Below are 71,928 nucleotides of genomic sequence, written 5' to 3' on the forward strand. Positions count from 1 at the left end.
GCACAGCGACAGCTGAACCACGACGCAGGTCTCGATCGCACGTAGGAACACCCCTCGAGCGCCCAACTAGGGCGGCTCTTAAACATGAGCACAATACATCAAACAGTAAGCCCAGCACACAGACAAGCCAGAACACCCTTGACACGCTACCCGCTCAGCTAAGGCTCTAGCTCCCTCCCCCAGACACCTACGGTTGTTCCCTGGGGGCCCACAAAACCCAACAGGAATTACTTCCCTCACCCACCGACAACAGCCAGTCGATCCAAGACGGCTGCAAAATTCCTTCCCCCCCACCCCCGCCACAGCCTGGGCGCATCCCTAGATGCCAGCACCACCCGCCTTGCCCTGACTCTACATCCCCGGGCAGGGCGGCTCCAAGACAAACACAGAACAACGCTACACAGAACGCTACAGGCCACGCGCCCCGAAGGATGAGAGGCAGCTCTCGGAGAGAACGACGACACCCAGACGGAAACCCCCCCGTCCGGCAAGACCGCCTGCGGGACCCCGACGGTGACGTCGGCAGGCCCTACGGCAACGCCAGAGCACGCCGACAGCTTCGCGGCCCGTGACAAGAGCTTCCTCTCACAACCGAGATGACGGACGTGCAAGCAGCCCAGCTTCAAGACCTAACCGCCTAAGGATGCAAGGAAGAAACGCCAGTCCCAAAAAACTCACAGCGACAGAGCGGCGCTGCTCACGCAGCCGGGAACGACGCCGCCCAAGACGACCGTCCGAGACGCCAAAACGATCCACGCCCGAAGCTTGCGACGCCAAAAGAGAAGCGCCCGACGGGCGCCGAGCCCACGACTAGGGCCTCGCCGGGCCCTACTAACGCTGCCGAGGCACCTGCCTGGCTCCTAAAGAACAAAGACAGCAACCGAGACCCGAGGAAGGTCGGAGACACCCAACACGAAACACACACACTGCACAATAACGCACACAGCCTGGAACCGCCCTGCCCGGCACACGTTCCCGTCACATTGAAGAGGAACCCGCTCCTTTTCCCTGCTCTCAAAGGGGACCGCTTCCCGGACAGCCCGCTCCGCTGCACCATCCTTAAAACCCCTGCCTCCCCCAACCCCTTCCCCAGCACCGTTGCCTCAACTTAGCTTTCAAGGGGCCGAGAGTCTCAGTCCACCCATCCTTCAGAAGAACAAGCGCACGGTCAGCCCACTGCATCGGTCCTCCACGGGCCAGGTGCCTTTTCATCACCTAAACAAAAACAACAACAATACACACACAGCAGCCCTGTCAGCCGGCATCCCATCACTCCACAAGGACCCACCCCCGCAACGCCCCCCACCTCACGCGCGCCCGGCTGCTCCGCTCACCCGGCTGCTCCGTGCCCGTTCCGGACGAGGACGAACGCCATCCCCTGCGGCCCCTAGAGATACCACAGGGCACACAAAGTTACCGTCGCTCCGCCAAAAAACGAAGAACGAACCACACCAGCCCCGCGCCCCTCCCCTCTGCAACCCAGCTCACCTCAAACGCGCATCCAGGCCCAAAGGCAGCCGGCGCACAACCTGCAAAACCAGAGACAAACGCTTCAACTGAGTGGCCGTACGACACCTTGCTCTCAAACAGCCGCCTGGCCTTCAAGCCCCTCACCTCTCGGACCTCTCGTCGGCACGCGGCGTCTCCCCTCCGAAGCCTGCGTGCGGCACCTGCAAGAACCCAAGCAAAAAAGGACCCGCTCGGGTGCTGCGGGAGTCTCAGGATACCCGCACAAACACCCCCCCCCCACCCCCCATCTCAGGCATCTCAGACACGCACCTTTTCCTCGACAGCTCACCTGCCCGGCCTCCATCAGATCCGGTTGCCGTCTTGAGGCTCGCCCGCCACCTGCAAGAGCCAAACGCACGTTGCTCGCAACCACCTGCAACGCGACCCCTCAGGACGAATCGCTACGCTTCAGCCCACCCGTCACCGCTCACCCTGTGCCTGGGCACCCCTCCGGTGCCCAGATCCCGCTCGGCTCCTCGCATGCGTCCACAAAGAAAAGTTACCACAACGGGCTCATAGAGCCAACAGCCACATCTTCCCTCCAGATACACCGCACACCAACTCACCTGCTTACAGCGCCGTCCTCCATCACCCTGCACGACTCCTCCCTCGGCACCTGCCAAACCGATGCCAAACACGTCACCTGCATGCACAGCGACAGCTGAACCACGACGCAGGTCTCGATCGCACGTAGGAACACCCCTCGAGCGCCCAACTAGGGCGGCTCTTAAACATGAGCACAATACATCAAACAGTAAGCCCAGCACACAGACAAGCCAGAACACCCTTGACACGCTACCCGCTCAGCTAAGGCTCTAGCTCCCTCCCCCAGACACCTACGGTTGTTCCCTGGGGGCCCACAAAACCCAACAGGCATTACTTCCCTCACCCACCGACAACAGCCAGTCGATCCAAGACGGCTGCAAAATTCCTTCCCCCCCACCCCCGCCACAGCCTGGGCGCATCCCTAGATGCCAGCACCACCCGCCTTGCCCTGACTCTACATCCCCGGGCAGGGCGGCTCCAAGACAAACACAGAACAACGCTACACAGAACGCTACAGGCCACGCGCCCCGAAGGATGAGAGGCAGCTCTCTGAGAGAACGACGACACCCAGACGGAAACCCCCCGTCCGGCAAGACCGCCTGCGGGACCCCGACGGTGACGTCGGCAGGCCCTACGGCAACGCCAGAGCACGCCGACAGCTTCGCGGCCCGTGACAAGAGCTTCCTCTCACAACCGAGACGACGGACGTGCAAGCAGCCCAGCTTCAAGACCTAACCGCCTAAGGATGCAAGGAAGAAACGCCAGTCCCAAAAAACTCACAGCGACAGAGCGGCGCTGCTCACGCAGCCGGGAACGACGCCGCCCAAGACGACCGTCCGAGACGCCAAAACGATCCACGCCCGAAGCTTGCGACGCCAAAAGAGAAGCGCCCGACGGGCGCCGAGCCCACGACTAGGGCCTCGCCGGGCCCTACTAACGCTGCCGAGGCACCTGCCTGGCTCCTAAAGAACAAAGACAGCAACCGAGACCCGAGGAAGGTCGGAGACACCCAACACGAAACACACACACTGCACAATAACGCACACAGCCTGGAACCGCCCTGCCCGGCACACGTTCCCGTCACATTGAAGAGGAACCCGCTCCTTTTCCCTGCTCTCAAAGGGGACCGCTTCCCGGACAGCCCGCTCCGCTGCACCATCCTTAAAACCCCTGCCTCCCCCAACCCCTTCCCCAGCACCGTTGCCTCAACTTAGCTTTCAAGGGGCCGAGAGTCTCAGTCCACCCATCCTTCAGAAGAACAAGCGCACGGTCAGCCCACTGCATCGGTCCTCCACGGGCCAGGTGCCTTTTCATCACCTAAACAAAAACAACAACAATACACACACAGCAGCCCTGTCAGCCGGCATCCCATCACTCCACAAGGACCCACCCCCGCAACGCCCCCCACCTCACGCGCGCCCGGCTGCTCCGCTCACCCGGCTGCTCCGTGCCCGTTCCGGACGAGGACGAACGCCATCCCCTGCGGCCCCTAGAGATACCGCAGGGCACACAAAGTTACCGTCGCTCCGCCAAAAAAGGAAGAACGAACCACACCAGCCCCGCGCCCCTCCCCTCTGCGACCCAGCTCACCTCAAACGCGCATCCAGGCCCAAAGGCAGCCGGCGCACAACCTGCAAAACCAGAGACAAACGCTTCAACTGAGTGGCCGTACGACACCTTGCTCTCAAACAGCCGCCTGGCCTTCAAGCCCCTCACCTCTCGGACCTCTCGTCGGCACGCGGCGTCTCCCCTCCGAAGCCTGCGTGCGGCACCTGCAAGAACCCAAGCAAAAAAGGACCCGCTCGGGTGCTGCGGGAGTCTCAGGATACCCGCACAAACACCCACCCCCCACCCCCCATCTCAGGCGTCTCAGACACGCACCTTTTCCTCGACAGCTCACCTGCCCGGCCTCCATCAGATCCGGTTGCCGTCTTGAGGCTCGCCCGCCACCTGCAAGAGCCAAACGCACGTTGCTCGCAACCACCTGCAACGCGACCCCTCAGGACGAATCGCTACGCTTCAGCCCACCCGTCACCGCTCACCCTGTGCCTGGGCACCCCTCCGGTGCCCAGATCCCGCTCGGCTCCTCGCATGCGTCCACAAAGAAAAATTACCACAACGGGCTCATAGAGCCAACAGCCACATCTTCCCTCCAGATACACCGCACACCAACTCACCTGCTTACAGCGCCGTCCTCCATCACCCTGCACGACTCCTCCCTCGGCACCTGCCAAACCGATGCCAAACACGTCACCTGCATGCACAGCGACAGCTGAACCACGACGCAGGTCTCGATCGCACGTAGGAACACCCCTCGAGAGCCCAACTAGGGCGGCTCTTAAACATGAGCACAATACATCAAACAGTAAGCCCAGCACACAGACAAGCCAGAACACCCTTGACACGCTACCCGCTCAGCTAAGGCTCTAGCTCCCTCCCCCAGACACCTACGGTTGTTCCCTGGGGGCCCACAAAACCCAACAGGAATTACTTCCCTCACCCACCGACAACAGCCAGTCCATCCAAGACGGCTGCAAAATTCCTTCCCCCCCACCCCCGCCACAGCCTGGGCGCATCCCTAGATGCCAGCACCACCCGCCTTGCCCTGACTCTACATCCCCGGGCAGGGCGGCTCCAAGACAAACACAGAACAACGCTACACAGAACGCTACAGGCCACGCGCCCCGAAGGATGAGAGGCAGCTCTCGGAGAGAACGACGACACCCAGACGGAAACCCCCCGTCCGGCAAGACCGCCTGCGGGACCCCGACGGTGACGTCGGCAGGCCCTACGGCAACGCCAGAGCACGCCGACAGCTTCGCGGCCCGTGACAAGAGCTTCCTCTCACAACCGAGACGACGGACGTGCAAGCAGCCCAGCTTCAAGACCTAACCGCCTAAGGATGCAAGGAAGAAACGCCAGTCCCAAAAAACTCACAGCGACAGAGCGGCGCTGCTCACGCAGCCGGGAACGACGCCGCCCAAGACGACCGTCCGAGACGCCAAAACGATCCACGCCCGAAGCTTGCGACGCCAAAAGAGAAGCGCCCGACGGGCGCCGAGCCCACGACTAGGGCCTCGCCGGGCCCTACTAACGCTGCCGAGGCACCTGCCTGGCTCCTAAAGAACAAAGACAGCAACCGAGACCCGAGGAAGGTCGGAGACACCCAACACGAAACACACACACTGCACAATAACGCACACAGCCTGGAACCGCCCTGCCCGGCACACGTTCCCGTCACATTGAAGAGGAACCCGCTCCTTTTCCCTGCTCTCAAAGGGGACCGCTTCCCGGACAGCCCGCTCCGCTGCACCATCCTTAAAACCCCTGCCTCCCCCAACCCCTTCCCCAGCACCGTTGCCTCAACTTAGCTTTCAAGGGGCCGAGAGTCTCAGTCCACCCATCCTTCAGAAGAACAAGCGCACGGTCAGCCCACTGCATCGGTCCTCCACGGGCCAGGTGCCTTTTCATCACCTAAACAAAAACAACAACAATACACACACAGCAGCCCTGTCAGCCGGCATCCCATCACTCCACAAGGACCCACCCCCGCAACGCCCCCCACCTCACGCGCGCCCGGCTGCTCCGCTCACCCGGCTGCTCCGTGCCCGTTCCGGACGAGGACGAACGCCATCCCCTGCGGCCCCTAGAGATACCGCAGGGCACACAAAGTTACCGTCGCTCCGCCAAAAAAGGAAGAACGAACCACACCAGCCCCGCGCCCCTCCCCTCTGCGACCCAGCTCACCTCAAACGCGCATCCAGGCCCAAAGGCAGCCGGCGCACAACCTGCAAAACCAGAGACAAACGCTTCAACTGAGTGGCCGTACGACACCTTGCTCTCAAACAGCCGCCTGGCCTTCAAGCCCCTCACCTCTCGGACCTCTCGTCGGCACGCGGCGTCTCCCCTCCGAAGCCTGCGTGCGGCACCTGCAAGAACCCAAGCAAAAAAGGACCCGCTCGGGTGCTGCGGGAGTCTCAGGATACCCGCACAAACACCCACCCCCCACCCCCCATCTCAGGCGTCTCAGACACGCACCTTTTCCTCGACAGCTCACCTGCCCGGCCTCCATCAGATCCGGTTGCCGTCTTGAGGCTCGCCCGCCACCTGCAAGAGCCAAACGCACGTTGCTCGCAACCACCTGCAACGCGACCCCTCAGGACGAATCGCTACGCTTCAGCCCACCCGTCACCGCTCACCCTGTGCCTGGGCACCCCTCCGGTGCCCAGATCCCGCTCGGCTCCTCGCATGCGTCCACAAAGAAAAATTACCACAACGGGCTCATAGAGCCAACAGCCACATCTTCCCTCCAGATACACCGCACACCAACTCACCTGCTTACAGCGCCGTCCTCCATCACCCTGCACGACTCCTCCCTCGGCACCCGCCAAACCGATGCCAAACACGTCACCTGCATGCACAGCGACAGCTGAACCACGACGCAGGTCTCGATCGCACGTAGGAACACCCCTCGAGAGCCCAACTAGGGCGGCTCTTAAACATGAGCACAATACATCAAACAGTAAGCCCAGCACACAGACAAGCCAGAACACCCTTGACACGCTACCCGCTCAGCTAAGGCTCTAGCTCCCTCCCCCAGACACCTACGGTTGTTCCCTGGGGGCCCACAAAACCCAACAGGAATTACTTCCCTCACCCACCGACAACAGCCAGTCGATCCAAGACGGCTGCAAAATTCCTTCCCCCCCACCCCCGCCACAGCCTGGGCGCATCCCTAGATGCCAGCACCACCCGCCTTGCCCTGACTCTACATCCCCGGGCAGGGCGGCTCCAAGACAAACACAGAACAACGCTACACAGAACGCTACAGGCCACGCGCCCCGAAGGATGAGAGGCAGCTCTCGGAGAGAACGACGACACCCAGACGGAAACCCCCCGTCCGGCAAGACCGCCTGCGGGACCCCGACGGTGACGTCGGCAGGCCCTACGGCAACGCCAGAGCACGCCGACAGCTTCGCGGCCCGTGACAAGAGCTTCCTCTCACAACCGAGACGACGGACGTGCAAGCAGCCCAGCTTCAAGACCTAACCGCCTAAGGATGCAAGGAAGAAACGCCAGTCCCAAAAAACTCACAGCGACAGAGCGGCGCTGCTCACGCAGCCGGGAACGACGCCGCCCAAGACGACCGTCCGAGACGCCAAAACGATCCACGCCCGAAGCTTGCGACGCCAAAAGAGAAGCGCCCGACGGGCGCCGAGCCCACGACTAGGGCCTCGCCGGGCCCTACTAACGCTGCCGAGGCACCTGCCTGGCTCCTAAAGAACAAAGACAGCAACCGAGACCCGAGGAAGGTCGGAGACACCCAACACGAAACACACACACTGCACAATAACGCACACAGCCTGGAACCGCCCTGCCCGGCACACGTTCCCGTCACATTGAAGAGGAACCCGCTCCTTTTCCCTGCTCTCAAAGGGGACCGCTTCCCAGACAGCCCGCTCCGCTGCACCATCCTTAAAACCCCTGCCTCCCCCAACCCCTTCCCCAGCACCGTTGCCTCAACTTAGCTTTCAAGGGGCCGAGAGTCTCAGTCCACCCATCCTTCAGAAGAACAAGCGCACGGTCAGCCCACTGCATCGGTCCTCCACGGGCCAGGTGCCTTTTCATCACCTAAACAAAAACAACAACAATACACACACAGCAGCCCTGTCAGCTGGCATCCCATCGCTCCACAAGGACCCACCCCCGCAACGCCCCCCACCTCACGCGCGCCCGGCTGCTCCGCTCACCCGGCTGCTCCGTGCCCGTTCCGGACGAGGACGAACGCCATCCCCTGCGGCCCCTAGAGATACCACAGGGCACACAAAGTTACCGTCGCTCCGCCAAAAAACGAAGAACGAACCACACCAGCCCCGCGCCCCTCCCCTCTGCGACCCAGCTCACCTCAAACGCGCATCCAGGCCCAAAGGCAGCCGGCGCACAACCTGCAAAACCAGAGACAAACGCTTCAACTGAGTGGCCGTACGACACCTTGCTCTCAAACAGCCGCCTGGCCTTCAAGCCCCTCACCTCTCGGACCTCTCGTCGGCACGCGGCGTCTCCCCTCCGAAGCCTGCGTGCAGCACCTGCAAGAACCCAAGCAAAAAAGGACCCGCTCGGGTGCTGCGGGAGTCTCAGGATACCTGCACAAACACCACCACCCCCCCATCTCAGACATCTCAGACACGCACCTTTTCCTCGACAGCTCACCTGCCTAGCCTCCATCAGATCCGGTTGCCGTCTTGAGGCTCGCCCACCACCTGCAAGAGCCAAACGCACGTTGCTCGCAACCACCTGCAACGCGACCCCTCAGGACGAATCGCTACGCTTCAGCCCACCCGTCACCGCTCACCCTGTGCCTGGGCACCCCTCCGGTGCCCAGATCCCGCTCGGCTCCTCGCATGCGTCCACAAAGAAAAATTACCACAACGGGCTCATAGAGCCAACAGCCACATCTTCCCTCCAGATACACCGCACACCAACTCACCTGCTTACCGCGCCGTCCTCCATCACCCTGCACGACTCCTCCCTCGGCACCCGCCAAACCGATGCCAAACACGTCACCTGCATGCACAGCGACAGCTGAACCACGACGCAGGTCTCGATCGCACGTAGGAACACCCCTCGAGCGCCCAACTAGGGCGGCTCTTAAACATGAGCACAATACATCAAACAGTAAGCCCAGCACACAGACAAGCCAGAACACCCTTGACACGCTACCCGCTCAGCTAAGGCTCTAGCTCCCTCCCCCAGACACCTACGGTTGTTCCCTGGGGGCCCACAAAACCCAACAGGAATTACTTCCCTCACCCACCGACAACAGCCAGTCGATCCAAGACGGCTGCAAAATTCCTTCCCCCCCACCCCCGCCACAGCCTGGGCGCATCCCTAGATGCCAGCACCACCCGCCTTGCCCTGACTCTACATCCCCGGGCAGGGCGGCTCCAAGACAAACACAGAACAACGCTACACAGAACGCTACAGGCCACGCGCCCCGAAGGATGAGAGGCAGCTCTCGGAGAGAACGACGACACCCAGACGGAAACCCCCCGTCCGGCAAGACCGCCTGCGGGACCCCGACGGTGACGTCGGCAGGCCCTACGGCAACGCCAGAGCACGCCGACAGCTTCGCGGCCCGTGACAAGAGCTTCCTCTCACAACCGAGACGACGGACGTGCAAGCAGCCCAGCTTCAAGACCTAACCGCCTAAGGATGCAAGGAAGAAACGCCAGTCCCAAAAAACTCACAGCGACAGAGCGGCGCTGCTCATGCAGCCGGGAACGACGCCGCCCAAGACGACCGTCCGAGACGCCAAAACGATCCACGCCCGAAGCTTGCGACGCCAAAAGAGAAGCGCCCGACGGGCGCCGAGCCCACGACTAGGGCCTCGCCGGGCCCTACTAACGCTGCCGAGGCACCTGCCTGGCTCCTAAAGAACAAAGACAGCAACCGAGACCCGAGGAAGGTCGGAGACACCCAACACGAAACACACACACTGCACAATAACGCACACAGCCTGGAACCGCCCTGCCCGGCACACGTTCCCGTCACATTGAAGAGGAACCCGCTCCTTTTCCCTGCTCTCAAAGGGGACCGCTTCCCGGACAGCCCGCTCCGCTGCACCATCCTTAAAACCCCTGCCTCCCCCAACCCCTTCCCCAGCACCGTTGCCTCAACTTAGCTTTCAAGGGGCCGAGAGTCTCAGTCCACCCATCCTTCAGAAGAACAAGCGCACGGTCAGCCCACTGCATCGGTCCTCCACGGGCCAGGTGCCTTTTCATCACCTAAACAAAAACAACAACAATACACACACAGCAGCCCTGTCAGCCGGCATCCCATCACTCCACAAGGACCCACCCCCGCAACGCCCCCCACCTCACGCGCGCCCGGCTGCTCCGCTCACCCGGCTGCTCCGTGCCCGTTCCGGACGAGGACGAACGCCATCCCCTGCGGCCCCTAGAGATACCACAGGGCACACAAAGTTACCGTCGCTCCGCCAAAAAACGAAGAACGAACCACACCAGCCCCGCGCCCCTCCCCTCTGCGACCCAGCTCACCTCAAACGCGCATCCAGGCCCAAAGGCAGCCGGCGCACAACCTGCAAAACCAGAGACAAACGCTTCAACTGAGTGGCCGTACGACACCTTGCTCTCAAACAGCCGCCTGGCCTTCAAGCCCCTCACCTCTCGGACCTCTCGTCGGCACGCGGCGTCTCCCCTCCGAAGCCTGCGTGCAGCACCTGCAAGAACCCAAGCAAAAAAGGACCCGCTCGGGTGCTGCGGGAGTCTCAGGATACCTGCACAAACACCACCACCCCCCCATCTCAGACATCTCAGACACGCACCTTTTCCTCGACAGCTCACCTGCCTAGCCTCCATCAGATCCGGTTGCCGTCTTGAGGCTCGCCCACCACCTGCAAGAGCCAAACGCATGTTGCTCGCAACCACCTGTGACGCGACCCCTCAGGACGAATCGCTACGCTTCAGCCCACCCGTCACCGCTCACCATAGCCTTCTCTGAAGTCTCATCACCACATTGTGTCTCTCCCGCAAAGCCTACATGGAACGTGCAAAAACTTAAGAAACAAGATACATGCTACGATATTACCCAGAACAGCAACCTACCCACGCCGAATCCCATTCTCACACATCTTTTCTTTGACAGCTTGCCTGCCCAGCCTCTGTCAGTTCCAGCTGCCACTTTGAGGCTCACCCATTATCTGTAACACACAAGTAACAGAGGTCACTTTTACCTTCGCTATCAACACAACACCTCAGAAAGAACCGCTACTTCAGCACACCAATCACCTAGCTCAACTCCCCTCCTGTGTCCAGCTCACACTTGGCTCATTCCTTACTGCCTTCTAACTCCCCAAAACACACTGCAGAGTCATTCAGCCATCAGTCACATGTTCCTTCTATATACCACACACCGTCCTACCTTCTTACAGGATTTCCTCGGCTTTCCTATGTCACCCTGAACAACTCCTCCTCTGCCTCTGGAAAAAAAGGACATGGTAGAAGTCACCTGGATGCACAGAAATAGCTTAAATGATCCATAGGTCTTGCTCTCATGTAGGAATACCATGTAGAGCCCAACTACCACCTGCCATTAAAGCACATACGTTAACTCAAGCATTACACCCTATACACGTACAAACCTGAAGACCGTTAGCATGTACTCTCAGCTAACACTCTAGCTGCCAGCTACAGTCATCTTCTTAACATCTACAAAATACTACTAAAGTTACTGACCTTTCCCATTGCTTTTGGCTATTGGCTCTGCACAAGCCTACACAGGGTTTTACAGAAGTCTATTGATATTAACTATACACTTGTATTGCTCTTCTTTTCTTAAAGAAACTGCATATATAAATTCCCATACATAAATGCATACAGAACACTCACCCTAACCCCTACCACATCTTATCAATACCCTTAACAGTTAATGTCAACACCTTCTAGATTACGCAAGAGAGTTTATGAAAATAATTTTGATTCAATAGAGAATTCCAATAATAAAAAGAAACATACTCAAAACTAAAAAGAAAAAAATAACAGAACAACATACTATCAAGCCATCTTACCACACCTGAACCTCCAATGCAGTATTAAATAAGGAAAAACATATAAGTTTAGACACAAATGATCTTTCAAATTTAAATGCCACCAACCCTTATTGAGTTCTAAAAGCCTTACCTCTCACAAGCATCTGCATGTCTTTAAATATCAAAACATACCTATCCAAAAATATTTAAACAGCTCAAAACTTACAATTAAGTACAGGAACACCAAAGCACCCACACTGGAGAAAGCCAGGAGGGAAGGGAGCTCCCTCACCAGAGGCTGTGGCTCATATACCCCGGGCCCTGCCCACCAACCTTCCCACAATCACCTGGGAAAGGGGAGGGGTGAACCACCACAGGGTATAAAGGCAGCTGAAGGAACAGCAGGGAGTTTTCTCAAGTGCTTTATGTTAACAGCATGGAAAAAGACAAAAAGAGTGGTTCTTACTGTAATTGTACTACTATTTGTTTTTCTTCACCTACATGTATTGCATCAGCAATGTGGCCAGGTAAGAAATTAAACTTCATTTTCCTAGGATGTATACAGGGAAAAACGATGTCTTACTAATTTATATAGAAGAGCACCTCCTGGATTATAATAGCACTATTATGACCATTAGTTGTATGTTTTACTTTTCTGTAAAACAGAAGAGTTATACAATTATGGTTCATTTCTAGCAAAACCACACATACTATCTACATACTAGCAGAGCTATAGTCTAGATATGACTGAATGGCAAAGTGAATTAAATCTCTGGTTCAAATGAAATTATTTTCTATAAATCACTGATAATTCAGAGTAATTTTGACACTCTGATTTCCTTAAGAGACTGATAGCAGTCTCAAAGGACAAAAATTTAAAAAGGGAAATACAGGAGCGGTATCAAAAGTTATATGAAGTGTCCTAATGAGCATATAAGCAGCTAAATAAAGAATAAAAGGGGAAGTGTAATAAAAACTCATTGAGACATGTGTTGCTAAAAATAGATCCAGGCTATTGATTCTCCAAGAATCTCAAGAGAAGATCAGAGCCACCCGTAGATATTTTTGGGGTACCAGATAGCAAAGAGAAACATACTATAAGACAGAAAACAGATTAATTACTGCGGAGTACAAAGATGGCTTTAGGAAAGGTTCTGGCAGAACAAGAGGCGTTGTCACAGGGATAGGAATAGTTTGTAATGGACCAGAGAAACTAAAGCAGTGGTGAGAATGCAGGAAGCTCAAAAGGGAATTGACCAAACTAACAGATATTCTCGGGGGAGCTGGAACGGGGGGCGGCAAAGAATTGAGGAAAGAAAAAAGTGATCGGGGTAACAGATACCGACTCAGGAATAGAGCTGGAGGGTAAAGAGGAGTGAAAAGTGCCCTTCTGAGCTAGAACAGGGCCCTGGGCTATCTCTATGAGGGGATGTCTCATGGGAACTCAGCAAATGGAGCAGAGGAGTCCCGAGGGAGCCCAAGACACCAAAGCAGCCTTGGAGCTGGAGCCTGAGGAGAGTCTAGGAAAGGACTGTGACTAGGATAGAAGATGTCCTGAGGAAGGCAGAGAGACAGAAAAGTATTTGGGGATGTGACAATTACATCCAGAGGGCATCTGAGTTCAGTAAACGCAACATGAGAAAGCCAGGGAACAAATAGAGGCACAAACAGAAGGAAGAAAGGACAGAATGACTGCTGTGCGCAGCATATACAGACTCAGAAAATCTTCAGATGGTGAGAGAGGGGTGTGAGTGCCACGGCAAAGCTAAAAGTGCGCAGAATGTGACCTCAAAGGGGCCGGTAGGTGTTGCGGCGCCCTGAGGGGTCCTGGGTGAGGCGCAGAGACAAAAGAATGCTCTGGGAAAGGAGGATACGGTCTGGAGGGGTGTGACCAGATTACAGATCTCCTCAGGAGCTGGGGACCGGCTGGAGGTACCGTAGTCAGCAGACGGTATGCTAAGAGCGCTCCGAGGCACAAGCAAACCCGAAGACTGGGTTCAGAGATAACAAGGGAAGACCAAAGCCTGCTACTGAGCTAAAACAGGGTTGTGGGACGAAAAGGGGCTCTCTGGACACACGGTGACTGGGAGCGGAGGGGTCACAAAAGGCTCGCGGGATAAGAGATTGAAAAGGAGAGTAAATGCTACCAAAATGCTGTGGAGCACAGGGAAGGTCTCGGGAGGCATCCTAGATGGCATAGAAAAGAAAAAGATTGCTCTTTTTTGGGAACAGATGTCTTGGAGAGGTGCGATTGTGACAACAATGTGCTGCTGGGGAACGTCTAAGACTGTGAGGTAAAAGGCCTATGAGGTAAAAGATGACATTTTAAAAGCTGCGACACTAACAAAAGACAAGAAATTATTCAAGTGTTAATACAGCCAATGGATAACATTAGGCAGAGGAGTTAAAAACTGATAGTAAAGAAATAGGGAAAAACATAAAACACCAAAGGCCAAGTGACTTGAAGATGTAGGGGAAAAAAAAAAATCAAGTGCGGGATGTTAGAAAAACAAAGAGAAAAATGAAAAGACGGACAGGAAACTGAAACGGGAGCGGAAAGAAAGTTAAAATGCAGCAGTACTAATGAAAGACAAGAAATAATTCTGAGAAACAGCAAAGGGAATAAAAGTAGACAGAACATTTAGGAAGCAAGAGATTAGGAAAAGGAAGGGCAAAAATAGATAGGGACAGCCATCTAAAAGAGACAGCAAATTTTAAAAGCTGTGACGCTAAGGGAAGAGAAGAAATAATTTTAAAAAGACAGCAAAGGGAGAAAAATTGGCATAGAAAAGGTTTAAAAAGCAAGGGGGATTATGGAACTAAAGATAAAATTTAAAACATAGGGACAGCAAACAGATGGATGAAGAAAACTGGTGAAGTGATGGTGTTAAGGGAAGACATATACTTGAAAGAAAACAGAGCAAAATAAGCACAGGAAACGGGCTAAAGGAAGAAATCTAAAAAGTGTCAGGGATTAGGGAAACCTAGAGCAAACTATTAATAATAGGGATGGAAAATAGAAAAATATTATAACAGCAAAGGTACTGCTACTAAGGACAAGAAATAACTAAAACAAAGACACCAGATAAAATTGTACAAAATTTTAGAGGAAAATACGATTCAAGAAATGAGGGAAAAAATTAAAAATAGCAACGGTCAAGTAAAATGGAAATGTAGAAATTAAGTGGAAAAAGCAAGGTCATTAGTGAAATAGAAGAAATAACTTTTTAAACTTCCAAAGGAATGCGAGTTAACTTATAAATAACATTTAAAAAGGAAGGGCTTGTAGGGAAATAAAAGAAAAAATTAAAACAGAGACTGTAACCTAGAAGGGAGGTAGAAAGGAAATGGAAAAAGCAAGGGCGCTAAAGAGAGATGAGAAATAATTTTGCAAAGACAGCAAAGAGAACTGAGGTTGCTGTAGAAAGAAAGCCTAGCCAGCAGTGCGTATTAGGAAATAAAGACAATCTTATGCAATAAGGACAGTGACCCAAAACAGACGTGAAAAGGAAATGTAAAAAGCGAGAGCGCTATGAAAAATAATTGAGAAGTAACACCGGCGAACGAGACAAAAGTAGGAAAGTTTAAAAGCCGAGGGATTAAGAGACAATAACAACTAAAAAATAGTAATAGAAATAAAACACAGACATAAAATTTTAAAAGCGATGGTGCTAAGGAAAGAGCTGAAAATGAACAAATGACCACAGTAAAGGTGATAATAGTACACAAAAAGAACACGATAAATGCAAGGGTGGTTAGGGTACCACTGGAAAAAAATTAAAAGGGATTGAATAAGGAGTTCATCTATCTCAAAGGGGGAAAAGCATTCTTCCTTGGGAATTTGCAGGGCTCGGGGAGGCGGCTTTAAGGGAGACTTGGAGGGGAAGGGATATAGCCAGGCTCGCTAAAGAAGAGCCTAGGGGCGGCATGCCGAGCTCGAGGGTGAAATCAATATCCCACCTTGAGCAGGTCTACCCCGATGCACGCAGCATAGATGCCGTAAGGCAGGAGATAGAAGCTGTTGTGCAGCGGGATAGCTTTGATTTTCTTGCCATCGCAGACATCGCAGAATCATAGAATGTTCTGGGTCAGAAGGGACCCACGAGGATTAGAGTCCAACTCCTTTCCCTGCACAGGACAGCCCCAAATTCACCCCATGCCTCTGATGGTGTTGCCCTAGTGCTACTTGATTATTGTCAGGCTTGGTGCTGTGCCTGCTTCCCTGGGGAGCCTGTTCCGTGGCCCTCTGAGTGAAAAAACTTTTCCTAATACCCACCCTAAACCTCCCCTGGCCCATCCTCCTGCCGTTCCCTCAGGTCCTATTGTTGGTCACCGGAGAAAAATGATCGGCGCCTGTGCCTCCTCCACCCCTTGTGAGGAAGCTGCAGACTGAGATGAGGTCTCCCTGTCTCTAGGCTTAATAAACCAAGTGACTTTAGCTGCTCCTAGTACGGTTTCTCACCAGATGCGGTGGGATGCCTCGTACAATTCGAGTGCTGCGATGGATGGCTCTAATCTCTTACAAAGGGTTAGGCAAGGAAGGAGATGTGGTGGGGTGGCTCTGTACGTTAGGTAGTGTTTTGGTTGTAGAGAGCTCAATGATTGGGAGGATGAGGTTGACGGCTTATGGGTAAGGATGAGGGGAAAGGCCAATGAGGCAGATATCCAGCTGGGGGTCTGCTGTAGACCACCTGACTGCAATGAAGAAGTAGCTGAAGAATTCTACAGGCAGCTGGCAGAACTCTCCCAGTTGCTACCCCTTATTCTCATGGGGCACTTGAACTTACCAGATGTCTGCTGGAAAGAAAACGCAGCAGAGGAAACTGTCTAGGAGGTTCATGGAGCACGTGGAAGGTAACTTCCTGATGCAGCTGGTAAATGAGCCTACTGGGGAGGTGCCTCGACTGACCTGCTCTTTAGAAACAGAAGGACTGGTGGGAGATGTGGGGGTTGGAAGCCATTTTGCGCCTAGCAACTGCACCCTGATAGAATTCCTGATGCCTGGCAAAATAAGGAAGGGGGGGCTGGCAAAATATATACTGTGGACTTGCGGAGGGCAGGCTTTGGACTCTTTGGGACACTGGTTGAAAGGGTTCCTTGGGATGAAGTCCTGAAGGGCTAAGGGGTCCTGGAAGGCTGGACGTTGAAGAAGGAAATCTGGAAGGTGCAGAACCAGGTTGTCCCTGTGTGCAGTAAGACAAACGGGCAGGAAGATGACAGGCCTGGCTGAACAGAGAGCTTTTGTGGTGGCTCGGGGGGGCAGGGAAAGGAGAGTTTACTGCTTTTGAAGAATGGGTAGGCAAGTCAGGAACAGAACACAGAGCTTGTTATGCAAACCAGGAAGGCAAAAGCCCAGCTAGAACTCAACTGGCCACTGTTATTAGAGATGACAAAACATGCTTTTACATATATGCTAACAGAAAGAGAGCCAAAGAGACTCTCCAGCCTCTACTGGGGGCCGGGGTGGGGAATGCTGCCACTGAGGACTAGACTGAGGTACTTGAGGCCTTCTTGGCCTCAGTCTCTAGTAGACTGGCTGTTTATCACCAGGGTAGTAATGGTTCACCTTCAGTGCGCTCACCAGGCATGTACAGGATGACCAGGGGATCAGGCCCAGACACCGCAGGTTCTGCCTGACCAACCCAGTCTTCTTCTATGACCAGGTGACCCACCTAGTGGATGAGGGAAGGGCCGTGGATGTTATCTACCTGTACTTCAGTAAAGCCTTTGACACTGTCTCCCACAGCATTCTCCTGGAGAAGCTGGTGGTTCCTAGCTTGGACAGGTGTACTCCTTGAGTACAAAACTAGCTGGATGGCTGAGCCCAAAGAGTAGTGGTGACAGAGGTTAAACCAAATTTGTGGCTGGTCATGAGCGCTGTTCCCCAGGGGTCAACTTTAGGACTAGTCTTGTTCCATGTCTATATCAATGCTCTGAATGAGGGGACAGTGTGCCTTCAGTAAGTTTGCAGATGATACCAAGTTGGGCGGGAGTGTTCATCTGCTCGAGGGTAGGAAGGCTCTGCAGAGGGATCTGGACAGGCTGGACCCATGGCCTGACGTCAACTCTATGAGAATTAACAAGGCTGAGTGCCGGGTCCTGTGCTCGGGTCACAACGACCCTATGCAATGCTACAGGCTTGGGGAAGAGCGGCTGGAAAACTGTGCGGCAGAGAAGGACCCGGGGGTGCCGTTTGACAGCCGGCTGAACGTGAGGCGGTGGTCTGCCTGGGTTGGCAAGGAGGCCGATGGGGTCCTGCCTTGTATCAGAAATAGCGTGGCCAGCAGGAGTAGGGAAGTGATCGTACCCCTGACTTGGCACTGGTGAGGCCGCACCTTGAGTATCGTGTTCCCTTTCGGGCCCTTCAGTACAAAAAGGACAGTGAGTAGTTGGAGTATGTCCAGAGAAGGGCAACAAAGCTTGGGGAAGGGTCTGGAAAACAAGTCTTATGAAGAGCGGCTGAGGGAACTGGGGTTGTTTAAGTCTGCAGAAGAGGAGGCTCAGAGGAGGTTGTAGTAAACTGGGTGTAGGTTCCTTTTCCCAAAGAGCTAGCGATTGGACAAGAGGAAATGGTGTCGAGTTCCATCAGGGAATGATCAGATAGGGTATTAGGAAAAATTTCTTTACCCGAAGAGTCGTCAGGTATTGGAACAGGCTGTCCAGAGAGGTGGGGCAGTTGCCCTCCCTGGAGGCATTCAAAAGATGCGTGTATGTGGCACTTTAGGACGTGCTTTAGGAGGCACGGTAGTGTTGGGTTGATGATTGGACTCAATGATATCACAGGCCTTTTCCAACCTTATTAACTCTATAAAAAAAAGTCACCTTGATAAAATATTTTAAAAGCAATGGGGTGCATGAGCAACAAATAACCCTTAAAATTAGGGATTGGCAGCTTCGTAAAACTAAACCTAGAAAGAGAATTTTAAAAGCAATGGAGTAAGGGTCAGACAGGAAAAAGTAAGAAATAGGGACCGCAAACTAAATCAATGAAGACAAACAAAATTGGAAAAGTGATTTAGTTGAGGACAGGCAGGAAGAAACAAACGTGGACGCGGAACTGAACGTAGACAGACAGCACAAATGTAAAAATCAACGGGGTTCTGGCCATGTGGGTAGAAGTTAAATATCAAGAGAGGGAGACAGATAGATGGCCACAGAGAAAGGATGTAGGAAGAGCAAGCCGGGGCAGAGCAGAGTCAGTCACTGAAATGGAGATAGGTCGCTGGGTAGAGGCAGACCTAGAAATGCAATTTTTACAAGTAATAGGGAAGAAAAAAATAGCAGGAGTGGAGCCAGAAAAGGAGAGGTATAGAAAGGACACATAGAAGGCGATGGGGTGCAGGGCAGTGTTGGCAGAAGACCAAAAAGCTTTGGTGAGCTGTGCAGCCTGAGAAGGAGACAGAGGCAGGGACAGGCAAGGAGGCAGACAGACACTGGGAAAAGCATAGCAGGGATAGGCCCAGATGCATGGGAGGAGCTGTGCGACTCACTGCAGCTCCTGTTGTGGGCAGGACACCTTCACAGCCCTGAGGTTTCTCTCTCTCCCTCTGCCCCTTCCCCCTCCACAGTGCTGGCTGCCCAAACCATGCCCCTCCCGGAGCAGGAGGCGGGTGCCCCGAGACTCCTCTCCGACCGTGTTTCCTGGACACACGGGGGCCAACGCACATAGCCAACAGAGCTGCTGATATCCTGTTACCTTGTGCTGGTGGCGTTCTCTGGCCGGGATGGATCCTTCCTTGCTCAACGACACGCTGTTCCTTGCTGGAGGCACCTGCCTGTGGAACACCCTTCCTTTCACTCCTCAGCCAGCTCCTGCAGGCAGGAGTGTCCAGGCAGCCCTCTCCCCAGCTAGAGCCCCTTGGCACAGCAGGGCCAGCCCTGTCCTCGGACTCACCAGCTGCATCCAACAGCACATCATCTTCTCCCTTGGACCCAGCTGCAGCCACTCACCCCGAAGCCCAGGGGCTGCAAACGCATCTGGGAATGCGCAGGAAGCAGCGAAGCCTTGTCCCTTCACACGCGTCAGATATGGTTGCAGTGAGCTGGCTACCAGGGTCAGCACCCAAAAGCAGTGTGACAGAGGAAAAAGAATAAATAGGGAGGAAGGACAGAGGAAAGAGCTGGAACAAGGCACATGGGAACCAGAAACAAAGAGGTGAAGCGTACAGGGCAGAACTGGCAAAAGAGCAACAACTTTTGGGGCACCAGAGAGGTAGGTGGACCAGAATCGGGGATTTGGGGATGCATTAGTGCTGTGGCAGCAGCTCTCGCTCTGCAAGCGCAGCCCTGCAGGAGCAAGTCACCAACTGGGAGGATGGGCCCTGACTTGGAGCGGAAAAGGGATAAGGGGCAGCTTTAGAAAGCGCTTTTATAACTTCAGTACGTATGAAGGGGGGGGTTGAGCTTCTGAAACCGTTCTATAAATAGTGTTTTTCTTAGTGTTGTAAAAACCCTATATAGCAGATATTTTAACACTGAAGTATCTACCTAAATATATGTATATTCAGGGAATACATAGATGTTTGATAACTTAGTGTAAACAGATATTATCTATTGTGACTATATCTATATACATCTATAGAATATTTATGCATCTATTTAGACATACCGATCAACACTTTTATCAGAACTTCTATTTAGCTATCTGTTTAAACTTACATATATCATCACTAATTTTACACTTCTCTATTTAGACTGAGATATCTACTTATCTCTATACCTGTTTACACTTATTTTATTATCTTTATTTAGATTACATAGAATATCTAACAGAAGGGTTGGACTAGATGATCCCTGAGAACCTTCCAACCTGTGACCCTGCGGTAGGCTTATTATAGAACACACACTAAATTCAGATAGCTTTATCCAGGCAGACGACTTCTTATATATTTTGAAAACCAATATTAACTTATAAATAAAGAAAAAACTTTAAATTTTTTATATTCCAAGTTCTTTGTACTATACAGTAGGTAAAAAGTTTATTTTAAAGGAGAAACATGTACAGGCTCTTAAAATATAAAAAACTTGTATAGACATAATTTTTTTGTGCATTTTAAACTCTATATAGAGGAAGGAATTCAAAATAGAAAAAAAACCCTTTTCCTTTATTGCAATGTCACACACCCATACTTATAGTTTATAATATGTAATAATCCCCCCACGACTCTTTGGGGAGGGACCCCCCATTACACCCCCATCTGTAACAGGTTAGCAGGATTCCTATGCACAAAATTCACCCAACATATGATATTTCAAAAGCACAACAGTATTTATTGCTCTGTTAGAGCCTTGCAGAAGCAGTTACTAGCATATTGTTTTCCCCTCATCGGAGTCTGACCAACCTGACTATGCCCGAGACACCGCCGAGCAGGAGGGTGACCGTGAGCAAGGTCATCGTGGAGAAGGGAGGTAGGCGTGGCACCTTCAGGGTGTCCCCTGTGGTTCCCAGAGCGTGCTCTGTCTCCCCCCCGCTCTGCTTTGAGACGCCCCTTTTTATACCCTCAGCAGATTCAAGGCAAAAGTACTGCCTAGACATTGCCGCACGCGTGGCCGGCACATGCAACAAGACCTGCCGGGTACGTGCTCTGCCAGCTAACGGCGGTTCTGGGGTTGCAACAACATATTGTGCAATGACATTCCTCCCACTTCCCCCCTTGGAGGTTGCGTTCTCACAGCTGTGTTCAGCTTGTGATTCTTCCACTGTGGCCCTACACTGACCACCATCTAAAATCCCTCACGCACCATCCCCCCTCACCTGCTGCTCTGCTGCATCATTTCCCCACCCATAGTGACATTAGTGTGCCCCGAGTAACAGGAAGCAAGCATGGGTGGGGACGTATTTACTGAGCATACCGAGATGCTTTCATCAAGATGTTGGAAAAACAAAAATCTAACTATATGTCACCATATTAAAAAAATGGGAGCAGATGAAAATACAAACTGTTGTCAGCCTAAGGCATAGTCTATCAGTTCAGTCAAAGGAGGTTTCTAAGTAAATGAATCAGCTTGAAACACAACATATCCTTTACAGCTTAAGTGAGTAGAACACTTAAAAAACTATTAACAGCTATTTATACTAAAAATCTGACCAAAATGGTACCACACTAAAGATTCTTGCTGGTGTTAGAAAAAGCCTCATCCCTTCCTTACGGCACTGCCGCAGGGAGATAACCCTATGAGACTGCAGGGCAATGCTATAGCGTACCAAGAACCTATGCTTACCGATTCCCCACCACGGCTACAGCTCTTTCACTGCTGCTGCTGCACATCATGCTTACTCAATGAAGCCCAAAGTGTCAAACCTAAATCAGGGGAACACAGCTGCCCTTCTGAAGGCAGGCTGCTTGGGGTGATGGGGGGAGCTGTGCGTCAGGGCACAGGGCAGCCAGGCAGACCAGATGCCAGTGGCTGACCTGCAAAGGAGTTGTGCACTGCTGAGCCTTGGCCTTCATTGGCTTGTCAGCACCTCGCCTCGCCTCTGCACTGCCAGGACCCTGCTCTGCTCATCCTGCATAAGCACAAGGCTTCAGCAAGCACAGAACAGGAGGCCAGGGTAAGTGAGGGCATGTCACCAAGAAAAAACCCACACAGGAGAAAACCTCATGCAGGAGGCCCATTTCAGTGGAAGGGAGGGCACAGACACATGGAGAGGAAGGGTGGGGGAGGAGACAGACACTGCTGGATGGGGGAATGTCTGGGCAGACACTCCATGGGGAACATGCATGGGGATGACTGACACCAGGGGGTCCCCCCAGGATAATCCACAACGGGCAACTCACCTGGGATAACCTGCAGATGATGATCCGCTCCAGATAACTGACCCACTGCGGAGAATCCATTCCAGACAAGCCCCAGAAATGCCCTTCCAAATGCAGGTGTTTCACACCTAGTAATCCCCAAAACAGGATTTTCATAGTTTTTTTTTTTATAGGGTTGGGTTGGTCAATTATTGCTTTGGAGGGTTTTTTTTTTATCCTTGGGTTGTGTTGTTTTCCATTTTGCTGGGTTTCTTGGGGATTTGTGTTTTGAGTCCTTTTTTTTTTAATAATATAAAAATTGGGGTTTTTTTTTCAAAAACATTGTATAAAGTGGGGGGGTTTGTGTTTTTGAACCACAAGAATTGCTGATTTTCAGTTTATGTTTTGTGGATGAGAGTGGCTGGTCCATGGGTTTTCTTCATTTGGAGTTTTTTGTAGGTTTTTTTTTTTGTGGTGTGTGTTTGTTTTGTCACTCCCCAGCCCACCTACCTGATGTGCGGAAAGCGGACTCCACAATCTGTAAGATTGTGAAGTAGGTATGTTTATTCAGTGCTGGGCAGCACGGGGGGTAGTCCCACCAAAGTCATGCGCACCTGTGTGATAGTTTGTCTTCCATTTATATAGTAAAGCATTACAGATACATACAATTTCCCAATACGCCTATAGATATGCATGACCTTTCCCCACGTCGTATTAAAATTAGCCAAAAAAGTAGTTTCCATAAATCTTTCCCAACTGAGCTTGCGCAGTGCCTCCTCGTGGTGGTGATCGGGGGTAGTAAAGATGAAGGCTGCTGGCTCCTCTTCATCACCGCTAGTAACCTTTTGGTTTTGCGCAGACTCAGTTATCTCTTGACACTTGTCTAAACTACTGTTTTACCTGGTTCTTTAGACAATTTTCCATCCTTCTCAGGAATTTGTCCTTCGCAAGTGGATTCCAGGCCTCCTTGCTAATTATTTTACACAGTGGCTAGACAAGCGTTCCGCAACAATTAACTTTCAGCTGGATAAGCATTCAGAGATAGAACAGTTAACTTCTGGGTTTGCATCTTAAGAGCCCCTTCCCCCTTTCATAGCCCCCAGCCATTTTCTTGCTTTCCAGCTGCACAAATCCACCTGGAGTTGACTCTTCCAGTTTGCTTTGGTTCCACCACCCCCCACCACTGCAGACCCAGACTCAAAAGGTTTGGGGTTCTTTTGTACCCTGGCAGCAGCTCCCACTCCGCATATGCAGCCCCATAGGGGAAAATCCCCATTTGGGGGAATCAGGCCCACACTGGGATAGGAAAAGGAGAAGGCGAGAGGGGCAGCATTTGAAAGCACATTTGTATCTTCAGTTGATGGGGGGAGTTGAGGGGCGTTGTCCAATTTATAAATCCTATGTATAAATAGGGTTTCTTTGCATTTTAAAAACCTTATATAGCATAGACATTTACACTTATGTGTGTACTTACACATCCATATGCTTATGGAATACATATATTTTACACATATCTATTTAGACTATTTACACTTACACAGAATAGCTATTTCCACATACCTGTTTAGACTTACATATCAATACATACATAGAACACCTATTTAGACTAGCTATCTGCTTACTTATACTTTTCTGACACTTGAATCTTTTTCAACTTCTCTATTTAGACATCTACTTAGACTATGTAATACACAGTAAGTGTAGATGCTCGCTCTAGTCAGACTTCCTTCTATTTTGAATTCCTTCATAAATCCTTTTTCTTCATTTTAAACGCCTTTATTTTTTATTTTAAATGTATGTAGACAGGCGAGTTACTTTTGTATTTTAAAATCCCGTATCTCAATGTAGAATTCTTTCTATCCTAAAATCCCTTTATACATCTATAAAGTAATAATACTTTTCAATATATATAAAATAAGAGGTTTTCTCTAATTCAGTGCCTCACACCCACGTTTGCTTCTTAAAATATTTTTCTTAATAGCCCCCTGAATTTTCTGGCATTTTTGGGCTACAACCCCCCTTTTTGAGGGGGGGGAACCCCTAGATGACCCACACACACTGACCTGCTCCTCTGATGCATTATCAGCTCCCCCATTGACACTGGGGTGCCCTGCATGACATCATCACCCGCCCAGGACTCCCCCTATTTTATTATAGTAAGGTTGGACTAGGTGATCCCTGAGGTCCCTTCCAACCTAAGAATCTGTGATTCAACCCCAAGAAGGGCACTAAACAAGGGAATCTGCTCCAACCTGCAGCTCATTAATAGTGTCATTTACAAAGGTACACACACCCACCCCACCCACCCCCCCAAAAAAGGGGAGCTCTGCTAATATCTAAAAGGTGGGGCAGCCCCCCCAGCCCCTGTCCGCAGGCTGGCGGCCACCCCACAGCGGAGCGGGAGCGTGCCAGAGGACAGTGTCACATCTCTCTCAGGCTCTGCTCGGCCATGCTCCCCCTCTGTTACCGCTCTGGGACGGGCTCCCTGGGGCAACAAACAGCCCCGGTCCCTGGGGGCCCCGACTCTCCCCTCCAGGCAGCCCTTGCGGCCGCACCTGCGGGGCACCTGCTGGAGACAGAGCCGGGAGCCTCCAGGCAGAGGGATGGCCCCTTACCTTCACCACGCTTAACGACCAGCAGGCAAACCCGGGCCGGGGGGCATCTCTTGAGCATCACGAGACACTTAGAAGACATCTGAAAAACAGAAATCCCAAACTATATTTCAGCACGTTAATAAAATAGCACAGAAGAAAATGGAGGAGCTCAGTCAGCCTAAGGGATAGGAAGGAAATTGAGCCGCAGCAAGATCCTAGGCAAACAGGTCATCTCAAAACACAACACATCCTTTAAAAGCTAGAGTGATTGGAACACTTGAAAACAGTATTAAGACTAACCGATACCATTTTGAACAGATTCTTCGTGTAACACTGAACGCTCTGGCTGCTGCTGGAAAACGTCTCATCCCTTCCTTACGGCACCGCTGCGGGGAGATAACCCCGTGAGGCTGCGGGGCAAAGTTGTACCAGAACCTCCGCTTACAGACCCACCGCAGCAGCTACAGCCCTCGCCCTGCCGCCGCACGTCTTGCTGCCTGGCTCCACGAAGCCTGAAGTGAAGCGTCAAACTTGAAAGAGTAACGTAAAAAATTAAGAATAAGTCTCAGTAATTCACTTTGTGCTGAGAAGGCGGGCGCGTGTTTACGCACATCCAATATGAGCGTCTAGGCTATAAAAGCTTTCCATTTTCCTTCTGCGTTCATTTAACTCGCACAGCCGTTCACGCCCGCCATAAGATTATCTATCTCCAAAATACACAGCAGCAACGTGACTGGGGGGTTTTGGCGTGTTACGGAGTCGGGAGGGACGTCCGCCCAGCTGTCCCGCCCAAGAGGTGCTGCTGAACTGCCAGGGAAACGCGCGTCGAAAGCGAGACTGAAATAAAATACTTAAGAGCGCTCCCTCAAAATACCGGCAGGAAACCCCCCCGCCCCCCAACATTCAGTCGCCCCTCATTAAATATTCACAACAAATACCTACCTGCTTAAGTACACCTAACAAATCGTACCCTACATCTGCTTGGCAGTTACAGCTGAAACAGCGCAAGTCACGTCGTAAATCAGACACTGTTAGCTTTTTTTAAACTTTCATTTATGACAGAAGAATCGGTGCGTGAAGAGATCCCCGATACAGTTTTACTTTTTTGGGGGAAAAAACATACCACAACAAAAAAAACACGCAAATCAAATCCCCAGTGTTGCAATACACGGGGCTACCAAGAAGGACCGGCAGACCTGCTAATGCGTTCGGCTGTACCGAAGCATGCAGGGGAACCGTATTTTTATGGTATCTCGACTGTTACAACTGGGAACCCAAGCACTACCAATGCCATCAACATCTGGAGTATGTGCTGTGCTTGGATCTCCGCAAGGACCATTGATTTTTTTATCTTAAAAAAAAAAAGCAATACTTTGCAAGTCTTGTGCTGATGAGTTCTACTGACAAAGACATTGTCTCTGAGATGCACTCTGATGGCAAGTTCATAGAATGCAACCTCACTGAATAAGAAATATCTCAATTTTATAAAATCTCTTCCTAACAAAAGTCACACTGCGGGGCTTTCAGATGGGCCAGATTATGAATCCTTTCACAACAAGAAACACACCAGCTAACCAGGATATTCTCGCAGTGGCCAGGTGCCTCTTCATCACGTGGAAAAAAAAATAAAAAAAAAACCAAAAAAAAACCGAAAAAACACCAGGGCCAGCAATAAGTATCACACAGGTCAACACAGATCTCTACCAGAGCACCCCCTCATCAAAACGAACATGCCCATCGGCTCACCTGCTCTGCACAGATTCCAGCATCACACCCCGCTTCCGTCATCGCTTGTGGCACCAAATGTATGAACACACAGTAAACTACCGTTACGCTCGTGAGAAATCACCGCCCCGTGACTTCCTCATTACTACCCAGCTCACTTCTAATGCTCATACGCCGTTCCAAAGACGGCCCACGTGTTACCTACAAAACTGAAGAGCTCGACGACGGACCACAGCATTCTCTGGTCTTAGATGCTGGCCACTGCCCCACCTTCTCAGACCTCTCATAGGCATGCGGCAGCACCGCTCCGAGCCTGCCAGCGGCACCTGCAAAAAGCCAAGCGAAAAGGCACCTCCTGAGATGCTGCCCGATGCCATAGCCTGCCCGCACCGATCCCCGTCTCGCACCCCTTTCCCTCGACAGCCTCCCACCCAGCCTACGTCACTTCCAGGTGCCGTGTTCAGCTCGCCCGCCGTCCGTAACACCCGAACAACGCGCGTTGCTTATAACTTCCCCAGCAACACAACACCTCAGAAGAGCTGCTACTTCAGCCCACCAATCGCCACTCGCCTTGCTCGACTTGCCTCCTTTGCTCATTGCTACGCTACTTCAAACCCGAAACAAAAGACAAACGCAAGGAGCAACGGAGTCATAGAGCCATCGGTCACATCTTCCCTCTATATACACCACGCACCAACTCACCCGCTTACATCGGTCCCCTCAGTTCCCCTCCGTCGCCCTGCACGACTCGTCCCTCGGCATCTCCAAAACCAATACCAAACAAGTCGCCTGGTTGCACAGCAGTACCTTAACTGTTCCTGAACACCGACTATAACCTGCCATTAAAAACAAACATATGACATCAAACATGAAGCCCTACGCACGTACAAGCTTGAACACCCTGCAGAGGTAATCTGCTCAGCTGAACTCTAGCTGCCTCTCCCAGATAGCCACGGTCACGGCCTCCGAGCCCACAAAACGTCACGGTGATTACGGTCCTTGCCTGCTGAGGAGGGCCACTCCATCCGAGATGACAGTACCACCTTTCCCCCAACAGCCTTGGCATAGCAACAGATGAACCCTAAGCTCTCATCGCTGTGCCACCTACCCGACTCTACACGGCCAGCAAGGCGGCTCCGAGCCAAACTCACAAAACGCACACACCAACGCTATGAGAAACACTACAAACTGCGCGCCTCCGAGACGAGAGAACGCTCTCGGCAAACACAGAGACAACTGGACGGAAGAGCTCGTCCAGCAACAAGACCTGCAGAACCCTGACAGTGACGCAAGGAGGCCCTAACGCGATCCAAAAAGATTAGAAGAGCGTCAGGGCCCGTGACAAGAAGTTCCTCTCAAAACTGAGAGGGAGGAGGCACAAGAAGCCCAGCTACAAGACCTAAGAATGTAAGGATGCAGGAAAGAAATCACGCTCCCTGAAAACAGACAGCGACAGAGCAGAGCTGTTCATGCATCTGGGAACGACGCCGCAGACGACAACTGCCCAGAAACTCCTCAAACATCAGAGCGATCCACGCTTTAAACTGTAACGCAAAAAGAAGCACCCGATGGGCGCCGGCCCCACAATTAGAACCTTGCCAGCCCCTAGGGATAGCGCTGTGCTCCTGAGAGCAAAGAGAACAAAGTCACCAGCCCCATGCGCCCCCTCACTGCGACCCAGCTCGCCTGAAATGCTCCTCAAATAGCCTTCAGTCGCATCTTCCCTTTAATCCTGCACACGGACCCGCCACCTTAGTGTGCTCTACTCAGCTCTGCTCTGTCACCCTGCACAGCTCCATCTTCATCCTCTGCAAGAACAGCATGATAGAACAAGTCACCTGGACGCACAGCAACAGCTTAACCATTCCACAGGTCTTGCTTCCACGTAGGAATACCATCTAGAGCCCAACTACTGCATGCCATTAAAGGAAATACCTTCAATCAAATGCTAAGCCCCACGCACGTACAAGCTTGAACAGCTGAGAGGTGCCCTCTGCTCAGCTAGCACTCTAGCTGCCTCTCCCAGACAGCTACGGTCATCCCCTCGGCACCCACAAAACACCCCGGAAATTACCATCCTCGCCCGCTGCCAACGGCCACTCGCTCCGACGAGGGTTGTACGGGCGTTGCCAAAACAGTCTACGCATATTAACATTAACCATATACTCTTATTGCTATTCTTTCCCCCGCTCTACCATTGCTACACCCCCAGGCGGAGCAGCTCTGACACAGGCATCGACGTGCACGGACCGACACCGCTCACAAATACTACAAGCGACGCGATCGAGGCACCTAAGAAAACTCTCACCGAGACGACGGACTTCCGGCCCAGAGATGCCACCGGGCGAGAAGATCTATACGGCAGCGAGGAAGAAGCTATAGCATCCGCAGAGAAGTCACCTACCATCATCACCTGCGATGAAACCATATACCCACAACTAGGACGATGCACGAGCGACAAGCCACTCTTAAAGACCTCAGAACGTACAGGTGCAGGGAACAGGTCCCAGAAAAGGGCCCTGCGTATTCAGACTGCTCTTCAGCAGCAGTACTGAGGCCGCCTTAATCACCGCCGCAAAAAGATGACCTTCTATAAAGGTCTAATATTTCAGACACAAGACAAATCTATGCAGTAGACTTAAAATGCGAGAAAGGAAGCTCTCGGTTACCATTATGCCGATGAGCCAGGGCTTGCAAAACCCTCAATATTGCTACCTAGGTGCCTGCTCAGCACGGAGAACAACAGACACATCGAGACCCAAGTACAGTAAGGAACAGACTACAAAATCCACACAACAGCACAAGCACAGGCAGGAACTCCCCTGCCTGGCAGATGCTTCTGTTTTGCAGAAAGGACACCACAACCTCTCTCGGCCCAAACGTGTCCGGTCTCTGAACGGTACCCTCCACTGATTTTACAACCCTTGCCTGCCCCACCTGCGCTTCCCCCAACCGACCGGCCACCTGCACAAAGACAGCATCGGCCCCTCAGCTTCCCTTCCAAATCCGGGGGCTCAAAAGCCATCCTTTAAGAAGGCCACACAGGCTATGTAGGATGGGGCTGTGGTCACACGGATACTCTTCATCTCCAAATGTGCGGTGCCATCACTCAGCGTCACACCACTCAACGCCGGCCACTTCCGCAACAACAGCCTCCTCGGAAGCGCCGTGAACTTCCGCTCCCCCACGCTCTAATGAGGCTGGATGTCGCGGCCGCCGCCACCTACGGTGCCTACAGAACCAGAGAGACAAGGTGACCGCTGCGCCTGGAAGCGGCCGCCCGCTCACAAACAATTCCACACCTCAAAAATAACAGCTGCTACGGTTTCCTGTTCATCGCTCACCTTGCCCGATGAGCTCGGGGCAGACATCCCGCTTTGCATATAGTTTTGTGAGTCCCTTCATTAACTAGTCACATAGGTGCTCGCACTGCACGACCCCTCCGTTGTCACGTGCTGACCTACCTTCTCACGATGCTCTGTTCGCCCCCTCCCTCCCGTGTCCGGCTCCCTGCCATGCATCTCCACCAACAGCCACATTCCAGACTCATCCTTTCCCCTACCGTGCCAACACGGCTCCGCTCACCTCCCAGTCCGTGCCTCCCGGGTCAGTGGCCGCGTCAGGCGCCTGCTCACGTACTCGGTCCGTCCCCGATGGCTGGGGAACCGTCACCTTCAATGCTGGGCCCACTTCTGGGGAAATACGGAGAGGCACACAGATATTAGACACTGCTTTCCAAAAGCAAGAGCTCACCACGCAAAACAAACAAATCCTTTTGACTGACTTGTTCGGCAACACAGAGACCCCAAAGGCAGAAATCCCAGACGAGTGACCTCACAGCCTGCCCCGTCACAGCACACGACGCCATCTGCTCGCCTTTGCTGTCACGCCTCACTCAATTGTCCTGCTTAACCCTAGACCTATTACTTGAACTGCAAGAAAAAGTCAAACCACGCAACACACAAAAATTACAGTTCGTGTCAGATGACTCAAGCACAGGCGGACACCGATAGGGCAAATGCCAAAAGCAATAGGGGAAGCAAACGGGCGTGGCTGGTGTAGTGACACACACTCCCTTTGTAGGTAACTCACTCCTGAGCGACTCCATGAACAGCTGGGTGGAGAACCTCTCGGCAGACAGCACGCTCGAGTGGCCGCGCTGACACATACGGGGAAGGAGACTGGGCTACCGGAGGCTGCTTGCACACAGAACGCGGCCATTAGCTAACACTTAAACACCCCTTTCCCAACCATCCCCCGGTACCAAGACTTCAAAAACCCCTCCTCTCCTCCTGAACTGTTAGGGAAGGAACCTCACTCCTTCCCGACAGCTCCTGCCCTGTATTTGCACCCCTAAAGCCCCTCTGTCAGCCGCTCCTCGGGAGCTGCCCTTCCCACCTCTGCCCCGCGTTCTGCGAGCACCTCCCACCTTCCGGCTTCCCGCAGACTCCGTGCTCTCTACAGGCCCACAAAATAACAGAAGCCCTGATGCTTATAATCTACAAGGGACCTGCCACAAGCTGCAAAGGTTCTCGGGACAACGTGGTACTCTGCGGGCGATCGGGAAAGGCGACGAGCAGTTCCGTAACCCGACACACACTATGCATTACGCCCCTGCTGCTTTCTGAAGGAAGGCTAGAGCTCCATATACAGATGTGTACAACACACTCACCCTAACCCCTACCGCAGCATCTCACCATCAGTCCTATTGAGAGATAACGTCAACAACTTGCACAACACACAGGCAAAACCGGTGGAAAAAATATAAGCTTCTATCTTTGGTCAAGTCATAAAATTCCGGGAAAACAAAACAACCAAACAAAAAAACCTACCACACACACAAAAGAACAACAAACCACAAACAAAAAAACCCAGACAAAACCATAACACCCCCACAAAACCAAATAATCCAAAACAATCTATCAGACCATCTTGCTACCCCTGAACACCCAACACAAACTTACTGACCCAAGGAAAAACAAAAGCTCGTACAAGTGTACTTTCTAATATATATCTGCTGCTCAACTTTGACTGCTCCTTAATCTCTTACCTCAGCCAGAAACCTCCCCATCTCTGAATGTCAAAACACACCTACCCAAAGAGCTTAGACAGCTCAAAACCTGCAACCAACTCAAGGAACAGTACCAGAGAAGCCCAGGAGCAGAATGAGCCTCCCGAAAAAAGGCTGGGGCTCATCTACGCCAGCGGAATGGCAAAGCAGAATGAAATTTTTTAAGAACCCCTTCTCAAAAAATATCTCTGGTTATAAAGTCAATCATTTACTGTAAAACCATCAACCATTCGGAGTCACCTCAACGCTCTCTCTCGCTCAGTCCCTTAACAGAACTGGATCAGTCTCAAAGGACAAAAAACATGAAAAGAAACGTGGAAATACACAAGCGTATCGGGAACTGTATGAAGCAGTTAAATTAACACCTCAATAGCTGGGACAAAACTAAATTGTAAAGGACAACAAAAAAACACCCCAGGAGACGCATCGATAAAAACAGATGAAGGCGCTCTCTTCTCGCAGAAGCTCAAGGAGAGACATGAGCCAACGGTACACAGCTCTGGGGTATCGGATACCGAAAAGAAACATACTCGAGACAGAAAACAGACTGCTGTGGAGCACAAAGGTGGCTTTGGCAAAGGTTCTGCCGGGACAAGAGTCACAGTTACAGGGAACGGACAGCGGCCGGCAGGGGAAACGCCGTCGGCGTGGAGGGGCCAGCGGGGTAAATGCCGCCCTCAGCTAACGCTGCGCTATCAAGCCTTAAGCGAAAACTGCAGAGTAGTTACAGGAGACGGGCATAAGATGGATGCTGAATATCACTTGATGGTCACAAAATCTCATGGGGATGGGCACCACGTAGCCTCACGGACACCCCTTAGACCCAAACGCTTAACGAAAGACGCTTCTTGCCAAAACACAAGCTCGACGAGGAAAAGCCAAAGCTGATGCGGGGGCAACTACTAAAATCTCAGTACGTGAGCAGGCATTACTTAAGATGGTGCGGTGGTTCTGCCGGGTCCGTCCAACCTGAGCAACGGGTTCTAACGCCTGTCCAGCAGCGTCCATGATCTCTCTCACGGCCTCCCACATCAGAAACCTCCCCTGCCCAGGACCGCGTTTTGCATGTCCCACCCCTCCCCATCCCCGCAATGAAAATCAAACACAACAAATACGCACTCTACTTCATCTTCTTGGCCTCCAAAAGAAGCTTCCTTCCACTGCTGAGCGTCGACACCGACATCCTCATGCTGTTCCTCAAAAGCAGGCTGGCCCTCGGGTGCCCGTACTGCCAAAGGAAGAGAAAATGATTATGCTCTTATAATGAGCTCCATCATCCTCTCCTTCTTCAGGAAATCGAATCCCGATCACTACATACCAGAAGTTTGTGCAGGAGATGTCCGAGGCCAGCCCCGTAAATGAAGCACTCTGTGACCCTGCTTTCTCTTTTGGCCACAGCACCCGCCACCGGGGAGCCCCAAACCCCTTTGTGACTCCCTAGGAAAACCAGATACAACTAGTTCAAAACATCTGGCAGGAGAGAGATGACCGACAAACACGTATAGCCCACCTCAAACCAGCTAGAGAGCTGACTTCCTCCCCCACTAAACTCTCGTCTTCGACAAATACACCAAACAGAACAATGTTTACGCTGAACAGAACAAAACCCTTACCCTCTGACACTCTGAAAAGGATTTGTGCACCCACAAAATATATATATTCATGCTATCGACCCACGTGCCACACTTCCTCAGGGTCAGCCCCGCAAAGACAGGAGAACACCCGATGCTCTCTCCACAGATACCCCGATACTCCGCTCCCTTCTTCGCCGCTCCTGTCACGGGAAAATGCTGGGAATAAAAAAAAGGTTCAGAGAAGCAAAACAATAAACAATAGGGAGAGGGACCAGTGCAAAGGAATAGAGAGAGGAAGAGACGAACAGGAAGGACAGACAACCCCATCCTGAGCACAGCCTCTGGGAGAGGGAAAGAGGAAACAGCAACCGTTATCACCGCAGATCGACTCAGACCAAAGCCTCTCCTTCCGCAGGGGCTTCTGGACACACCGCTCCTTCCCTGCGCTACTGCCAAGGGCCCCTGCACTGAGGGGGAATCCACTGCAGGCAGAGAGAGGCGGAGAAAGGAAAAGTAGCCACAGGCTACAGGAAAGAGAGAGGGAGGACTGAAAAGACGGGGAGGCAGGGAGCCACTCAGAGCGAGACGGAGAAAGAAGGTGCGGGGGGGGTGCAAAAAAAAAATAATTTTGCAGCAGGTAAGGAAAGAGAGGGGGCCGGGGGAGAGACAGGGAGGGCCCAGGACATACAAGAGAGGCAACGGGGCCCCACTGGCCCAGGACTCACCGCGACTCTCGCTCTCAGCGCTGCTGGCACAATTTAGCCGTTCACATGCTTCTTTCCCCTCCTCTCCTCCCTGCCTCTTCTGCAGCTCCAGACTCTAGGCCGACCTCCACCTAAAGAGGATACGTGGGTGTCTTACCGCTCTTACGAGATGAGGCTTCCTAGGCACGTAGCCTAGCTCGCTCGTGCACTACACGCCCGTACCGAACTGCGGGTTCCAACTGTGGGAAGAAGGGGGAGTCCTTGGGGGCTACGGCATTTCTCTTCCTAACTAACCGTTACACATGACAGAGCCCTGCTTTCCCAGAAACAGCTCAACACCTGCCCGCCGAAAAGGAGGAGCGAATTAATTCCTTGCTTTGCTTCCACGCACAGCTTTTGCTTTACCTATTAAACCGTCTTGATCTCAACCCATGATTTTTCTCGCTTTTACCCTTCCAGCTCTCTCCCCCAGCCCACTGAGGGTGGAGTGAGCAAGCAGCTCCCTGGTGCAGAGTTGCCAGCTGGGGCTAAGCCACGGCACGCGCTTGTCCCGGTTTGGCAGGGAACGGACCGTCCGTCGCCTGGCTCCTGGAGCGACGGGCTGCTGGGCAGAGGGGGAGGCCACCAAAGGTGAGGAGCAGGGCACAGGACAGTAGGAGGAGAGAAGAGCAGCATCCGGCTGGACGGGGGCGGGGGGGGCGTGTGTGCGTGTAGTGAGAAGGCACGAGGCAGGGAACAGGACGGCCAGAGGAGGACAGGGAGCCTGACGGAGGTGGAGATAAAAGCAGCAGAGAGAGGGGAAGAGCAGGACACAGACCAACAAAGAAGGATGAGGAGCAGGCTGGAGACGCACAAAGAACCTGGGGCAGGCAGCACGACAGCGAGGGAGGAAAGAAAAACAGGGGCAGGAAGCTGGACCGAGCGAGATGGAGACAGACAAGATAAGCGACAAGAACAGGGCAGAAAGGGAAGAATGAAGCCACGGGGACAGGGAGCCGAGACAGCCAACGACGGAGGGAAGGGGCCGGGGAGGGAACACCACAAAACAAACCATGGGGCTACGTGGTACAGAGCATGAGAAGGCAGAGAATTAACAATTAGGGACAGGGAGCCAGAAAAACAACAAAAAAACCACCAAAACAAAGGGAGATGGAGAGCAAAAGGAATCGCAATGCGTACAGAGAGAAGAGAGAAACAATTCTAAAAGAGGGTCACGGGGAAGCCAGAGACAGCAAGATGGAGAAAGGACAGAAGCTACAGGCTACAGGGCAGAGAGGGAAGAATTAATGAATAGACGCAGAGAGCTGGGCAGAAAGAGGTGGAGAAAGGCTGAAGATCACACGGCCAACAGGGAAGAGAGAAGAGAGGGAGGAATTTTAAAAACAGGGGCAAGAAGCCAGAGAGAGGGAGAGAGAGGCAACAATAAATGGGGACAAGCCACAGGGCAGTGAGGAGGGAATCGATGAATAAGAACAGCAGACCAAAGAGAACACAACGTAGAATGGAAAAAAGGAACAGCGGCCTACAGGGAAGGAGGAATTAAAGATCAGGCACTGGGAGGCAGACAGAGACACATGAAGAAACAAGTGGGAAAAAAAAAAACAAAACCAACAACGGCAACGGGCTACAAAGACAGACAGAGAGGGAAGAAATAAAACATCGCAGCAAGGAGCTGGACAGAGAGAGATGAGGACAAACAAATAGCACGGGTCTAAGTGACAGAGAACGTGGAATTAGAACACAGAGAGAGGGAGCCGGACAGAGAGAGAGGCCGAGAGAAAAACCTAGACGGGCTACAGCGGGCAGAGGCAGGGATTAAAACCTAGGGACAGGGAGCTGGACAGAGAGAGACGGAGGTCACAGGGAACAGCGGTGGCTGCAGGAAGAACAGGAATCCACAAATAGGGAAAGGGAGCTCGACAGAGAAGAACTCAGAAAGGCAAGAACAGTAGCAGGGTGCAGAGCAGAGCAGACGAATGAAAAAGCGCGGGGGGAGCGTTGAGGCAGACAGAGAGAGATTAAGAAAAAAGTCACGGGCTACGTGGCAAAGCAGGAGGAATTCAGAAACGGGGATGGCAACCAAGGGAGAGTGAGCTGGTGAAGGACAACGGGCATTCCAAGTGAGGGACGGGGAGCTGGGAAAAGCGAGGCAGAGAAAAACAGAATCACAGAGAGAATCACACAAAGCCAAAAAAGAAGAAACTGAACAACAGGAACAGGTGTAACCAAAGCGATGAAATCAGCCAACCAGAGACGGTGTTCCATTACGGGAACATGGAGCGTACGAATCAGCGCACCTGTTGATCTGCATTTTAGTCCCTAGGCGATCGTTAACGTCAGCAGAACAACAGACAACGTGCTTCTGTCAGAAAAGGACGACAAAACGCGGTTTCGTGGAGCGGACTGAGAGAACTAGCCAAGACTGCCAAGATTAACAGCCAAGAAGGTAAAAGGCAATTCTGGCAGGGGGAGATCGCGACCACCGACTCACGGACCACCACCGAGCCTGCGCAGCGATTTACATACGGAACGAGCAAGTTTGTACCGATCAGCAGACAGGACAATAATGAATACGTATGAATACGTAAAATTTTGATCTACAAATTGAACGGGAAAGGTGCGTGAGGTACGCACGCCAGGAGGAGCGATCCCCCGTGCATCCGGCGCCGTGAATAAAGAATGCCTGCTCTTTAATACTAAATTGGTCTTGAGGAGTTGTTTCCGATTTTACCGCGTTTTTCGGTAACACAGGGAGTCAGACCGAGAGAGCCAGAGAAAGACAAAAATACCGACAGGCTACAGGACAGAGCAGGAGGAGTAAAAAAATAAAAACGGAGCCAGAGCCAGGCAGAGAGAGGCGGAGAAAGAACAAGTAGCCACAGGCTACAGGACAGAGAGAGGGAGGACTGAAAAGACGGGGAGGCAGGGAGCCACTCAGAGCGAGACGGAGAAAGAAGGTGCGGGGGGGGGGCGCAAAAAAAAAATAATTTTGCAGCAGGTAAGGAAAGAGAGGGGGCCGGGGGAGAGACAGGGAGGGCCCAGGACGTACAAGAGAGGCAACGGGGCCCCACTGGCCCAGGACTCACCGCGACTCTCGCTCTCAGCGCTGCTGGCACAATTTAGCCGTTCACATGCTTCTTTCCCCTCCTCTCCTCCCTGCCTCTTCTGCAGCTCCAGACTCTAGGCCGACCTCCACCTGAAGAGAACACGGGGGTGTCTTACAGCTCTTACGAGATGAGGCTTCCTCGGCACGTAGCCTAGCTCGCTCGTGCCCTACACGCCCGTACCGAACTGCGGGTTACGCGTACAGACCCTGCGGTGCACGTTGGTGGCCTGGCCTGGCCCGCTGCGGGCTATGAAGGGGGATCCTTCCTCCCTCACCTGCAGGGACAGGCTCTCTCTTGCCTGCAGCAGGAAAGCAGCTGGCAGCCAGAGCGCCTTCAGTTTCTTCTGCTTTACCTTTCGTTGGCGTCTCCAGCTTCAGCCGAGGCAGCTCCTCTCCACAGCCGGGAAGGGCTTTGTCTATCCCTTTTCGGCCCTGCGCTGCAAGGACAGCGAGGCCGGGCAGAGAGAAGCCACGCGAGCCTGAGACGGCCGCAGTCAACGGCATCCCCGGGGGAAGGACAGACAACCACGTCCTCAGCACGGTCTCTGGGAGAGGGAAAGAAGAAACAGCGACCGTCATTACCGTCGATCGACCCTGGCCAAAGCCTCTCCTTGCGCAGGGGCTTCTGGACACACCGCCCCTTCCCCGCGCTACTGCTAAGGGCCCCTGCGCCGAGGGGGAATCCAGTGCGCTTGAGGGCCGGCTCGCTGCCTTCACGACAGGGCCTGGGGGCGGCCAAGGGCTACGCGGCACGCTGCAGGGGAGGTGCCGGGGCTGGGGGCAGGCGCACGGGGCAAGGGCGGGGCAAGGGGAGGCTGAGCGGGAGCTCCGGCGAGCCGGGGAGGCGGCCATCATCTGCGCCCTGGGCACGGGGAAAAGGTCACCGTCCTCCTCCTTTCCCTCTTCCCTTCTGTCAGCTCCCGGGAACTCACCGCTTCTCGGGGAGCGGCCGCACCCGCAAGCCCCCAGAAATCAACACGAATCCAACCCCAAATACACCGCGCGTACCGTACGCGGCACGGCCGCCCGGCACCCGAGCGCCGGAAGACCGCGCCTCCCGCCACGCCCCGGCGAACCACGTGACAGCGCCGGCAGCCACTGCGCCTGGACTACAGCTCCCGGCATGCTCTGCGCCACAACACGGCCGCCCGGCAGCCACGCGCCCCAAGGACTACACCTCCCGGCATGCTCTGCGACACAACACGGCCGCACGGCCAGCCCACAGCCACACCACCACAGCTCCCGGAATGCCGCGAGCCCGCCCTCCCGCTCTCTGACCCTGCGGGGCACCGTCCCTCCCGCCGATGCACCCGGAACCCCCACCGAGCCCTCACCACAGCCTCGCTCTCCCCACAGCTCCGCTCCGACCCGGCGCTGCCCCGCCGCAGCCCTCCTCGGGGCTTTACCCGGGACCCAGCGGCCCACCCCCCAGCCCCCGCTCACCTTCTCCCTCGCTACAGTCGCAGCCCGCTGACGCTCGGCCACAGCTCCGCTCCGCCCTCGGCTCACACTGGCCCCCCGGAGCAGGGCACCACCCCTTTTCCAGGGAGGAGCCGGCACCATCAGCCCCACTGCCCGCACCTGGGGCTCCTCCAGCCCCCGCGCGCAGCTGAGGCACAGCAGCAACGGGGGGCCCCCTCCCCTCACCCCCACAGTGCACCACCTCCTCCCCTGGGCTCCATCACAGCCCCTTGCCCCACGCAAAGGCAGCGCAAACGCAGCCCTGAGGGCAAAGGAGAGGGCAGGTGTTTGTGCAGGCGCACACGCGTAACAAGTCCCAGGAGCCATTCGTGGCTCAGGGTCCCCAACGCTCCCACTGCCCCAAGGCCACCTCGGCCGCCGTTGCCGCAGCCGCACGGAGCTGGTGTTGGCTGGGATAGTGCTCATTTTCTCCAGAGTAGCTAGGAAGGGATAAGTTTTGGATTTATGCTCAAAACACCGTTAATAATGTAGAGATGTTTTGGTTCTTGCTGAGCACTGCTTCCACAGTCAGGGCCTCTTCTGGTTCTCTCAGTGCCCCACCAGCAAGTAGGCTGGGAGAGGACACAGCTGGGAAAGCTTTCCCAGCTAACTGACCAAAGGGATATTCCATACCATTTGACATCATGCTCAGCACACGCAGCTGGGGGAAGAAGGGGGAGTCCTTGGGGGCTACGGCATTTCTCTTCCTAAGTAACCGTTACACATGACAGAGCCCTGCTTTCCCAGAAACAGCTCAACACCTGCCCGCCGAAAAGGAGGAGCGAATTAATTCCTTGCTTTGCTTCCACGCACAGCTTTTGCTTTACCTATTAAACCGTCTTGATCTCGACCCATGATTTTTCTCACTTTTACCCTTCCAGCTCTCTCCCCCAGCCCACTGAGGGTGGAGCGAGCAAGCAGCTCCCTGGTGCAGAGTTGCCAGCTGGGGCTAAGCCACGGCACGCGCTTGTCCCGGTTTGGCAGGGAACGGACCGTCCGTCGCCTGGCTCCTGGAGCGACGGGCTGCTGGGCAGAGGGGGAGGCCACCAAAGGTGAGGAGCAGGGCACAGGACAGTAGGAGGAGAGAAGACAAGAGCAGCACCCGGCTGGGGGGGGGGCGGGGGGGTGGGGGTGGGGGGGCGTGTGTGCGTGTAGTGAGAAGGCACGAGGCAGGGAACAGGACGGCCAGAGGAGGACAGGGAGCCTGACGGAGGTGGAGATAAAAGCAGCAGAGAGAGGGGAAGAGCAGGGCACAGACCAACAAAGAAGGATGAGGAGCAGGCTGGAGACGCACAAAGAACCTGGGGCAGGCAGCACGACAGCGAGGGAGGAAAGAAGAACAGGGGCAGGAAGCTGGACCGAGCGAGATGGAGACAGACAAGATAAGCGACAAGAACAGGGCAGAAAGGGAAGAATGAAGCCACGGGGACAGGGAGCTGAGACAGCCAACGACGGAGGGAAGGGGCCGGGGAGGGAACACCACAAAACAAACCACGGGGCTACGTGGTACAGAGCATGAGAAGGCAGAGAATTAACAATTAGGGACAGGGAGCCAGAAAAACAACAAAAAAACCACCAAAACAAAGGGAGATGGAGAGCAAAAGGAATCGCAATGCGTACAGAGAGAAGAGAGAAACAATTCTAAAAGAGGGTCACGGGGAAGCCAGAGACAGCAAGATGGAGAAAGGACAGAAGCTACAGGCTACAGGGCAGAGAGGGAAGAATTAATGAATAGACGCAGAGAGCTGGGCAGAAAGAGGTGGAGAAAGGCTGAAGATCACACGGCCAACAGGGAAGAGAGAAGAGAGGGAGGAATTTTAAAAACAGGGGCAAGAAGCCAGAGAGAGGGAGAGAGAGGCAACAATAAATGGGGACAAGCCACAGGGCAGTGAGGAGGGAATCGATGAATAAGAACAGCAGACCAAAGAGAACACAACGTAGAATGGAAAAAAGGAACAGCGGCCTACAGGGAAGGAGGAATTAAAGATCAGGCACTGGGAGGCAGACAGAGACACATGAAGAAACAAGTGGGAAAAAAAAAAAAAAAAAACAACAACGGCAACGGGCTACAAAGACAGACAGAGAGGGAAGAAATAAAACATCGCAGCAAGGAGCTGGACAGAGAGAGATGAGGACAAACAAATAGCACGGGTCTAAGTGACAGAGAACGTGGAATTAGAACACAGAGAGAGGGAGCCGGACAGAGAGAGAGGCCGAGAGAAAAACCTAGACGGGCTACAGCGGGCAGAGGCAGGGATTAAAACCTAGGGACAGGGAGCTGGACAGAGAGAGACGGAGGTCACAGGGAACAGCGGTGGCTGCAGGAAGAACAGGAATCCACAAATAGGGAAAGGGAGCTCGACAGAGAAGAACTCAGAAAGGCAAGAACAGTAGCAGGGTGCAGAGCAGAGCAGACGAATGAAAAAGCGCGGGGGGAGCGTTGAGGCAGACAGAGAGAGATTAAGAAAAAAGTCACGGGCTACGTGGCAAAGCAGGAGGAATTCAGAAACGGGGATGGCAACCAAGGGAGAGTGAGCTGGTGAAGGACAACGGGCATTCCAAGTGAGGGACGGGGAGCTGGGAAAAGCGAGGCAGAGAAAAACAGAATCACAGAGAGAATCACACAAAGCCAAAAAAGAAGAAACTGAACAACAGGAACAGGTGTAACCAAAGCGATGAAATCAGCCAACCAGAGACGGTGTTCCATTACGGGAACATGGAGCGTACGAATCAGCGCACCTGTTGATCTGCATTTTAGTCCCTAGGCGATCGTTAACGTCAGCAGAACAACAGACAACGTGCTTCTGTCAGAAAAGGACGACAAAACGCGGTTTCGTGGAGCGGACTGAGAGAACTAGCCAAGACTGCCAAGATTAACAGCCAAGAAGGTAAAAGGCAATTCTGGCAGGGGGAGATCGCGACCACCGACTCACGGACCACCACCGAGCCTGCGCAGCGATTTACATACGGAACGAGCAAGTTTGTACCGATCAGCAGACAGGACAATAATGAATACGTATGAATACGTAAAATTTTGATCTACAAATTGAACGGGAAAGGTGCGTGAGGTACGCACGCCAGGAGGAGCGATCCCCCGTGCATCCGGCGCCGTGAATAAAGAATGCCTGCTCTTTAATACTAAATTGGTCTTGAGGAGTTGTTTCCGATTTTACCGCGTTTTTCGGTAACACAGGGAGTCAGACCGAGAGAGCCAGAGAAAGACAAAAATACCGACAGGCTACAGGACAGAGCAGGAGGAGTAAAAAAATAAAAACGGAGCCAGAGCCAGGCAGAGAGAGGCGGAGAAAGAACAAGTAGCCACAGGCTACAGGACAGAGAGAGGGAGGACTGAAAAGACGGGGAGGCAGGGAGCCACTCAGAGCGAGACGGAGAAAGAAGGTGCGGGGGGGGGGCGCAAAAAAAAAATAATTTTGCAGCAGGTAAGGAAAGAGAGGGGGCCGGGGGAGAGACAGGGAGGGCCCAGGACGTACAAGAGAGGCAACGGGGCCCCACTGGCCCAGGACTCACCGCGACTCTCGCTCTCAGCGCTGCTGGCACAATTTAGCCGTTCACATGCTTCTTTCCCCTCCTCTCCTCCCTGCCTCTTCTGCAGCTCCAGACTCTAGGCCGACCTCCACCTGAAGAGAACACGGGGGTGTCTTACAGCTCTTACGAGATGAGGCTTCCTCGGCACGTAGCCTAGCTCGCTCGTGCCCTACACGCCCGTACCGAACTGCGGGTTACGCGTACAGACCCTGCGGTGCACGTTGGTGGCCTGGCCTGGCCCGCTGCGGGCTATGAAGGGGGATCCTTCCTCCCTCACCTGCAGGGACAGGCTCTCTCTTGCCTGCAGCAGGAAAGCAGCTGGCAGCCAGAGCGCCTTCAGTTTCTTCTGCTTTACCTTTCGTTGGCGTCTCCAGCTTCAGCCGAGGCAGCTCCTCTCCACAGCCGGGAAGGGCTTTGTCTATCCCTTTTCGGCCCTGCGCTGCAAGGACAGCGAGGCCGGGCAGAGAGAAGCCACGCGAGCCTGAGACGGCCGCAGTCAACGGCATCCCCGGGGGAAGGACAGACAACCACGTCCTCAGCACGGTCTCTGGGAGAGGGAAAGAAGAAACAGCGACCGTCATTACCGTCGATCGACCCTGGCCAAAGCCTCTCCTTGCGCAGGGGCTTCTGGACACACCGCCCCTTCCCCGCGCTACTGCTAAGGGCCCCTGCGCCGAGGGGGAATCCAGTGCGCTTGAGGGCCGGCTCGCTGCCTTCACGACAGGGCCTGGGGGCGGCCAAGGGCTACGCGGCACGCTGCAGGGGAGGTGCCGGGGCTGGGGGCAGGCGCACGGGGCAAGGGCGGGGCAAGGGGAGGCTGAGCGGGAGCTCCGGCGAGCCGGGGAGGCGGCCATCATCTGCGCCCTGGGCACGGGGAAAAGGTCACCGTCCTCCTCCTTTCCCTCTTCCCTTCTGTCAGCTCCCGGGAACTCACCGCTTCTCGGGGAGCGGCCGCACCCGCAAGCCCCCAGAAATCAACACGAATCCAACCCCAAATACACCGCGCGTACCGTACGCGGCACGGCCGCCCGGCACCCGAGCGCCGGAAGACCGCGCCTCCCGCCACGCCCCGGCGAACCACGTGACAGCGCCGGCAGCCACTGCGCCTGGACTACAGCTCCCGGCATGCTCTGCGCCACAACACGGCCGCCCGGCAGCCGCGCGCCCCAAGGACTACACCTCCCGGCATGCTCTGCGACACAACACGGCCGCACGGCCAGCCCACAGCCACACCACCACAGCTCCCGGAATGCCGCGAGCCCGCCCTCCCGCTCTCTGACCCTGCGGGGCACCGTCCCTCCCGCCGATGCACCCGGAACCCCCACCGAGCCCTCACCACAGCCTCGCTCTCCCCACAGCTCCGCTCCGACCCGGCGCTGCCCCGCCGCAGCCCTCCTCGGGGCTTTACCCGGGACCCAGCGGCCCACCCCCCAGCCCCCGCTCACCTTCTCCCTCGCTACAGTCGCAGCCCGCTGACGCTCGGCCACAGCTCCGCTCCGCCCTCGGCTCACACTGGCCCCCCGGAGCAGGGCACCACCCCTTTTCCAGGGAGGAGCCGGCACCATCAGCCCCACTGCCCGCACCTGGGGCTCCTCCAGCCCCCGCGCGCAGCTGAGGCACAGCAGCAACGGGGGGCCCCCTCCCCTCACCCCCACAGTGCACCACCTCCTCCCCTGGGCTCCATCACAGCCCCTTGCCCCACGCAAAGGCAGCGCAAACGCAGCCCTGAGGGCAAAGGAGAGGGCAGGTGTTTGTGCAGGCGCACACGCGTAACAAGTCCCAGGAGCCATTCGTGGCTCAGGGTCCCCAACGCTCCCACTGCCCCAAGGCCACCTCGGCCGCCGTTGCCACAGCCGCACGGAGCTGGTGTTGGCTGGGATAGTGCTCATTTTCTCCAGAGTAGCTAGGAAGGGATAAGTTTTGGATTTATGCTCAAAACACCGTTAATAATGTAGAGATGTTTTGGTTCTTGCTGAGCACTGCTTCCACAGTCAGGGCCTCTTCTGGTTCTCTCAGTGCCCCACCAGCAAGTAGGCTGGGAGAGGACACAGCTGGGAAAGCTTTCCCAGCTAACTGACCAAAGGGATATTCCATACCATTTGACATCATGCTCAGCACACGCAGCTGGGGGAAGAAGGGGGAGTCCTTGGGGGCTACGGCATTTCTCTTCCTAACTAACCGTTACACATGACAGAGCCCTGCTTTCCCAGAAACAGCTCAACACCTGCCCGCCGAAAAGGAGGAGCGAATTAATTCCTTGCTTTGCTTCCACGCACAGCTTTTGCTTTACCTATTAAACCGTCTTGATCTCGACCCATGATTTTTCTCACTTTTACCCTTCCAGCTCTCTCCCCCAGCCCACTGAGGGTGGAGCGAGCAAGCAGCTCCCTGGTGCAGAGTTGCCAGCTGGGGCTAAGCCACGGCACGCGCTTGTCCCGGTTTGGCAGGGAACGGACCGTCCGTCGCCTGGCTCCTGGAGCGACGGGCTGCTGGGCAGAGGGGGAGGCCACCAAAGGTGAGGAGCAGGGCACAGGACAGTAGGAGGAGAGAAGACAAGAGCAGCACCCGGCTGGGGGGGGGGCGGGGGGGTGGGGGTGGGGGGGCGTGTGTGCGTGTAGTGAGAAGGCACGAGGCAGGGAACAGGACGGCCAGAGGAGGACAGGGAGCCTGACGGAGGTGGAGATAAAAGCAGCAGAGAGAGGGGAAGAGCAGGGCACAGACCAACAAAGAAGGATGAGGAGCAGGCTGGAGACGCACAAAGAACCTGGGGCAGGCAGCACGACAGCGAGGGAGGAAAGAAGAACAGGGGCAGGAAGCTGGACCGAGCGAGATGGAGACAGACAAGATAAGCGACAAGAACAGGGCAGAAAGGGAAGAATGAAGCCACGGGGACAGGGAGCTGAGACAGCCAACGACGGAGGGAAGGGGCCGGGGAGGGAACACCACAAAACAAACCACGGGGCTACGTGGTACAGAGCATGAGAAGGCAGAGAATTAACAATTAGGGACAGGGAGCCAGAAAAACAACAAAAAAAACACCAAAACAAAGGGAGATGGAGAGCAAAAGGAATCGCAATGCGTACAGAGAGAAGAGAGAAACAATTCTAAAAGAGGGTCACGGGGAAGCCAGAGACAGCAAGATGGAGAAAGGACAGAAGCTACAGGCTACAGGGCAGAGAGGGAAGAATTAATGAATAGACGCAGAGAGCTGGGCAGAAAGAGGTGGAGAAAGGCTGAAGATCACACGGCCAACAGGGAAGAGAGAAGAGAGGGAGGAATTTTAAAAACAGGGGCAAGAAGCCAGAGAGAGGGAGAGAGAGGCAACAATAAATGGGGACAAGCCACAGGGCAGTGAGGAGGGAATCGATGAATAAGAACAGCAGACCAAAGAGAACACAACGTAGAATGGAAAAAAGGAACAGCGGCCTACAGGGAAGGAGGAATTAAAGATCAGGCACTGGGAGGCAGACAGAGACACATGAAGAAACAAGTGGGAAAAAAAAAAACAAAACCAACAACGGCAACGGGCTACAAAGACAGACAGAGAGGGAAGAAATAAAACATCGCAGCAAGGAGCTGGACAGAGAGAGATGAGGACAAACAAATAGCACGGGTCTAAGTGACAGAGAACGTGGAATTAGAACACAGAGAGAGGGAGCCGGACAGAGAGAGAGGCCGAGAGAAAAACCTAGACGGGCTACAGCGGGCAGAGGCAGGGATTAAAACCTAGGGACAGGGAGCTGGACAGAGAGAGACGGAGGTCACAGGGAACAGCGGTGGCTGCAGGAAGAACAGGAATCCACAAATAGGGAAAGGGAGCTCGACAGAGAAGAACTCAGAAAGGCAAGAACAGTAGCAGGGTGCAGAGCAGAGCAGACGAATGAAAAAGCGCGGGGGGAGCGTTGAGGCAGACAGAGAGAGATTAAGAAAAAAGTCACGGGCTACGTGGCAAAGCAGGAGGAATTCAGAAACGGGGATGGCAACCAAGGGAGAGTGAGCTGGTGAAGGACAACGGGCATTCCAAGTGAGGGACGGGGAGCTGGGAAAAGCGAGGCAGAGAAAAACAGAATCACAGAGAGAATCACACAAAGCCAAAAAAGAAGAAACTGAACAACAGGAACAGGTGTAACCAAAGCGATGAAATCAGCCAACCAGAGACGGTGTTCCATTACGGGAACATGGAGCGTACGAATCAGCGCACCTGTTGATCTGCATTTTAGTCCCTAGGCGATCGTTAACGTCAGCAGAACAACAGACAACGTGCTTCTGTCAGAAAAGGACGACAAAACGCGGTTTCGTGGAGCGGACTGAGAGAACTAGCCAAGACTGCCAAGATTAACAGCCAAGAAGGTAAAAGGCAATTCTGGCAGGGGGAGATCGCGACCACCGACTCACGGACCACCACCGAGCCTGCGCAGCGATTTACATACGGAACGAGCAAGTTTGTACCGATCAGCAGACAGGACAATAATGAATACGTATGAATACGTAAAATTTTGATCTACAAATTGAACGGGAAAGGTGCGTGAGGTACGCACGCCAGGAGGAGCGATCCCCCGTGCATCCGGCGCCGTGAATAAAGAATGCCTGCTCTTTAATACTAAATTGGTCTTGAGGAGTTGTTTCCGATTTTACCGCGTTTTTCGGTAACACAGGGAGTCAGACCGAGAGAGCCAGAGAAAGACAAAAATACCGACAGGCTACAGGACAGAGCAGGAGGAGTAAAAAAATAAAAACGGAGCCAGAGCCAGGCAGAGAGAGGCGGAGAAAGAACAAGTAGCCACAGGCTACAGGACAGAGAGAGGGAGGACTGAAAAGACGGGGAGGCAGGGAGCCACTCAGAGCGAGACGGAGAAAGAAGGTGCGGGGGGGGGGGCGCAAAAAAAATAATTTTGCAGCAGGTAAGGAAAGAGAGGGGGCCGGGGGAGAGACAGGGAGGGCCCAGGACGTACAAGAGAGGCAACGGGGCCCCACTGGCCCAGGACTCACCGCGACTCTCGCTCTCAGCGCTGCTGGCACAATTTAGCCGTTCACATGCTTCTTTCCCCTCCTCTCCTCCCTGCCTCTTCTGCAGCTCCAGACTCTAGGCCGACCTCCACCTGAAGAGAACACGGGGGTGTCTTACAGCTCTTACGAGATGAGGCTTCCTCGGCACGTAGCCTAGCTCGCTCGTGCCCTACACGCCCGTACCGAACTGCGGGTTACGCGTACAGACCCTGCGGTGCACGTTGGTGGCCTGGCCTGGCCCGCTGCGGGCTATGAAGGGGGATCCTTCCTCCCTCACCTGCAGGGACAGGCTCTCTCTTGCCTGCAGCAGGAAAGCAGCTGGCAGCCAGAGCGCCTTCAGTTTCTTCTGCTTTACCTTTCGTTGGCGTCTCCAGCTTCAGCCGAGGCAGCTCCTCTCCACAGCCGGGAAGGGCTTTGTCTATCCCTTTTCGGCCCTGCGCTGCAAGGACAGCGAGGCCGGGCAGAGAGAAGCCACGCGAGCCTGAGACGGCCGCAGTCAACGGCATCCCCGGGGGAAGGACAGACAACCACGTCCTCAGCACGGTCTCTGGGAGAGGGAAAGAAGAAACAGCGACCGTCATTACCGTCGATCGACCCTGGCCAAAGCCTCTCCTTGCGCAGGGGCTTCTGGACACACCGCCCCTTCCCCGCGCTACTGCTAAGGGCCCCTGCGCCGAGGGGGAATCCAGTGCGCTTGAGGGCCGGCTCGCTGCCTTCACGACAGGGCCTGGGGGCGGCCAAGGGCTACGCGGCACGCTGCAGGGGAGGTGCCGGGGCTGGGGGCAGGCGCACGGGGCAAGGGCGGGGCAAGGGGAGGCTGAGCGGGAGCTCCGGCGAGCCGGGGAGGCGGCCATCATCTGCGCCCTGGGCACGGGGAAAAGGTCACCGTCCTCCTCCTTTCCCTCTTCCCTTCTGTCAGCTCCCGGGAACTCACCGCTTCTCGGGGAGCGGCCGCACCCGCAAGCCCCCAGAAATCAACACGAATCCAACCCCAAATACACCGCGCGTACCGTACGCGGCACGGCCGCCCGGCACCCGAGCGCCGGAAGACCGCGCCTCCCGCCACGCCCCGGCGAACCACGTGACAGCGCCGGCAGCCACTGCGCCTGGACTACAGCTCCCGGCATGCTCTGCGCCACAACACGGCCGCCCGGCAGCCGCGCGCCCCAAGGACTACACCTCCCGGCATGCTCTGCGACACAACACGGCCGCACGGCCAGCCCACAGCCACACCACCACAGCTCCCGGAATGCCGCGAGCCCGCCCTCCCGCTCTCTGACCCTGCGGGGCACCGTCCCTCCCGCCGATGCACCCGGAACCCCCACCGAGCCCTCACCACAGCCTCGCTCTCCCCACAGCTCCGCTCCGACCCGGCGCTGCCCCGCCGCAGCCCTCCTCGGGGCTTTACCCGGGACCCAGCGGCCCACCCCCCAGCCCCCGCTCACCTTCTCCCTCGCTACAGTCGCAGCCCGCTGACGCTCGGCCACAGCTCCGCTCCGCCCTCGGCTCACACTGGCCCCCCGGAGCAGGGCACCACCCCTTTTCCAGGGAGGAGCCGGCACCATCAGCCCCACTGCCCGCACCTGGGGCTCCTCCAGCCCCCGCGCGCAGCTGAGGCACAGCAGCAACGGGGGGCCCCCTCCCCTCACCCCCACAGTGCACCACCTCCTCCCCTGGGCTCCATCACAGCCCCTTGCCCCACGCAAAGGCAGCGCAAACGCAGCCCTGAGGGCAAAGGAGAGGGCAGGTGTTTGTGCAGGCGCACACGCGTAACAAGTCCCAGGAGCCATTCGTGGCTCAGGGTCCCCAACGCTCCCACTGCCCCAAGGCCACCTCGGCCGCCGTTGCCGCAGCCGCACGGAGCTGGTGTTGGCTGGGATAGTGCTCATTTTCTCCAGAGTAGCTAGGAAGGGATAAGTTTTGGATTTATGCTCAAAACACCGTTAATAATGTAGAGATGTTTTGGTTCTTGCTGAGCACTGCTTCCACAGTCAGGGCCTCTTCTGGTTCTCTCAGTGCCCCACCAGCAAGTAGGCTGGGAGAGGACACAGCTGGGAAAGCTTTCCCAGCTAACTGACCAAAGGGATATTCCATACCATTTGACATCATGCTCAGCACACGCAGCTGGGGGAAGAAGGGGGAGTCCTTGGGGGCTACGGCATTTCTCTTCCTAAGTAACCGTTACACATGACAGAGCCCTGCTTTCCCAGAAACAGCTCAACACCTGCCCGCCGAAAAGGAGGAGCGAATTAATTCCTTGCTTTGCTTCCACGCACAGCTTTTGCTTTACCTATTAAACCGTCTTGATCTCGACCCATGATTTTTCTCACTTTTACCCTTCCAGCTCTCTCCCCCAGCCCACTGAGGGTGGAGCGAGCAAGCAGCTCCCTGGTGCAGAGTTGCCAGCTGGGGCTAAGCCACGGCACGCGCTTGTCCCGGTTTGGCAGGGAACGGACCGTCCGTCGCCTGGCTCCTGGAGCGACGGGCTGCTGGGCAGAGGGGGAGGCCACCAAAGGTGAGGAGCAGGGCACAGGACAGTAGGAGGAGAGAAGACAAGAGCAGCACCCGGCTGGGGGGGGGGGCGGGGGGGGTGGGGGTGGGGGGGCGTGTGTGCGTGTAGTGAGAAGGCACGAGGCAGGGAACAGGACGGCCAGAGGAGGACAGGGAGCCTGACGGAGGTGGAGATAAAAGCAGCAGAGAGAGGGGAAGAGCAGGGCACAGACCAACAAAGAAGGATGAGGAGCAGGCTGGAGACGCACAAAGAACCTGGGGCAGGCAGCACGACAGCGAGGGAGGAAAGAAGAACAGGGGCAGGAAGCTGGACCGAGCGAGATGGAGACAGACAAGATAAGCGACAAGAACAGGGCAGAAAGGGAAGAATGAAGCCACGGGGACAGGGAGCTGAGACAGCCAACGACGGAGGGAAGGGGCCGGGGAGGGAACACCACAAAACAAACCACGGGGCTACGTGGTACAGAGCATGAGAAGGCAGAGAATTAACAATTAGGGACAGGGAGCCAGAAAAACAACAAAAAAAACACCAAAACAAAGGGAGATGGAGAGCAAAAGGAATCGCAATGCGTACAGAGAGAAGAGAGAAACAATTCTAAAAGAGGGTCACGGGGAAGCCAGAGACAGCAAGATGGAGAAAGGACAGAAGCTACAGGCTACAGGGCAGAGAGGGAAGAATTAATGAATAGACGCAGAGAGCTGGGCAGAAAGAGGTGGAGAAAGGCTGAAGATCACACGGCCAACAGGGAAGAGAGAAGAGAGGGAGGAATTTTAAAAACAGGGGCAAGAAGCCAGAGAGAGGGAGAGAGAGGCAACAATAAATGGGGACAAGCCACAGGGCAGTGAGGAGGGAATCGATGAATAAGAACAGCAGACCAAAGAGAACACAACGTAGAATGGAAAAAAGGAACAGCGGCCTACAGGGAAGGAGGAATTAAAGATCAGGCACTGGGAGGCAGACAGAGACACATGAAGAAACAAGTGGGAAAAAAAAAAAAAAAAAACAACAACGGCAACGGGCTACAAAGACAGACAGAGAGGGAAGAAATAAAACATCGCAGCAAGGAGCTGGACAGAGAGAGATGAGGACAAACAAATAGCACGGGTCTAAGTGACAGAGAACGTGGAATTAGAACACAGAGAGAGGGAGCCGGACAGAGAGAGAGGCCGAGAGAAAAACCTAGACGGGCTACAGCGGGCAGAGGCAGGGATTAAAACCTAGGGACAGGGAGCTGGACAGAGAGAGACGGAGGTCACAGGGAACAGCGGTGGCTGCAGGAAGAACAGGAATCCACAAATAGGGAAAGGGAGCTCGACAGAGAAGAACTCAGAAAGGCAAGAACAGTAGCAGGGTGCAGAGCAGAGCAGACGAATGAAAAAGCGCGGGGGGAGCGTTGAGGCAGACAGAGAGAGATTAAGAAAAAAGTCACGGGCTACGTGGCAAAGCAGGAGGAATTCAGAAACGGGGATGGCAACCAAGGGAGAGTGAGCTGGTGAAGGACAACGGGCATTCCAAGTGAGGGACGGGGAGCTGGGAAAAGCGAGGCAGAGAAAAACAGAATCACAGAGAGAATCACACAAAGCCAAAAAAGAAGAAACTGAACAACAGGAACAGGTGTAACCAAAGCGATGAAATCAGCCAACCAGAGACGGTGTTCCATTACGGGAACATGGAGCGTACGAATCAGCGCACCTGTTGATCTGCATTTTAGTCCCTAGGCGATCGTTAACGTCAGCAGAACAACAGACAACGTGCTTCTGTCAGAAAAGGACGACAAAACGCGGTTTCGTGGAGCGGACTGAGAGAACTAGCCAAGACTGCCAAGATTAACAGCCAAGAAGGTAAAAGGCAATTCTGGCAGGGGGAGATCGCGACCACCGACTCACGGACCACCACCGAGCCTGCGCAGCGATTTACATACGGAACGAGCAAGTTTGTACCGATCAGCAGACAGGACAATAATGAATACGTATGAATACGTAAAATTTTGATCTACAAATTGAACGGGAAAGGTGCGTGAGGTACGCACGCCAGGAGGAGCGATCCCCCGTGCATCCGGCGCCGTGAATAAAGAATGCCTGCTCTTTAATACTAAATTGGTCTTGAGGAGTTGTTTCCGATTTTACCGCGTTTTTCGGTAACACAGGGAGTCAGACCGAGAGAGCCAGAGAAAGACAAAAATACCGACAGGCTACAGGACAGAGCAGGAGGAGTAAAAAAATAAAAACGGAGCCAGAGCCAGGCAGAGAGAGGCGGAGAAAGAACAAGTAGCCACAGGCTACAGGACAGAGAGAGGGAGGACTGAAAAGACGGGGAGGCAGGGAGCCACTCAGAGCGAGACGGAGAAAGAAGGTGCGGGGGGGGGGCGCAAAAAAAAAATAATTTTGCAGCAGGTAAGGAAAGAGAGGGGGCCGGGGGAGAGACAGGGAGGGCCCAGGACGTACAAGAGAGGCAACGGGGCCCCACTGGCCCAGGACTCACCGCGACTCTCGCTCTCAGCGCTGCTGGCACAATTTAGCCGTTCACATGCTTCTTTCCCCTCCTCTCCTCCCTGCCTCTTCTGCAGCTCCAGACTCTAGGCCGACCTCCACCTGAAGAGAACACGGGGGTGTCTTACAGCTCTTACGAGATGAGGCTTCCTAGGCACGTAGCCTAGCTCGCTCGTGCCCTACACGCCCGTACCGAACTGCGGGTTCCAACTGTGGGAAGAAGGGGGAGTCCTTGGGGGCTACGGCATTTCTCTTCCTAACTAACCGTTACACATGACAGAGCCCTGCTTTCCCAGAAACAGCTCAACACCTGCCCGCCGAAAAGGAGGAGCGAATTAATTCCTTGCTTTGCTTCCACGCACAGCTTTTGCTTTACCTATTAAACCGTCTTGATCTCAACCCATGATTTTTCTCACTTTTACCCTTCCAGCTCTCTCCCCCAGCCCACTGAGGGTGGAGCGAGCAAGCAGCTCCCTGGTGCAGAATAGCCAGCTGGGGCTAAGCCACGGCACGCGCTTGTCCCGGTTTGGCAGGGAACGGACCGTCCGTCGCCTGGCTCCTGGAGCGACGGGCTGCTGGGCAAAGGGGGAGGCCACCAAAGGTGAGGAGCAGGGCACAGGACAGTAGGAGGAGAGAAGAGCAGCATCCGGCTGGACGGGGGCGGGGGGGGCGTGTGTGCGTGTAGTGAGAAGGCACGAGGCAGGGAACAGGACGGCCAGAGGAGGACAGGGAGCCTGACGGAGGTGGAGATAAAAGCAGCAGAGAGAGGGGAAGAGCAGGACACAGACCAACAAAGAAGGATGAGGAGCAGGCTGGAGACGCACAAAGAACCTGGGGCAGGCAGCACGACAGCGAGGGAGGAAAGAAGAACAGGGGCAGGAAGCTGGACCGAGCGAGATGGAGACAGACAAGATAAGCGACAAGAACAGGGCAGAAAGGGAAGAATGAAGCCACGGGGACAGGGAGCCGAGACAGCCAACGACGGAGGGAAGGGGCCGGGGAGGGAACACCACAAAACAAACCACGGGGCTACGTGGTACAGAGCATGAGAAGGCAGAGAATTAACAATTAGGGACAGGGAGCCAGAAAAACAACAAAAAAAACACCAAAACAAAGGGAGATGGAGAGCAAAAGGAATCGCAATGCGTACAGAGAGAAGAGAGAAACAATTCTAAAAGAGGGTCACGGGGAAGCCAGAGACAGCAAGATGGAGAAAGGACAGAAGCTACAGGCTACAGGGCAGAGAGGGAAGAATTAATGAATAGACGCAGAGAGCTGGGCAGAAAGAGGTGGAGAAAGGCTGAAGATCACACGGCCAACAGGGAAGAGAGAAGAGAGGGAGGAATTTTAAAAACAGGGGCAAGAAGCCAGAGAGAGGGAGAGAGAGGCAACAATAAATGGGGACAAGCCACAGGGCAGCGAGGAGGGAATCGATGAATAAGAACAGCAGACCAAAGAGAACACAACGTAGAATGGAAAAAAGGAACAGCGGCCCAACAGGGAAGGAGGAATTAAAGATCAGGCACTGGGAGGCAGACAGAGACACATGAAGAAACAAGTGGGAAAAAAAAAAAAAAAAAAACAACAACGGCAACGGGCTACAAAGACAGACAGAGAGGGAAGAAATAAAACATCGCAGCAAGGAGCTGGACAGAGAGAGATGAGGACAAACAAATAGCACGGGTCTACGTGACAGAGAACGTGGAATTAGAACACAGAGAGAGGGAGCCGGACAGAGAGAGAGGCCGAGAGAAAAACCTAGACGGGCTACAGCGGGCAGAGGCAGGGATTAAAACCTAGGGACAGGGAGCTGGACAGAGAGAGACGGAGGTCACAGGGAACAGCGGTGGCTGCAGGAAGAACAGGAATCCACAAATAGGGAAAGGGAGCTCGACAGAGAAGAACTCAGAAAGGCAAGAACAGTAGCAGGGTGCAGAGCAGAGCAGACGAATGAAAAAGCGCGGGGGGAGCGTTGAGGCAGACAGAGAGAGATTAAGAAAAAAGTCACGGGCTACGTGGCAAAGCAGGAGGAATTCAGAAACGGGGATGGCAACCAAGGGAGAGTGAGCTGGTGAAGGACAACGGGCATTCCAAGTGAGGGACGGGGAGCTGGGAAAAGCGAGGCAGAGAAAAACAGAATCACAGAGAGAATCACACAAAGCCAAAAAAGAAGAAACTGAACAACAGGAACAGGTGTAACCAAAGCGATGAAATCAGCCAACCAGAGACGGTGTTCCATTACAGGAACATGGAGCGTACGAATCAGCGCACCTGTTGATCTGCATTTTAGTCCCTAGGCGATCGTTAACGTCAGCAGAACAACAGACAACGTGCTTCTGTCAGAAAAGGACGACAAAACGCGGTTTCGTGGAGCGGACTGAGAGAACTAGCCAAGACTGCCAAGATTAACAGCCAAGAAGGTAAAAGGCAATTCTGGCAGGGGGAGATCGCGACCACCGACTCACGGACCACCACCGAGCCTGCGCAGCGATTTACATACGGAACGAGCAAGTTTGTACCGATCAGCAGACAGGACAATAATGAATACGTATGAATACGTAAAATTTTGATCTACAAATTGAACGGGAAAGGTGCGTGAGGTACGCACGCCAGGAGGAGCGATCCCCCGTGCATCCGGCGCCGTGAATAAAGAATGCCTGCTCTTTAATACTAAATTGGTCTTGAGGAGTTGTTTCCGATTTTACCGCGTTTTTCGGTAACACAGGGAGTCAGACCGAGAGAGCCAGAGAAAGACAAAAATACCGACAGGCTACAGGACAGAGCAGGAGGAGTAAAAAAATAAAAACGGAGCCAGAGCCAGGCAGAGAGAGGCGGAGAAAGAACAAGTAGCCACAGGCTACAGGACAGAGAGAGGGAGGACTGAAAAGACGGGGAGGCAGGGAGCCACTCAGAGCGAGACGGAGAAAGAAGGTGCGGGGGGGGCGCAAAAAAAAAATAATTTTGCAGCAGGTAAGGAAAGAGAGGGGGCCGGGGGAGAGACAGGGAGGGCCCAGGACGTACAAGAGAGGCAACGGGGCCCCACTGGCCCAGGACTCACCGCGACTCTCGCTCTCAGCGCTGCTGGCACAATTTAGCCGTTCACATGCTTCTTTCCCCTCCTCTCCTCCCTGCCTCTTCTGCAGCTCCAGACTCTAGGCCGACCTCCACCTGAAGAGAACACGGGGGTGTCTTACAGCTCTTACGAGATGAGGCTTCCTCGGCACGTAGCCTAGCTCGCTCGTGCCCTACACGCCCGTACCGAACTGCGGGTTACGCGTACAGACCCTGCGGTGCACGTTGGTGGCCTGGCCTGGCCCGCTGCGGGCTATGAAGGGGGATCCTTCCTCCCTCACCTGCAGGGACAGGCTCTCTCTTGCCTGCAGCAGGAAAGCAGCTGGCAGCCAGAGCGCCTTCAGTTTCTTCTGCTTTACCTTTCGTTGGCGTCTCCAGCTTCAGCCGAGGCAGCTCCTCTCCACAGCCGGGAAGGGCTTTGTCTATCCCTTTTCGGCCCTGCGCTGCAAGGACAGCAAGGCCGGGCAGAGAGAAGCCACGCAAGCCTGAGACGGCCGCAGTCGACGGCATCCCCGGGGGAAGGACAGACAACCACGTCCTCAGCACGGTCTCTGGGAGAGGGAAAGAAGAAACAGCGACCGTCATTACCGTCGATCGACCCTGGCCAAAGCCTCTCCTTGCGCAGGGGCTTCTGGACACACCGCCCCTTCCCCGCGCTACTGCTAAGGGCCCCTGCGCCGAGGGGGAATCCAGTGCGCTTGAGGGCCGGCTCGCTGCCTTCACGACAGGGCCTGGGGGCGGCCAAGGGCTACGCGGCACGCTGCAGGGGAGGTGCCGGGGCTGGGGGCAGGCGCACGGGGCAAGGGCGGGGCAAGGGGAGGCTGAGCGGGAGCTCCGGCGAGCCGGGGAGGCGGCCATCATCTGCGCCCTGGGCACGGGGAAAAGGTCACCGTCCTCCTCCTTTCCCTCTTCCCTTCTGTCAGCTCCCGGGAACTCACCGCTTCTCGGGGAGCGGCCGCACCCGCAAGCCCCCAGAAATCAACACGAATCCAACCCCAAATACACCGCGCGTACCGTACGCGGCACGGCCGCCCGGCACCCGAGCGCCGGAAGACCGCGCCTCCCGCCACGCCCCGGCGAACCACGTGACAGCGCCGGCAGCCACTGCGCCTGGACTACAGCTCCCGGCATGCTCTGCGCCACAACACGGCCGCCCGGCAGCCGCGCCCCACAAGGACTACAGCTCCCGGCATGCTCTGCGCCACAACACGGCCGCCCGGCAGCCGCGCGCCCCAAGGACTACACCTCCCGGCATGCTCTGCGGCACAACACGGCCGCCCGGCCAGCCCACAGCCGCACCACCACAGCTCCCGGCATGCTCTGCGACACAACACGGCCGCACGGCCAGCCCACAGCCACACCACCACAGCTCCCGGAATGCCGCGAGCCCGCCCTCCCGCTCTCTGACCCTGCGGGGCACCGTCCCTCCCGCCGATGCACCCGGAACCCCCACCGAGCCCTCACCACAGCCTCGCTCTCCCCACAGCTCCGCTCCGACCCGGCGCTGCCCCGCCGCAGCCCTCCTCGGGGCTTTACCCGGGACCCAGCGGCCCACCCCCCAGCCCCCGCTCACCTTCTCCCTCGCTACAGTCGCAGCCCGCTGACGCTCGGCCACAGCTCCGCTCCGCCCTCGGCTCACACTGGCCCCCCGGAGCAGGGCACCACCCCTTTTCCAGGGAGGAGCCGGCACCATCAGCCCCACTGCCCGCACCTGGGGCTCCTCCAGCCCCCGCGCGCAGCTGAGGCACAGCAGCAACGGGGGGCCCCCTCCCCTCACCCCCACAGTGCACCACCTCCTCCCCTGGGCTCCATCACAGCCCCTTGCCCCACGCAAAGGCAGCGCAAACGCAGCCCTGAGGGCAAAGGAGAGGGCAGGTGTTTGTGCAGGCGCACACGCGTAACAAGTCCCAGGAGCCATTCGTGGCTCAGGGTCCCCAACGCTCCCACTGCCCCAAGGCCACCTCGGCCGCCGTTGCCGCAGCCGCACGGAGCTGGTGTTGGCTGGGATAGTGCTCATTTTCTCCAGAGTAGCTAGGAAGGGATAAGTTTTGGATTTATGCTCAAAACACCGTTAATAATGTAGAGATGTTTTGGTTCTTGCTGAGCACTGCTTCCACAGTCAGGGCCTCTTCTGGTTCTCTCAGTGCCCCACCAGCAAGTAGGCTGGGAGAGGACACAGCTGGGAAAGCTTTCCCAGCTAACTGACCAAAGGGATATTCCATACCATTTGACATCATGCTCAGCACACGCAGCTGGGGGAAGAAGGGGGAGTCCTTGGGGGCTACGGCATTTCTCTTCCTAAGTAACCGTTACACATGACAGAGCCCTGCTTTCCCAGAAACAGCTCAACACCTGCCCGCCGAAAAGGAGGAGCGAATTAATTCCTTGCTTTGCTTCCACGCACAGCTTTTGCTTTACCTATTAAACCGTCTTGATCTCGACCCATGATTTTTCTCACTTTTACCCTTCCAGCTCTCTCCCCCAGCCCACTGAGGGTGGAGCGAGCAAGCAGCTCCCTGGTGCAGAGTTGCCAGCTGGGGCTAAGCCACGGCACGCGCTTGTCCCGGTTTGGCAGGGAACGGACCGTCCGTCGCCTGGCTCCTGGAGCGACGGGCTGCTGGGCAGAGGGGGAGGCCACCAAAGGTGAGGAGCAGGGCACAGGACAGTAGGAGGAGAGAAGACAAGAGCAGCACCCGGCTGGGGGGGGGGCGGGGGGGTGGGGGTGGGGGGGCGTGTGTGCGTGTAGTGAGAAGGCACGAGGCAGGGAACAGGACGGCCAGAGGAGGACAGGGAGCCTGACGGAGGTGGAGATAAAAGCAGCAGAGAGAGGGGAAGAGCAGGGCACAGACCAACAAAGAAGGATGAGGAGCAGGCTGGAGACGCACAAAGAACCTGGGGCAGGCAGCACGACAGCGAGGGAGGAAAGAAGAACAGGGGCAGGAAGCTGGACCGAGCGAGATGGAGACAGACAAGATAAGCGACAAGAACAGGGCAGAAAGGGAAGAATGAAGCCACGGGGACAGGGAGCTGAGACAGCCAACGACGGAGGGAAGGGGCCGGGGAGGGAACACCACAAAACAAACCACGGGGCTACGTGGTACAGAGCATGAGAAGGCAGAGAATTAACAATTAGGGACAGGGAGCCAGAAAAACAACAAAAAAAACACCAAAACAAAGGGAGATGGAGAGCAAAAGGAATCGCAATGCGTACAGAGAGAAGAGAGAAACAATTCTAAAAGAGGGTCACGGGGAAGCCAGAGACAGCAAGATGGAGAAAGGACAGAAGCTACAGGCTACAGGGCAGAGAGGAAAGAATTAATGAATAGACGCAGAGAGCTGGGCAGAAAGAGGTGGAGAAAGGCTGAAGATCACACGGCCAACAGGGAAGAGAGAAGAGAGGGAGGAATTTTAAAAACAGGGGCAAGAAGCCAGAGAGAGGGAGAGAGAGGCAACAATAAATGGGGACAAGCCACAGGGCAGCGAGGAGGGAATCGATGAATAAGAACAGCAGACCAAAGAGAACACAACGTAGAATGGAAAAAAGGAACAGCGGCCCAACAGGGAAGGAGGAATTAAAGATCAGGCACTGGGAGGCAGACAGAGACACATGAAGAAACAAGTGGGAAAAAAAAAAAAAAAACAACAACGGCAACGGGCTACAAAGACAGACAGAGAGGGAAGAAATAAAACATCGCAGCAAGGAGCTGGACAGAGAGAGATGAGGACAAACAAATAGCACGGGTCTACGTGACAGAGAACGTGGAATTAGAACACAGAGAGAGGGAGCCGGACAGAGAGAGAGGCCGAGAGAAAAACCTAGACGGGCTACAGCGGGCAGAGGCAGGGATTAAAACCTAGGGACAGGGAGCTGGACAGAGAGAGACGGAGGTCACAGGGAACAGCGGTGGCTGCAGGAAGAACAGGAATCCACAAATAGGGAAAGGGAGCTCGACAGAGAAGAACTCAGAAAGGCAAGAACAGTAGCAGGGTGCAGAGCAGAGCAGACGAATGAAAAAGCGCGGGGGGAGCGTTGAGGCAGACAGAGAGAGATTAAGAAAAAAGTCACGGGCTACGTGGCAAAGCAGGAGGAATTCAGAAACGGGGATGGCAACCAAGGGAGAGTGAGCTGGTGAAGGACAACGGGCATTCCAAGTGAGGGACGGGGAGCTGGGAAAAGCGAGGCAGAGAAAAACAGAATCACAGAGAGAATCACACAAAGCCAAAAAAGAAGAAACTGAACAACAGGAACAGGTGTAACCAAAGCGATGAAATCAGCCAACCAGAGACGGTGTTCCATTACGGGAACATGGAGCGTACGAATCAGCGCACCTGTTGATCTGCATTTTAGTCCCTAGGCGATCGTTAACGTCAGCAGAACAACAGACAACGTGCTTCTGTCAGAAAAGGACGACAAAACGCGGTTTCGTGGAGCGGACTGAGAGAACTAGCCAAGACTGCCAAGATTAACAGCCAAGAAGGTAAAAGGCAATTCTGGCAGGGGGAGATCGCGACCACCGACTCACGGACCACCACCGAGCCTGCGCAGCGATTTACATACGGAACGAGCAAGTTTGTACCGATCAGCAGACAGGACAATAATGAATACGTATGAATACGTAAAATTTTGATCTACAAATTGAACGGGAAAGGTGCGTGAGGTACGCACGCCAGGAGGAGCGATCCCCCGTGCATCCGGCGCCGTGAATAAAGAATGCCTGCTCTTTAATACTAAATTGGTCTTGAGGAGTTGTTTCCGATTTTACCGCGTTTTTCGGTAACACAGGGAGTCAGACCGAGAGAGCCAGAGAAAGACAAAAATACCGACAGGCTACAGGACAGAGCAGGAGGAGTAAAAAAATAAAAACGGAGCCAGAGCCAGGCAGAGAGAGGCGGAGAAAGAACAAGTAGCCACAGGCTACAGGACAGAGAGAGGGAGGACTGAAAAGACGGGGAGGCAGGGAGCCACTCAGAGCGAGACGGAGAAAGAAGGTGCGGGGGGGGGGGCGCAAAAAAAATAATTTTGCAGCAGGTAAGGAAAGAGAGGGGGCCGGGGGAGAGACAGGGAGGGCCCAGGACGTACAAGAGAGGCAACGGGGCCCCACTGGCCCAGGACTCACCGCGACTCTCGCTCTCAGCGCTGCTGGCACAATTTAGCCGTTCACATGCTTCTTTCCCCTCCTCTCCTCCCTGCCTCTTCTGCAGCTCCAGACTCTAGGCCGACCTCCACCTGAAGAGAACACGGGGGTGTCTTACAGCTCTTACGAGATGAGGCTTCCTAGGCACGTAGCCTAGCTCGCTCGTGCCCTACACGCCCGTACCGAACTGCGGGTTCCAACTGTGGGAAGAAGGGGGAGTCCTTGGGGGCTACGGCATTTCTCTTCCTAAGTAACCGTTACACATGACAGAGCCCTGCTTTCCCAGAAACAGCTCAACACCTGCCCGCCGAAAAGGAGGAGCGAATTAATTCCTTGCTTTGCTTCCACGCACAGCTTTTGCTTTACCTATTAAACCGTCTTGATCTCAACCCATGATTTTTCTCACTTTTACCCTTCCAGCTCTCTCCCCCAGCCCACTGAGGGTGGAGCGAGCAAGCAGCTCCCTGGTGCAGAATAGCCAGCTGGGGCTAAGCCACGGCACGCGCTTGTCCCGGTTTGGCAGGGAACGGACCGTCCGTCGCCTGGCTCCTGGAGCGACGGGCTGCTGGGCAGAGGGGGAGGCCACCAAAGGTGAGGAGCAGGGCACAGGACAGTAGGAGGAGAGAAGACCAGCATCCGGCTGGACGGGGGCGGGGGGGGCGTGTGTGCGTGTAGTGAGAAGGCACGAGGCAGGGAACAGGACGGCCAGAGGAGGACAGGGAGCCTGACGGAGGTGGAGATAAAAGCAGCAGAGAGAGGGGAAGAGCAGGACACAGACCAACAAAGAAGGATGAGGAGCAGGCTGGAGACGCACAAAGAACCTGGGGCAGGCAGCACGACAGCGAGGGAGGAAAGAAGAACAGGGGCAGGAAGCTGGACCGAGCGAGATGGAGACAGACAAGATAAGCGACAAGAACAGGGCAGAAAGGGAAGAATGAAGCCACGGGGACAGGGAGCCGAGACAGCCAACGACGGAGGGAAGGGGCCGGGGAGGGAACACCACAAAACAAACCACGGGGCTACGTGGTACAGAGCATGAGAAGGCAGAGAATTAACAATTAGGGACAGGGAGCCAGAAAAACAACAAAAAAAACACCAAAACAAAGGGAGATGGAGAGCAAAAGGAATCGCAATGCGTACAGAGAGAAGAGAGAAACAATTCTAAAAGAGGGTCACGGGGAAGCCAGAGACAGCAAGATGGAGAAAGGACAGAAGCTACAGGCTACAGGGCAGAGAGGGAAGAATTAATGAATAGACGCAGAGAGCTGGGCAGAAAGAGGTGGAGAAAGGCTGAAGATCACACGGCCAACAGGGAAGAGAGAAGAGAGGGAGGAATTTTAAAAACAGGGGCAAGAAGCCAGAGAGAGGGAGAGAGAGGCAACAATAAATGGGGACAAGCCACAGGGCAGCGAGGAGGGAATCGATGAATAAGAACAGCAGACCAAAGAGAACACAACGTAGAATGGAAAAAAGGAACAGCGGCCCAACAGGGAAGGAGGAATTAAAGATCAGGCACTGGGAGGCAGACAGAGACACATGAAGAAACAAGTGGGAAAAAAAAAAAAAAAAACAACAACGGCAACGGGCTACAAAGACAGACAGAGAGGGAAGAAATAAAACATCGCAGCAAGGAGCTGGACAGAGAGAGATGAGGACAAACAAATAGCACGGGTCTACGTGACAGAGAACGTGGAATTAGAACACAGAGAGAGGGAGCCGGACAGAGAGAGAGGCCGAGAGAAAAACCTAGACGGGCTACAGCGGGCAGAGGCAGGGATTAAAACCTAGGGACAGGGAGCTGGACAGAGAGAGACGGAGGTCACAGGGAACAGCGGTGGCTGCAGGAAGAACAGGAATCCACAAATAGGGAAAGGGAGCTCGACAGAGAAGAACTCAGAAAGGCAAGAACAGTAGCAGGGTGCAGAGCAGAGCAGACGAATGAAAAAGCGCGGGGGGAGCGTTGAGGCAGACAGAGAGAGATTAAGAAAAAAGTCACGGGCTACGTGGCAAAGCAGGAGGAATTCAGAAACGGGGATGGCAACCAAGGGAGAGTGAGCTGGTGAAGGACAACGGGCATTCCAAGTGAGGGACGGGGAGCTGGGAAAAGCGAGGCAGAGAAAAACAGAATCACAGAGAGAATCACACAAAGCCAAAAAAGAAGAAACTGAACAACAGGAACAGGTGTAACCAAAGCGATGAAATCAGCCAACCAGAGACGGTGTTCCATTACGGGAACATGGAGCGTACGAATCAGCGCACCTGTTGATCTGCATTTTAGTCCCTAGGCGATCGTTAACGTCAGCAGAACAACAGACAACGTGCTTCTGTCAGAAAAGGACGACAAAACGCGGTTTCGTGGAGCGGACTGAGAGAACTAGCCAAGACTGCCAAGATTAACAGCCAAGAAGGTAAAAGGCAATTCTGGCAGGGGGAGATCGCGACCACCGACTCACGGACCACCACCGAGCCTGCGCAGCGATTTACATACGGAACGAGCAAGTTTGTACCGATCAGCAGACAGGACAATAATGAATACGTATGAATACGTAAAATTTTGATCTACAAATTGAACGGGAAAGGTGCGTGAGGTACGCACGCCAGGAGGAGCGATCCCCCGTGCATCCGGCGCCGTGAATAAAGAATGCCTGCTCTTTAATACTAAATTGGTCTTGAGGAGTTGTTTCCGATTTTACCGCGTTTTTCGGTAACACAGGGAGTCAGACCGAGAGAGCCAGAGAAAGACAAAAATACCGACAGGCTACAGGACAGAGCAGGAGGAGTAAAAAAATAAAAACGGAGCCAGAGCCAGGCAGAGAGAGGCGGAGAAAGAACAAGTAGCCACAGGCTACAGGACAGAGAGAGGGAGGACTGAAAAGACGGGGAGGCAGGGAGCCACTCAGAGCGAGACGGAGAAAGAAGGTGCGGGGGGGGGGCGCAAAAAAAATAATTTTGCAGCAGGTAAGGAAAGAGAGGGGGCCGGGGGAGAGACAGGGAGGGCCCAGGACGTACAAGAGAGGCAACGGGGCCCCACTGGCCCAGGACTCACCGCGACTCTCGCTCTCAGCGCTGCTGGCACAATTTAGCCGTTCACATGCTTCTTTCCCCTCCTCTCCTCCCTGCCTCTTCTGCAGCTCCAGACTCTAGGCCGACCTCCACCTGAAGAGAACACGGGGGTGTCTTACAGCTCTTACGAGATGAGGCTTCCTAGGCACGTAGCCTAGCTCGCTCGTGCCCTACACGCCCGTACCGAACTGCGGGTTCCAACTGTGGGAAGAAGGGGGAGTCCTTGGGGGCTACGGCATTTCTCTTCCTAAGTAACCGTTACACATGACAGAGCCCTGCTTTCCCAGAAACAGCTCAACACCTGCCCGCCGAAAAGGAGGAGCGAATTAATTCCTTGCTTTGCTTCCACGCACAGCTTTTGCTTTACCTATTAAACCGTCTTGATCTCAACCCATGATTTTTCTCACTTTTACCCTTCCAGCTCTCTCCCCCAGCCCACTGAGGGTGGAGCGAGCAAGCAGCTCCCTGGTGCAGAATAGCCAGCTGGGGCTAAGCCACGGCACGCGCTTGTCCCGGTTTGGCAGGGAACGGACCGTCCGTCGCCTGGCTCCTGGAGCGACGGGCTGCTGGGCAGAGGGGGAGGCCACCAAAGGTGAGGAGCAGGGCACAGGACAGTAGGAGGAGAGAAGACCAGCATCCGGCTGGACGGGGGCGGGGGGGGCGTGTGTGCGTGTAGTGAGAAGGCACGAGGCAGGGAACAGGACGGCCAGAGGAGGACAGGGAGCCTGACGGAGGTGGAGATAAAAGCAGCAGAGAGAGGGGAAGAGCAGGACACAGACCAACAAAGAAGGATGAGGAGCAGGCTGGAGACGCACAAAGAACCTGGGGCAGGCAGCACGACAGCGAGGGAGGAAAGAAGAACAGGGGCAGGAAGCTGGACCGAGCGAGATGGAGACAGACAAGATAAGCGACAAGAACAGGGCAGAAAGGGAAGAATGAAGCCACGGGGACAGGGAGCCGAGACAGCCAACGACGGAGGGAAGGGGCCGGGGAGGGAACACCACAAAACAAACCACGGGGCTACGTGGTACAGAGCATGAGAAGGCAGAGAATTAACAATTAGGGACAGGGAGCCAGAAAAACAACAAAAAAAACACCAAAACAAAGGGAGATGGAGAGCAAAAGGAATCGCAATGCGTACAGAGAGAAGAGAGAAACAATTCTAAAAGAGGGTCACGGGGAAGCCAGAGACAGCAAGATGGAGAAAGGACAGAAGCTACAGGCTACAGGGCAGAGAGGGAAGAATTAATGAATAGACGCAGAGAGCTGGGCAGAAAGAGGTGGAGAAAGGCTGAAGATCACACGGCCAACAGGGAAGAGAGAAGAGAGGGAGGAATTTTAAAAACAGGGGCAAGAAGCCAGAGAGAGGGAGAGAGAGGCAACAATAAATGGGGACAAGCCACAGGGCAGCGAGGAGGGAATCGATGAATAAGAACAGCAGACCAAAGAGAACACAACGTAGAATGGAAAAAAGGAACAGCGGCCCAACAGGGAAGGAGGAATTAAAGATCAGGCACTGGGAGGCAGACAGAGACACATGAAGAAACAAGTGGGAAAAAAAAAAAAAAAAAACAACAACGGCAACGGGCTACAAAGACAGACAGAGAGGGAAGAAATAAAACATCGCAGCAAGGAGCTGGACAGAGAGAGATGAGGACAAACAAATAGCACGGGTCTACGTGACAGAGAACGTGGAATTAGAACACAGAGAGAGGGAGCCGGACAGAGAGAGAGGCCGAGAGAAAAACCTAGACGGGCTACAGCGGGCAGAGGCAGGGATTAAAACCTAGGGACAGGGAGCTGGACAGAGAGAGACGGAGGTCACAGGGAACAGCGGTGGCTGCAGGAAGAACAGGAATCCACAAATAGGGAAAGGGAGCTCGACAGAGAAGAACTCAGAAAGGCAAGAACAGTAGCAGGGTGCAGAGCAGAGCAGACGAATGAAAAAGCGCGGGGGGAGCGTTGAGGCAGACAGAGAGAGATTAAGAAAAAAGTCACGGGCTACGTGGCAAAGCAGGAGGAATTCAGAAACGGGGATGGCAACCAAGGGAGAGTGAGCTGGTGAAGGACAACGGGCATTCCAAGTGAGGGACGGGGAGCTGGGAAAAGCGAGGCAGAGAAAAACAGAATCACAGAGAGAATCACACAAAGCCAAAAAAGAAGAAACTGAACAACAGGAACAGGTGTAACCAAAGCGATGAAATCAGCCAACCAGAGACGGTGTTCCATTACGGGAACATGGAGCGTACGAATCAGCGCACCTGTTGATCTGCATTTTAGTCCCTAGGCGATCGTTAACGTCAGCAGAACAACAGACAACGTGCTTCTGTCAGAAAAGGACGACAAAACGCGGTTTCGTGGAGCGGACTGAGAGAACTAGCCAAGACTGCCAAGATTAACAGCCAAGAAGGTAAAAGGCAATTCTGGCAGGGGGAGATCGCGACCACCGACTCACGGACCACCACCGAGCCTGCGCAGCGATTTACATACGGAACGAGCAAGTTTGTACCGATCAGCAGACAGGACAATAATGAATACGTATGAATACGTAAAATTTTGATCTACAAATTGAACGGGAAAGGTGCGTGAGGTACGCACGCCAGGAGGAGCGATCCCCCGTGCATCCGGCGCCGTGAATAAAGAATGCCTGCTCTTTAATACTAAATTGGTCTTGAGGAGTTGTTTCCGATTTTACCGCGTTTTTCGGTAACACAGGGAGTCAGACCGAGAGAGCCAGAGAAAGACAAAAATACCGACAGGCTACAGGACAGAGCAGGAGGAGTAAAAAAATAAAAACGGAGCCAGAGCCAGGCAGAGAGAGGCGGAGAAAGAACAAGTAGCCACAGGCTACAGGACAGAGAGAGGGAGGACTGAAAAGACGGGGAGGCAGGGAGCCACTCAGAGCGAGACGGAGAAAGAAGGTGCGGGGGGGGGGCGCAAAAAAAATAATTTTGCAGCAGGTAAGGAAAGAGAGGGGGCCGGGGGAGAGACAGGGAGGGCCCAGGACGTACAAGAGAGGCAACGGGGCCCCACTGGCCCAGGACTCACCGCGACTCTCGCTCTCAGCGCTGCTGGCACAATTTAGCCGTTCACATGCTTCTTTCCCCTCCTCTCCTCCCTGCCTCTTCTGCAGCTCCAGACTCTAGGCCGACCTCCACCTGAAGAGAACACGGGGGTGTCTTACAGCTCTTACGAGATGAGGCTTCCTAGGCACGTAGCCTAGCTCGCTCGTGCCCTACACGCCCGTACCGAACTGCGGGTTCCAACTGTGGGAAGAAGGGGGAGTCCTTGGGGGCTACGGCATTTCTCTTCCTAAGTAACCGTTACACATGACAGAGCCCTGCTTTCCCAGAAACAGCTCAACACCTGCCCGCCGAAAAGGAGGAGCGAATTAATTCCTTGCTTTGCTTCCACGCACAGCTTTTGCTTTACCTATTAAACCGTCTTGATCTCAACCCATGATTTTTCTCACTTTTACCCTTCCAGCTCTCTCCCCCAGCCCACTGAGGGTGGAGCGAGCAAGCAGCTCCCTGGTGCAGAATAGCCAGCTGGGGCTAAGCCACGGCACGCGCTTGTCCCGGTTTGGCAGGGAACGGACCGTCCGTCGCCTGGCTCCTGGAGCGACGGGCTGCTGGGCAGAGGGGGAGGCCACCAAAGGTGAGGAGCAGGGCACAGGACAGTAGGAGGAGAGAAGACCAGCATCCGGCTGGACGGGGGCGGGGGGGGCGTGTGTGCGTGTAGTGAGAAGGCACGAGGCAGGGAACAGGACGGCCAGAGGAGGACAGGGAGCCTGACGGAGGTGGAGATAAAAGCAGCAGAGAGAGGGGAAGAGCAGGACACAGACCAACAAAGAAGGATGAGGAGCAGGCTGGAGACGCACAAAGAACCTGGGGCAGGCAGCACGACAGCGAGGGAGGAAAGAAGAACAGGGGCAGGAAGCTGGACCGAGCGAGATGGAGACAGACAAGATAAGCGACAAGAACAGGGCAGAAAGGGAAGAATGAAGCCACGGGGACAGGGAGCCGAGACAGCCAACGACGGAGGGAAGGGGCCGGGGAGGGAACACCACAAAACAAACCACGGGGCTACGTGGTACAGAGCATGAGAAGGCAGAGAATTAACAATTAGGGACAGGGAGCCAGAAAAACAACAAAAAAAACACCAAAACAAAGGGAGATGGAGAGCAAAAGGAATCGCAATGCGTACAGAGAGAAGAGAGAAACAATTCTAAAAGAGGGTCACGGGGAAGCCAGAGACAGCAAGATGGAGAAAGGACAGAAGCTACAGGCTACAGGGCAGAGAGGGAAGAATTAATGAATAGACGCAGAGAGCTGGGCAGAAAGAGGTGGAGAAAGGCTGAAGATCACACGGCCAACAGGGAAGAGAGAAGAGAGGGAGGAATTTTAAAAACAGGGGCAAGAAGCCAGAGAGAGGGAGAGAGAGGCAACAATAAATGGGGACAAGCCACAGGGCAGCGAGGAGGGAATCGATGAATAAGAACAGCAGACCAAAGAGAACACAACGTAGAATGGAAAAAAGGAACAGCGGCCCAACAGGGAAGGAGGAATTAAAGATCAGGCACTGGGAGGCAGACAGAGACACATGAAGAAACAAGTGGGAAAAAAAAAAAAAAAAACAACAACGGCAACGGGCTACAAAGACAGACAGAGAGGGAAGAAATAAAACATCGCAGCAAGGAGCTGGACAGAGAGAGATGAGGACAAACAAATAGCACGGGTCTACGTGACAGAGAACGTGGAATTAGAACACAGAGAGAGGGAGCCGGACAGAGAGAGAGGCCGAGAGAAAAACCTAGACGGGCTACAGCGGGCAGAGGCAGGGATTAAAACCTAGGGACAGGGAGCTGGACAGAGAGAGACGGAGGTCACAGGGAACAGCGGTGGCTGCAGGAAGAACAGGAATCCACAAATAGGGAAAGGGAGCTCGACAGAGAAGAACTCAGAAAGGCAAGAACAGTAGCAGGGTGCAGAGCAGAGCAGACGAATGAAAAAGCGCGGGGGGAGCGTTGAGGCAGACAGAGAGAGATTAAGAAAAAAGTCACGGGCTACGTGGCAAAGCAGGAGGAATTCAGAAACGGGGATGGCAACCAAGGGAGAGTGAGCTGGTGAAGGACAACGGGCATTCCAAGTGAGGGACGGGGAGCTGGGAAAAGCGAGGCAGAGAAAAACAGAATCACAGAGAGAATCACACAAAGCCAAAAAAGAAGAAACTGAACAACAGGAACAGGTGTAACCAAAGCGATGAAATCAGCCAACCAGAGACGGTGTTCCATTACGGGAACATGGAGCGTACGAATCAGCGCACCTGTTGATCTGCATTTTAGTCCCTAGGCGATCGTTAACGTCAGCAGAACAACAGACAACGTGCTTCTGTCAGAAAAGGACGACAAAACGCGGTTTCGTGGAGCGGACTGAGAGAACTAGCCAAGACTGCCAAGATTAACAGCCAAGAAGGTAAAAGGCAATTCTGGCAGGGGGAGATCGCGACCACCGACTCACGGACCACCACCGAGCCTGCGCAGCGATTTACATACGGAACGAGCAAGTTTGTACCGATCAGCAGACAGGACAATAATGAATACGTATGAATACGTAAAATTTTGATCTACAAATTGAACGGGAAAGGTGCGTGAGGTACGCACGCCAGGAGGAGCGATCCCCCGTGCATCCGGCGCCGTGAATAAAGAATGCCTGCTCTTTAATACTAAATTGGTCTTGAGGAGTTGTTTCCGATTTTACCGCGTTTTTCGGTAACACAGGGAGTCAGACCGAGAGAGCCAGAGAAAGACAAAAATACCGACAGGCTACAGGACAGAGCAGGAGGAGTAAAAAAATAAAAACGGAGCCAGAGCCAGGCAGAGAGAGGCGGAGAAAGAACAAGTAGCCACAGGCTACAGGACAGAGAGAGGGAGGACTGAAAAGACGGGGAGGCAGGGAGCCACTCAGAGCGAGACGGAGAAAGAAGGTGCGGGGGGGGGGCGCAAAAAAAATAATTTTGCAGCAGGTAAGGAAAGAGAGGGGGCCGGGGGAGAGACAGGGAGGGCCCAGGACGTACAAGAGAGGCAACGGGGCCCCACTGGCCCAGGACTCACCGCGACTCTCGCTCTCAGCGCTGCTGGCACAATTTAGCCGTTCACATGCTTCTTTCCCCTCCTCTCCTCCCTGCCTCTTCTGCAGCTCCAGACTCTAGGCCGACCTCCACCTGAAGAGAACACGGGGGTGTCTTACAGCTCTTACGAGATGAGGCTTCCTAGGCACGTAGCCTAGCTCGCTCGTGCCCTACACGCCCGTACCGAACTGCGGGTTCCAACTGTGGGAAGAAGGGGGAGTCCTTGGGGGCTACGGCATTTCTCTTCCTAAGTAACCGTTACACATGACAGAGCCCTGCTTTCCCAGAAACAGCTCAACACCTGCCCGCCGAAAAGGAGGAGCGAATTAATTCCTTGCTTTGCTTCCACGCACAGCTTTTGCTTTACCTATTAAACCGTCTTGATCTCAACCCATGATTTTTCTCACTTTTACCCTTCCAGCTCTCTCCCCCAGCCCACTGAGGGTGGAGCGAGCAAGCAGCTCCCTGGTGCAGAATAGCCAGCTGGGGCTAAGCCACGGCACGCGCTTGTCCCGGTTTGGCAGGGAACGGACCGTCCGTCGCCTGGCTCCTGGAGCGACGGGCTGCTGGGCAGAGGGGGAGGCCACCAAAGGTGAGGAGCAGGGCACAGGACAGTAGGAGGAGAGAAGAGCAGCATCCGGCTGGACGGGGGCGGGGGGGGCGTGTGTGCGTGTAGTGAGAAGGCACGAGGCAGGGAACAGGACGGCCAGAGGAGGACAGGGAGCCTGACGGAGGTGGAGATAAAAGCAGCAGAGAGAGGGGAAGAGCAGGACACAGACCAACAAAGAAGGATGAGGAGCAGGCTGGAGACGCACAAAGAACCTGGGGCAGGCAGCACGACAGCGAGGGAGGAAAGAAGAACAGGGGCAGGAAGCTGGACCGAGCGAGATGGAGACAGACAAGATAAGCGACAAGAACAGGGCAGAAAGGGAAGAATGAAGCCACGGGGACAGGGAGCCGAGACAGCCAACGACGGAGGGAAGGGGCCGGGGAGGGAACACCACAAAACAAACCACGGGGCTACGTGGTACAGAGCATGAGAAGGCAGAGAATTAACAATTAGGGACAGGGAGCCAGAAAAACAACAAAAAAAACACCAAAACAAAGGGAGATGGAGAGCAAAAGGAATCGCAATGCGTACAGAGAGAAGAGAGAAACAATTCTAAAAGAGGGTCACGGGGAAGCCAGAGACAGCAAGATGGAGAAAGGACAGAAGCTACAGGCTACAGGGCAGAGAGGGAAGAATTAATGAATAGACGCAGAGAGCTGGGCAGAAAGAGGTGGAGAAAGGCTGAAGATCACACGGCCAACAGGGAAGAGAGAAGAGAGGGAGGAATTTTAAAAACAGGGGCAAGAAGCCAGAGAGAGGGAGAGAGAGGCAACAATAAATGGGGACAAGCCACAGGGCAGCGAGGAGGGAATCGATGAATAAGAACAGCAGACCAAAGAGAACACAACGTAGAATGGAAAAAAGGAACAGCGGCCCAACAGGGAAGGAGGAATTAAAGATCAGGCACTGGGAGGCAGACAGAGACACATGAAGAAACAAGTGGGAAAAAAAAAAAAAAAAACAACAACGGCAACGGGCTACAAAGACAGACAGAGAGGGAAGAAATAAAACATCGCAGCAAGGAGCTGGACAGAGAGAGATGAGGACAAACAAATAGCACGGGTCTACGTGACAGAGAACGTGGAATTAGAACACAGAGAGAGGGAGCCGGACAGAGAGAGAGGCCGAGAGAAAAACCTAGACGGGCTACAGCGGGCAGAGGCAGGGATTAAAACCTAGGGACAGGGAGCTGGACAGAGAGAGACGGAGGTCACAGGGAACAGCGGTGGCTGCAGGAAGAACAGGAATCCACAAATAGGGAAAGGGAGCTCGACAGAGAAGAACTCAGAAAGGCAAGAACAGTAGCAGGGTGCAGAGCAGAGCAGACGAATGAAAAAGCGCGGGGGGAGCGTTGAGGCAGACAGAGAGAGATTAAGAAAAAAGTCACGGGCTACGTGGCAAAGCAGGAGGAATTCAGAAACGGGGATGGCAACCAAGGGAGAGTGAGCTGGTGAAGGACAACGGGCATTCCAAGTGAGGGACGGGGAGCTGGGAAAAGCGAGGCAGAGAAAAACAGAATCACAGAGAGAATCACACAAAGCCAAAAAAGAAGAAACTGAACAACAGGAACAGGTGTAACCAAAGCGATGAAATCAGCCAACCAGAGACGGTGTTCCATTACGGGAACATGGAGCGTACGAATCAGCGCACCTGTTGATCTGCATTTTAGTCCCTAGGCGATCGTTAACGTCAGCAGAACAACAGACAACGTGCTTCTGTCAGAAAAGGACGACAAAACGCGGTTTCGTGGAGCGGACTGAGAGAACTAGCCAAGACTGCCAAGATTAACAGC

The 71,928-nt window shown here is 54.4% G+C and overlaps 1 long non-coding RNA gene across 1 annotated transcript; it reads right to left on the reverse strand.

Annotated features, from left to right (window-relative positions):
• Positions 1-10,711: 10,711 nt before the first annotated feature.
• On the reverse strand, positions 10,712-33,658 carry LOC142051315 (uncharacterized). The gene is made up of 6 exons (XR_012658409.1): positions 33,047-33,658; positions 32,853-32,956; positions 26,859-26,983; positions 24,954-25,032; positions 10,996-11,053; positions 10,712-10,774 (listed from the first exon to the last, which is right to left on the reverse strand). It is a non-coding gene; the product is annotated as an uncharacterized LOC142051315 (long non-coding RNA).
• Between the last annotated feature and the right edge of the window lie 38,270 nt (positions 33,659-71,928).

The sequence above is a fragment of the Phalacrocorax aristotelis genome, unplaced genomic scaffold, assembly GCF_949628215.1.
Source record: "Phalacrocorax aristotelis unplaced genomic scaffold, bGulAri2.1 scaffold_130, whole genome shotgun sequence".
In the NCBI taxonomy this organism is placed as follows: domain Eukaryota; kingdom Metazoa; phylum Chordata; class Aves; order Suliformes; family Phalacrocoracidae; genus Phalacrocorax; species Phalacrocorax aristotelis.